This window comes from Aegilops tauschii, chromosome 2 (genome assembly GCF_002575655.3).
Source record: "Aegilops tauschii subsp. strangulata cultivar AL8/78 chromosome 2, Aet v6.0, whole genome shotgun sequence".
Taxonomy (NCBI): domain Eukaryota; kingdom Viridiplantae; phylum Streptophyta; class Magnoliopsida; order Poales; family Poaceae; genus Aegilops; species Aegilops tauschii.
Window position 1 is genome coordinate 399,561,383 of NC_053036.3, and position 72,089 is coordinate 399,633,471.

Here is a 72,089-nt window from a genome sequence, read left to right on the forward strand (position 1 = left end):
ACACCCCAAAAAATCACAAAAATTCACACAACACTCCTGTTGTTCTATGTTGACATGAGAAAAAAATTGAAAGCAATAAGAGGCAATGGATATCATTTCGTCCCCAAAGGTGGGACGTTCCCTACCGAAATCCATCATGCTTGTTGTGAGAAGCATATACCCAAACCTGCCCCAAATGGGACAAATTTTTACCACGGCATGTTGATGCCGCCCGATGATAGCATGCCAAGTTTCATGAATTTCAGACGAGTTTTGGATTTACTAGTATTTAAAAACCAGGCATCTCAATGTTTTGCCGGCAAGCAACGGTGCCCTGGTGTTTGAAATTCATTCCCATTTCTTGCATGGGACCTAAGCATGCACCCAAGGACACATATTTGATTTTTCAACCAATTTATATGCCTTGAGCATGTGCATGTAGTTCAAATTTGAATTTGCACATAAATGCATTGAAAACTCAGTTAATGCATAAAATGTCCAAATAAACCCCGAAAAATCTCAAAAATTCACAAAACACTCCTGTTATTCTATGTTGACACGAGAAAAAAAATTGAAAGCAATAAGAAGCAATGGATATCGTTTCGTCCCCAAAGGTGGGACGTTCCCTACCAAAAACCATCATGCTTGTTGTGAGAAGCTCCGGTTTGTGAGAAGCATATACCCAAACCTGCCCCAAATGGGAATTTTTTTTACCATGGCATGTTGATGCCGCTCAATGATAGCATGCCTAGTTTCGTGAATTTCAGACGAGTTTTGGATTTACTACAATTTAAGAACCAGACATCTCAAAGTTTTGCCGGCAATCAACGGTGCCCTGGTGTTTGAAATTCATTCCCATTTATTGCATGGGACCTAACCATGCACCCAAGGACCCAGATTTGATTTTTCAACTGATTTATATGCACTGGAGCATGTGCATGTAGTTCAAATTCGAATTATGCACATAAATGCATTGAAAACTCAGTTAATGCATAGAAATGTCCAAACGAACCCCGAAAAATCACAAAAATTCACACAACACTCCTGTTGTTCTATGTTGACGCGAGAAAAAAATTTGAAAGCAATAAGAGGCAATGGATATCGTTTCGTCCCCAAAGGTGGGACGTTCCCTACCGAAATCCATCATGCTTGTTGTGAGAAGCTCCGGTTTGTGAGAAGCATATACCCAAACCTGCCCCAAATGGGACAAAATTTTCACCACAGCATGTTGATGCCGCTCCATTATAGCATGCCAAGTTTCATGAATTTCAGACGAGTTTTGGATTTACTAGAATTTAAAAACCAGGCATCTCAATGTTTTGCCGGCAATCAACGGTGCCTTGGTGCTTGAAATTCATTCCCATTTCTTGCATGGGACCTAAGCATGCACCCAAGGACACAGATTTGATTTTCAACCAATTTATATGCACTGGAGCACGTGCATATAGTTCAAATTTGAATTATGCACATAAATGCATTGAAAACTCAGTTAATGCGTAAAAATGTCCAAATGAACCCCGAAAAATCACAAAAATTCACACAACACTCCTGTTGTTCTATGTTGACACGAGAAAAAATAATTGAATGCAATAAGAGGCAATGGATATCGTTTCGTCCCCAAAGGTGGGACGTTCCCTACCGAAAACCATCATGCTTGTTGTGAGAAGCTCCGGTTTGTGAGAATCATATACCCAAACCTGCCCCAAATGGGACAAAATTTTTACCATGGCATGTTGATGCCGCTCAATGATAGCATGCCAAGTTTCATGAATTTCAGACGAGTTTTGGATTTACTAGAATTTAAAAACCAGGCATCTCAATGTTTTGCCGGCAATCAACGGTGCCCTGGTGTTTGAAATTCATTCCCATTTCTTGCATGGACCTGAGCATGCACCCAAGAACCCAGATTTGGTTTTTCAATCGATTTATATGCACTTGAGCATATCCATGTATTTCATATTTGAATTATGCACATAAATGCATTGAAAACTCAGTTAATGCATAAAAATGTCCAAATGAACCCCAAAAAATCACAAAAATTCACACAACACTCCTGTTGTTCTATGTTGACATGAGAAAAAAATTGAAAGCAATAAGAGGCAATGGATATCATTTCGTTCCCAAAGGTGGGACGTTCCCTACCGAAATCCATCATGCTTGTTGTGAGAAGCATATACCCAAACCTGCCCCAAATGGGACAAATTTTTACCACGGCATGTTGATGCCGCCCCATGATAGCATGCCAAGTTTCATGAATTTCAGACGAGTTTTGGATTTACTAGAATTTAAAAACCAGGCATCTCAATGTTTTGCCGGCAATCAACGGTGCCCTGGTGTTTGAAATTCATTTCCATTTCTTGCATGGGACCTAAGCATGCACCCAAGGACACATATTTGATTTTTCAACCAATTTATATGCACTTGAGCATGTGCATGTAGTTCAAATTTGAATTTGCACATAAATGCATTGAAAACTCAGTTAATGCATAAAATGTCCGAATAAACCCCGAAATATCTCAAAAATTCACAAAACACTCCTGTTGTTCTATGTTGACACGAGAAATTTTTTTGAAAGCAATAAGAAGCAATGGATATCGTTTCGTCCCCAAAGGTGGGACGTTTCCTACCGAAAACCATCATGCTTGTTTTGAGAAGCTCCGGTTTGTGAGAAGCATATACCCAAACCTGCCCAAATGGGACAAAATTTTTACCACAGCATGTTGATGCCGCTCCATGATAGCATGCCAAGTTTCATGAATTTCAGACGAGTTTTGGATTCACTAGAATTTAAAAACCAGGCATCTCAATGTTTTGCCGGCAAACAACGGTGCCCTGGTGTTTGAAATTCATTCCCATTTCTTGCATGGGACCTAACCATGCACCCAAGGACCCAGATTTGGTTTTTCAACCGATTTATATGCACTGGAGCATGTGCATGTAGTTCAAATTCGAATTATGCACATAAATGCATTGAAACTCAGTTAATGCATAGAAATGTCCAAACGAACCCCGAAAAATCACAAAAATTCACACAACACTCCTATTGTGCTATGTTGACACGAGGAAAAAAATTGAAAGCAATAAGAGGCAATGGATATCGTTTCGTCCCCAAAGGTGGGACGTTCCCTACCAAAAACCATCATGCTTGTTGTGAGAAGCTCCGGTTTGTGAGAAGCATATACCCAAACCTGCCCCAAATGGGACAATTTTTTTAAAATGGCATGTTTATGCCGCTCAATGATAGCATGCCAAGTTTCATGAATTTCAGACGAGTTTTGGATTTACTAGAATTTAAAAACCAGGCATCTCAATGTTTTGCCGGCAATCAACGGTGCCCTGGTGTTTGAAATTCATTACCATTTCTTGCATGGACCTGAGCATGCACCCAAGGACCCAGATTTGGTTTTTCAACCGATTTATATGCACTTGAGCATGTGCATGTATTTCATATTTGAATTATGCACATAAATGCATTGAAAACTCAGTTAATGCATAAAAATGTCCAAATGAACCCCAAAAAATCACAAAAATTCACACAACACTCCTGTTGTTCTATGTTGACAAGAGAAAAAAAATTGAAAGCAATAAGAGGTAATGGATATCATTTCGTCCCCAAAGGTGGGACGTTCCCTACCGAAATCCATCATGCTTGTTGTTAGAAGCATATACCCAAACCTGCCCCAAATGGGACAAATTTTTACCACGGCATGTTGATGCCGCCCCATGATAGCATGCCAAGTTTCATGAATTTCAGACGAGTTTTGGATTTACTAGAATTTAAAAACCAGGCATCTCAATGTTTTGCCGGCAATCAACGGTGCCCTGGTGTTTGAAATTCATTCACATTTCTTGCATGGGACCTAAGCATGCACCCAAGGACACATATTTGATTTTTCAACCAATTTATATGCACTTGAGCACGTGCATGTAGTTCAAATTTGAATTTGCACATAAATGCATTGAAATCTCAGTTAATGCATAAAATGTCCAAATAAACCCTGAAAAATATCAAAAATTCACAAAACACTCCTGTTGTTCTATGTTCACACGAGAAATTTTTTTGAAAGCAATAAGAAGCAATGGATATCATTTCGTCCCCAAAGGTGGGACGTTTCCTACCGAAAACCATCATGTTTTTTTGAGAAGCTCCGGTTTGTGAGAAGCATATACCCAAACCTGCCCAAATGGGACAAAAATTTTACCACAGCATGTTGATGCCGCTCCATGATAGCATGCCAAGTTTCATGAATTTCAAATGAGTTTTGGATTTACTAGAATTTAAAAACCAGGCATCTCAATGTTTTGCCGGCAATCAACGGTGCCCTGGTGTTTGAAATTCATTCCCATTTCTTGCATGGGACCTAAGCATGCACCCAAGGACACAGATTTGATTTTTCAACCAATTTATATGCACTGGAGCATGTGCATGTAGTTCAAATTTGAATTATGCACATAAATGCATTGAAAATTCAGTTAATGCATGAAAATGTCCAAATGAACCCCGAAAAATCACAAAAATTCACACAACACTCCTGTTGTTCTATGTTGACATGAGAAAAATTTGAAAGCAATAAGAGGCAATGGATATCGTTTCGTCCCCAAAGGTGGGACGTTGCCTACCGAAAACCATCATGCTTGTTGTGAGAAGCTCCGGTTTGTGAGAAGCATATACCCAAACCTGCCCCAAATGGGACAAAAAATTTACCATGGCATCTTGATGCCGCTCCATGATAGCATGCAAAGTTTCATGAATTTCAGACGAGTTTTGGATTTACTAGAATTTAAAAACAAGGCATCTAAATGTTTTGCCGGCAATCAACGGTGCCCTGGTGTTAGAAATTCATTCCCATTTCTTGCATGGGACCTAACCATGCACCCAAGGACCCAGATTTGATTTTTCAACCGATTTATATGCACTTGAGCATGTGCATGTAGTTCAAATTCGAATTATGCACATAAATGCATTGAAAACTCATTTAATGTATAGAAATGTCCAAACGAACCCCGAAAAATCACAAAAATTCACACAACACTCCTGGTGTTCTATGTTGACACGAGAAAAAATTTGAAAGCAATAAGAGGCAATGGATATCGTTTCGTCCCCAAGGTGGGCCGTTCCCTACCAAAAACCATCATGCTGGTTGTGAGAAGCTCCGGTTTGTGAGAAGCATATACCCAAACCTGCCCCAAATGGGACAAATTTTTTACCATGGCATGTTGATGCCGCTCAATGATAGCATGCCACGTTTCATGAATTTCAGACGAGTTTTGGATTTACTAGAATTTAAAAACCAGGCATCTCAATGTTTTGCCGGCAATCAACGATGCCCTGGTGTTTGAAATTCATTCCCATTTCTTGCATGGACCTGAGCATGCACCCAAGGACCCAGATTTGGTTTTTCAATCGATTTATATGCACTTGAGCATGTGCATGTATTTCATATTTGAATTATGCACATAAATGCATTGAAACTCAGTTAATGCATAAAAATGTCCAAATGAACCCCAAAAAATCACAAAAATTCACACAACACTCCTGTTGTTCTATGTTGACATGAGAAAAAAATTGAAAGCAATAAGAGGCAATGGATATCATTTCGTCCCCAAAGGTGGGACGTTCCCTACCGAAATCCATCATGCTTGTTGTGAGAAGCATATACCCAAACCTGCCCCAAATGGGACAAATTTTTACCACGGCATGTTGATGCCGCCCCATGATAGCATGCCAAGTTTCATGAATTTCAGACGAGTTTTGGATTTACTAGAATTTAAAAACCAGGCATCTCAATGTTTTGCCGGCAATCAACGGTGCCCTGGTGTTTGAAATTCATTCCCATTTCTTGCATGGGACCTAAGCATGCACCCAAGGACACATATTTGATTTTTCAACCAATTTATATGCCTTGAGCATGTGCATGTAGTTCAAATTTGAATTTGCACATAAATGCATTGAAAACTCAGTTAATGCATAAAATGTCCAAATAAACCACGAAAAATCTCAAAAATTCACAAAACACTCCTGTTGTTCTATGTTGACACGAGAAAAAAAAATTGAAACCAATAAGAAGCAATGGATATCGTTTCGTCCCCAAAGGTGGGACGTTCCCTACCAAAAACCATCATGCTTGTTGTGAGAAGCTCCGGTTTGTGAGAAGCATATACCCAAACCTGCCCCAAATGGGATTTTTTTTACCATGGCATGTTGATGCCGCTCAATGATAGCATGCCTAGTTTCGTGAATTTCAGACGAGTTTTGGATTTACTACAATTTAAGAACCAGACATCTCAAAGTTTTGCCGGCAATCAACGGTGCCCTGGTGTTTGAAATTCATTCCCATTTATTGCATGGGACCTAACCATGCACCCAAGGACCCAGATTTGATTTTTCAACCGATTTATATGCACTGGAGCATGTGCATGTAGTTCAAATTCGAATTATGCACATAAATGCATAGAAAACTCAGTTAATGCATAAAAATGTCCAAACGAACCCCGAAAAATCACAAAAATTCACACAACACTCCTGTTGTTCTATGTTGACGCGAGAAAAAAATTTGAAAGCAATAAGAGGCAATGGATATCGTTTCGTCCCCAAAGGTGGGACGTTCCCTACCGAAATCCATCATGCTTGTTGTGAGAAGCTCCGGTTTGTGAGAAGCATATACCCAAACCTGCCCCAAATGGGACAAAATTTTCACCACAGCATGTTGATGCCGCTCCATTATAGCATGCCAAGTTTCATGAATTTCAGACGAGTTTTGGATTTACTAGAATTTAAAAACCAGGCATCTCAATGTTTTGCCGGCAATCAACGGTGCCTTGGTGCTTGAAATTCATTCCCATTTCTTGCATGGGACCTAAGCATGCACCCAAGGACACAGATTTGATTTTCAACCAATTTATATGCACTGGAGCACGTGCATATAGTTCAAATTTGAATTATGCACATAAATGCATTGAAAACTCAGTTAATGCGTAAAAATGTCCAAATGAACCCCGAAAAATCACAAAAATTCACACAACACTCCTGTTGTTCTATGTTGACACGAGAAAAAAAATTGAATGCAATAAGAGGCAATGGATATCATTTCGTCCCCAAAGGTGGGACGTTCCCTACTGAAAACCATCATGCTTGTTGTGAGAAGCTCCGGTTTGTGAGAATCATATACCCAAACCTGCCCCAAATGGGACAAAATTTTTACGATGGCATGTTGATGCCGCTCAATGATAGCATGCCAAGTTTCATGAATTTCAGACGAGTTTTGGATTTACTAGAATTTAAAAACCAGGCATCTCAATGTTTTGCCGGCAATCAACGGTGCCCTGGTGTTTGAAATTCATTCCCATTTCTTGCATGGACCTGAGCAGGCACCCAAGGACCCAGATTTGGTTTTTCAATTGATTTATATGCACTTGAGCATATGCATGTATTTCATATTTGAATTATGCACATAAATGCATTGAAAACTCAGTTAATGCATAAAAATGTCCAAATGAACCCCAAAAAATCACAAAAATTCACACAACACTCCTGTTGTTCTATATTGACATGAGAAAAAAATTGAAAGCAATAAGAGGCAATGGATATCATTTCGTCCCCAAAGGTGGGACGTTCCCTACCGAAATCCATCATGCTTGTTGTGAGAAGCATATACCCAAACCTGCCCCAAATGGGACAAAATTTTACCACGGCCTGTTGATGCCGCCCCATGATAGCATGCCAAGTTTCATGAATTTCAGACGAGTTTTGGATTTACTAGAATTTAAAAACCAGGCATCTCAATGTTTTGCCGGCAATCAATGGTGCCCTGGTGTTTGAAATTCATTTCCATTTCTTGCATGGGACCTAAGCATGCACCCAAGGACACATATTTGATTTTTCAACCAATTTATATGCACTTGAGCATGTGCATGTAGTTCAAATTTGAATTTGCACATAAATGCATTGAAAACTCAGTTAATGCATAAAATGTCCGAATAAACCCCGAAATATCTCAAAAATTCACAAAACACTCCTGTTGTGCTATGTTGACACGAGAAATTTTTTTGGAAGCACTAAGAAGCAATGGATATCGTTTCGTCCCCAAAGGTGGGACGTTTCCTACCGAAAACCATCATGCTTGTTTTGAGAAGCTCCGGTTTGTGAGAAGCATATACCCAAACCTGCCCAAATGGGACAAAAATTTTACCACAGCATGTTGATGCCGCTCCATGATAGCATGCCAAGTTTCATGAATTTCAGACGAGTTTTGGATTTACTAGAATTTAAAAACCAGGCATCTCAATGTTTTGCCGGCAATCAACGGTGCCCTAGTGTTTGAAATTCATTCCCATTTCTTGCATGGGACCTAACCATGCACCCAAGGACCCAGATTTGGTTTTTCAACCGATTTATATGCACTGGAGCATGTTCATGTAGTTCAAATTCGAATTATGCACATAAATGCATTGAAAACTCAGTTAATGCATAGAAATGTCCAAACGAACCCCGAAAAATCACAAAATTCACACAACACTCCTATTGTGCTATGTTGACATGAGAAAAAAAATTGAAAGCAATAAGAGGCAATGGATATCGTTTCGTCCCCAAAGGTGGGACGTTCCCTACCAAAAACCATCATGCTTGTTGTGAAAAGCTCCGGTTTGTGAGAAGCATATACCCAAACCTGCCCCAAATGGGACAAATTTTTTAAAATGGCATGTTTATGCCGCTCAATGATAGCATGCCAAGTTTCATGAATTTCAGACGAGTTTTGGATTTACTAGAATTTAAAAACCAGGCATCTCAATGTTTTGCCGGCAATCAACGGTGCCCTGGTGTTTGAAATTCATTCCCATTTCTTGCATGGACCTGAGCATGCACCCAAGGACCCAGATTTGGTTTTTCAACCGATTTATATGCACTTGAGCATGTGCATGTATTTCATATTTGAATTATGCACATAAATGCATTGAAAACTCAGTTAATGCATAAAAATGTCCAAATGAACCCCAAAAATTCACACAACACTCCTGTTGTTCTATGTTGACATGAGAAAAAAAATTGAAAGCAATAAGAGGCACTGGATATCGTTTCGTCCCCAAAGGTGGGACGTTCCCTACCGAAAACCATCATGCTTGTTGTGAGATGCTCCGGCTGTGAGAAGCATATACCCAAACCTGCCACAAATGGGACAAAAATTTACCATGGCATGTTGATGCCGCTCCATGATAGCATGCAAAGTTTCATGAATTTCAAACGAGTTTTGGATTTACTAAAATTTAAAAACCAGGCATCTCAATGTTTTGCCGGCAATCAACGTTGCCCTGGTGTTTGAAATTCATTCCCATTTCTTGCATGGGACCTAACCATGCACCCAAGGACCCAGATTTGATTTTTCAACCGATTTATATGCACTGGAGCAAGTGTATGTAGTTCAAATTCGAATTATGCACATAAATGCATTGAAAACTCAGTTAATGCATATAAATGTCCAAACAAACCCCGAAAAATCACAAAAATTCACAAAACACTCCCGTTGTTCTATGTTGACGCGAGAAAAAAATATGAAAGCAATAAGAGGCAATGGATATCGTTTCGTCCCCAAAGGTGGGACGTTCCCTACCAAAAACCATCATGCTTGTTGTGAGAAGCTCCGGTTTGTGAGAAGCATATACCCAAACCTGACCCAAATGGGACAAAAATTTTACCATGGCATGTTGATGCCGGTCAATGATAGCATGCCAACTTTCATGAATTTCAGACGAGTTTTGGATTTACTAGAATTTAAAAACCAGGCATCTCAATGTTTTGCCGGCAATCAACGGTGCCCTGGTTTTTGAAATTCATTCCCATTTCTTGCATGGACCTGAGCATGCACCCAAGGACCCAGATTTGATTTTTCAACTGATTTATATGCACTTGAGCATGTGCATGTATTTCATATTTGAATTATGCACATAAATGTATTGAAAACTCAGTTAATGCATAAAAAATGTCCAAATGAACCCCAAAAAATCACAAAAATTCACACACCACTCCTGTTGTTCTATGTTGACATGAGAAAAAAAATTGAAAGCAATAAGAGGCAATGGATATCGTTTCGTCCCCAAAGGTGGGACGTTCCCTACCGAAATCCATCATGCTTGTTGTGAGAAGCATATACCCAAACCTGCCCCAAATGGGACAAAAATTTTACGACGGCATGTTGATGCCGCCCCATGATAGCATGCCAAGTTTCATGAATTTCAGACGAGTTTTGGATTTACAAGAAATTAAACCCCAGACATCTCAATGTTTTGCCGGCAATCAACGGTGCCCTGGTGTTTGAAATTCATTCCCATTTCTAGCATGGGACCTAAGCATGCACCCAAGGACCCAGATTTGGTTTTTCAACCGATTTATATGCACTTGAGCATGTGCATGTATTTCATATTTGAATTATGCACATAAATGCATTGAAAACTCAGTTAATGCATAAAAATGTCCAAACGAACCCCGAAAAATCACAAAAAATCACACAACACTCATGTTGTTCTATGTTGACACGAGCAAAAATTTGAAAGCAATAAGAAGCAATGGATATCGTTTCGTCCCCAAAGGTGGGACGTTTCCTACCGAAAACCATCATGTTTTTTTGAGAAGCTCCGGTTTGTGAGAAGCATATACCCAAACCTGCCCAAATGGGACAAAATTTTTACCACAGCATGTTGATGCCGCTCCATGATAGCATGCCAAGTTTCATGAATTTCAGACGAGTTTTGGATTTACTAGAATTTAAAAACCAGGCATCTCAATGTTTTGCCAGCAATCAACGGTGCCCTGGTGTTTGAAATTCATTCCCATTTCTTGCATGGACCTGAGCATGCACCCAAGGACCCAGATTTGGTTTTTCAACCGATTTATATGCACTTGAGCATGTGCAGGTATTTCATATTTGAATTATGCACATAAATGCATTGAAAACTCAGTTAATGCATAAAAATGTCCAAATGAACCCCAAAAAATCAAAAAAATTCACACAACACTCCTGTTGTTCTATGTTGACATGAGAAAAAAATTGAAAGCAATAAGAGGCAATGGATATCATTTCGTCCCCAAAGGTGGGACGTTCCCTACCGAAATCCATCATGCTTGTTGTGAGAAGCATATACCCAAACCTGCCCCAAATGGGACAATTTTTTACCACGGCATGTTGATGCCGCCCCATGATAGCATGCCAAGTTTCATGAATTTCAGACGAGTTTTGGATTTACTAGAATTTAAAAACCAGGCATCTCAATGTTTTGCCGGCAATCAACGGTGCCCTGGTGTTTGAAATTCATTCCCATTTCTTGCATGGGACCTAAGCATGCACCCAAGGACACATATTTGATTTTTCAACCAATTTATATGCAGTTGAGCATGTGCATGTAGTTCAAATTTGAATTTGCACATAAATGCATTGAAAACTCAGTTAATGCATAAAATGTCCAAATAAACCCCGAAAAATCTCAAAACTTCACAAAACACTCCTGTTGTTCTATGTTGACACGAGAAAAAAAATTGAAAGCAATAAGAAGCAATGGATATCGGTTCGTCCCCAAAGGTGGGACGTTTCCTACCGAAAACCATCATGCTTGTTTTGAGAAGCTCCGGTTTGTGAGAAGCATATACCCAAACCTGCCCAAATGGGACAAAAAATTTACCACAGCATGTTGATGCCGCTCCATGATAGCATGCCAAGTTTCATGAATTTCAGACGAGTTTTGGATTTACTAGAATTTAAAACCAGGCATCTCAATGTTTTGCTGGCAATCAACGGTGCCCTGGTTTTTGAAATTCATTCCCATTTCTTGCATGGACCTGAGCATGCACCCAAGGACCCAGATTTGATTTTTCAACCGATTTATATGCACTTGAGCATGTGCATGTATTTCATATTTGAATTATGCACATAAATGTATTGAAAACTCAGTAAATGCATAAAAAATGTCCAAATGAACCCCAGAAAATCACAAAAATTCACACACCACTCCTGTTGTTCTATGTTGACATGAGAAAAAAATTGAAAGCAATAAGAGGCAATGGATATCGTTTCGTCCCCAAAGGTGGGACGTTCCCTACCGAAATCCATCATGCTTGTTGTGAGAAGCATATACCCAAACCTGCCCCAAATGGGACAAATTTTTTACGACGGCATGTTGATGCCGCCCCATGATAGCATGCCAAGTTTCATGAATTTCAGACGAGTTTTGGATTTACAAGAATTTAAACACCAGACATCTCAATGTTTTGCCGGCAATCAACGGTGCCCTGGTGTTTGAAATTCATTCCCATTTCTAGCATGGGACCTAAGCATGCACCCAAGGACACAGATTTGATTTTTCAACCAATTTATATGCACTGGAGCATGTGCATGTAGTTCAAATTTGAATTATGCATATAAATGCATTGAAAACTCAGTTAATGCATAAAATGTCCAAATGGGACAAAAATTTTACCATGGCATGTTGATGCCGCTCAGTGATAGCATGCCAAGTTTCATGAATTTGAGACGAGTTTTGGATTTACTAGAATTTAAAAACCAGGCATCTCAATGTTTTGCCGGCAGTCAACGGTGCCCTGGTGTTTCAAATTCATTCCCATTTATTGCATGGGACCTAACCATGCACCCAAGGACCCAGATTTGATTTTTCTACCGATTTATATGCACTGGAGCATGTGCACGTAGTTCAAACTTGAATTATGCACATAAATGCATTGAAAACTCAGTTAATGCATAAAAATGTCCAAACGAACCCCGAAAAATCACAAAAATTCACACAACACTCCTGTTGTTCTATGTTGACATGAGAAAATAATTTGAAAGCAATAAGATGCAATGGATATCATTTCGTCCCCAAAGGTGGGATCTTCCCTACCGAAAACCATCATGCTTGTTGTGAGAAGCTCCTCTTTGTGAGAAGCATATACCCAAACCTGCCCCAAATGGGACAGAAATTTTACCATGGCATGTTGATGCCGCTCAATGATAGCATGCCATGTTTCATGAATTCAGACGAGTTTTGGATTTACTAGAATTTAAAAACCAGGCATCTCAATGTTTTGCCATCAATCAACGCTGCCTTGGTGTTTGAAATTCATTCCCATTTATTGCATGGGACCTAACCATGCACCCAAGGACCCAGATTTGTTTTTTCTACCGATTTATTTGCACCGAAGCATGTGCATGTAGTTCAAATTTGAATTATGCACATAAATGCATTGAAAACTCAGTTAATGCATAAAAATGTCCAAACTAAACCCGAAAAATTACAAAAATTCAGACAACACTCCCGTTGTTCTATGTTGACACGAGAAAAAAATTTGAAAGCAATAAGAGGCAATGGATATCGTTTCGTCCCCAAAGGTGGGACGTTCCCTACCAAAATCCATCATGCTTGTTGTGAGAAGCTCCGGTTTGTGAGAAGCATATACCCAAACCTGCCCCAAATGGCACAAAATTTTCACCACAGCATGTTGATGCCGCTCCATGATAGCATGCCAAGTTTCATGAATTTCAGACAAGTTTTGGATTTACTAGAATTTAAAAACCAGGCATCTCAATGTTTTGCCGGCAATCAACGGTGCCCTGGTGTTTGAAATTCATTCCCATTTCATGCATGGGACCTAAGCATGCACCCAAGGACACAGATTTGATTTTTCAACCAATTTATATGCACTGGAGCATGTGCATGTAGTTCAAATTTGAATTATGCACATAAATGCATTGAAAACTCAGTTAATGCATAAAAATGTCCAAATGAACCCAAAAAATCACAAAAATTCACACAACACAACCGTTGTTCTATGTTGACATGAGAAAATTTTTTGAAACCAATAAGAGGCAATGGATATCGTTTCGTCCCCAAAGGTGGGAGGTTCCCTACCGAAAGCCATCATGCTTGTTGTGAGAAGCTCCCGTTTGTGAAAAGCATATACCCAAACCTGCCCCAAATGGGACAGAAATTTTACCATGGCATGTTGATGCCGCTCAATGATAGCATGCCAAGTTTCATGAATTTTAGACGAGTTTTGGATTTACTACAATTTAAAAACCAGGCATCTCAATGTTTTGCCGGCAATCAACGGTTTCCTGGTGTTTGAAATTCATTCCCATTTATTGCATGGGACCTAACCATGCACCCAAGGACCCAGATTTGATTTTTCAACCAATTTATATGCATTGGAGCACGTGCATGCAGTTCAAATTTGAATTATGCACATAAATGCATTGAAAACTCAGTTAATGCATAAAAATGTCCAAACGAACCCCGAAAAATCACAAAAATTCACACAACACTCCTGTTGTTCTATGTTGACACGAGAAAATAATTTGAATGCAATAAGAGGCATTGGATATCATTTCGTGCCCAAAGGTGGGACGTTCCCTACTGGCAACCATCATGCTTGTTGTGAGAAGCTCCTGTTTGTGAGAAGCATATACCCAAACCTGCCCCAAATGGGCCAAAAATTTTCACCACAGCATATTGATGCCGCTCAATTATAGCATGCCAAGTTTCATAAATTTTAGATGAGTTTTGGATTTACTAGAATTTAAAAACCAGGCATCTCAATGTTTTGCCGGCAATCAACGGTGTCCTGGTGTTTGAAATTCATTCCCATTTATTGCATGGGACCTAACCACGCACCCAAGGACCCAGGTTTGATTTTTCTACCGATTTATATGCACTGAAGCATCTGCATGTAGTTCAAATTTGAATTATGCGCATAAATGCATTGAAAACTCAGTTAATGCATAAAAATGTCCAAACGAACCCCAAAAAATAACAAAATTTCACACAACACTCCTGTTGTTCTATTTGACACGAGAAAAAAATTTGAAAGCAATAAGAGGCAATGGATATCATTTCGTGCCCAAAGGTGGGACGTTCCCTACCGAAATCCATCATGCTTGTTGTGAGAAGCTCCGGTTTGTGAGAAGCATATACCCAAACCTGCCCCAAATGGGAGAAAATTTTCACCACTGCATGTTGATGCCGCTCCAAGATAGCATGCCAAGTTTCATGAATTTCAGACGAGTTTTGGATTTACTAGAATTTAAAAACCAGGCATCTCAATGTTTTGCCGGCAATCAACGGTGCCCTGGCGTTTGAAATTCATTCCCATTTCTTGCATGGGACCTAAGAATGCACCCAAGGACACAGATTTGATTTTTCAACCAATTTATATGCACTGGAGCATGTGCATGTAGTTCAAATTTGAATTATGCACATAAATGCATTGAAAACTCAGTTAATGCATAAAAATGTCCAAATGAACCCAAAAAATCACAAAAATTCACACAACACTCCCGTTGTTCTATGTTGACACGAGTAAAAATTTCGAAACCAATAAGAGGCAATGGATATCGTTTCGTCCCCAAAGGTGGGACGTTCCCTACCGAAAGCCATCATGCTTGTTGTAAGAAGTTCCCGTTTGTGAAAAGCATATACCCAAACCTGCCCCAAATGGGCAAAAAATTTTACCATGGCATGTTGATGCCGCTCAATGATAGCATGCCAAGTTTCATGAATTTCAGACGAATTTTGGATTTACTAGAATTTAAAAACCAGGCATCTCAATGTTTTGCCGGCAATCAACGGTGCCCTGGTGTTTGAAATTCATTCCCATTTATTGCATGGGACCTAACCATGCACCCAAGGACCCAGATTTGATTTTTCAACCAATTTATATGCATTGGAGCACGTGCATGCAATTCAAATTTGAATTATGCACATAAATGCATTGAAAACTCTGTTAATGCATAAAAATGTCCAAACGAACCCCGAAAAATCACAAAAATTCACACAACACTCCTATTGTTCTATGTTGACACGAGAAAATAATTTGAAAGTAATAAGAGGCAATGGATATCGTTTCTTCCCCAAAGGTGGGATGTTCCCTACCGGCAACCATCATGCTTGTTGTGAGAAGCTCCTGTTTGTGAGAAACATATACCCAAACCTGCCCCAAATGGGACAAAATTTTTACCATGGCATGTTGATGCCGCTCAATGATAGCATGCCAAGTTTCATGAATTTTAGACGAGTTTTGGATTTACTAGAATTTAAAAACCAGGCATCTCAATGTTTTGCCGGCAATCAACGGTGCCCTGGTGTTTGAAATTCATTCCCATTTATTGCATGGGACCTAACCACGCACCCAAGGACCCAGATTTGATTTTTCTACCGATTTATATGCACTGAAGCATCTGCATGTAGTTCAAATTTGAATTATGCACATAAATGCATTGAAAACTCGGTTAATGCATAAAAATGTCCAAACGAACCCCAAAAAATAACAAAATTTCACACAACACTCCTGTTGTTCTATTTGACACGAGAAAAAAATTTGAATGCAATAAGAGGCAATGGATATCATTTCGTGCCCAAAGGTGGGACGTTCCCTACCGAAATCCATCAAGCTTGTTGTGAGAAACTCCGGTTTGTGAGAAGCATATACCCAAACCTGCCCCAAATGGGAGAAAATTTTCACCACAGCATGTTGATGCCGCTCCAAGATAGCATGCCAAGTTTCATGAATTTCAGACGAGTTTTGGATTTACTACAATTTAAAAACCAGGCATCTCAATGTTTTGCCGGCAATCAACGGTGCCCTGGCGTTTGAAATTCATTCCCATTTCTTGCATGGGACCTAAGCATGCACCCAAGGACACAGATTTGATTTTTCAACCAATTTATATGCACTGGAGCATGTGCATGTAGTTCAAATTTGAATTATGCACATAAATGCATTGAAAACTCAGTTAATGCATAAAAATGTCTAAATGAACCCCGAAAAATCACAAATATTCACACAACACTCCTGTTGTTCTATGTTGACACGAGAAAAAAAATTGAAAGCAATAAGAGGCAATGGATATCGTTTCGTCCCCCAAGGTGGGACGTTCCCTACCGAAAACCATCATGCTTGTTGTGAGAAGCTCCGGTTTGTTGGAAGCATATACCCAAACCTGCCCCAAATGGGACAAAATTTTTACCATGGCATGTTGATGCCGCTCAATGATAGCATGCCAGGTTTCATGAATTTCAGACGAGTTTTGGATTTACTAGAATTTAAAAACCAGGCATCTCAATGTTTTGCCGGGAATCAACGGTGCCCTCGTGTTTCAAATTCATTCCCATTTATTGCATGGGACCTAACGATGCACCCAAGGACCCAGATTTGATTTTTCTACCGATTTATATGCACTGGAGCATGTGCATGTAGTTCAAATTTGAATTATGCACATAAATGCATAGAAAACTCAGTTAATGCATAAAAAAGTCCAAACGAACCCCAAAAAATCACAAAATTTCACACAACACTCCTGTTGTTCTATGTTGACATGAGAAAAAAATTTGAAAGCAATAAGAGGCAATGGATATCGTTTCATCCCCAAAGGTGGGACGTTCCCTACCGAAATCCATCATGCTTGTTGTGAGAAGCTCCGGTTTATTGGAAACATATACCCAAACCTGCCCCAAATGGGACAAAAAATTTACCATGGCATGTTGATGCCGCTCAATGATAGCATGCCAAGTTTCATGAATTTCAGATGAGTTTTGGAATTACTACAATTTAAAAACCAGACATCTCAATGTTTTGCCAGCAATCAACGGTGCCCTGGTGTTTGAAATTCATTCCCATTTATTGCATGGGACCTAACCATGCACCCAAGGACCCAGATTTGATTTTTCTACCAATTTATATGCACTGGAGCATGTGCATGTAGTTCAAATTTGAATTATGCACATAAATGCATAGAAAACTCAGTTAATGCATAAAAATGTCCAAACGAACGCCGAAAAATCAAAAAATTCCACACAACACTCCCGTTGTTCTATGTTGACATGAGAAAAAATTTGAAAGCAATAAGAGGCAATGGATATCGTTTCGTCCCCAAAGGTGGGACGTTCACTACCGAAATCCATCATGCTTGTTGTGAGAAGCTCCGGTTTGTGAGAAGCATATACCCAAACCTACCCCAAATGGGACAAAATTTTCACCACAGCATGTTGATGCCGCTCCATGATAGCATGCCAAGTTTCATGAATTTCAGACGAGTTTTGGATTTACTAGAATTTAAAAACCAGGCATCTCAATGTTTTGCCGGCAATCAACGGTGCCCTGGTGTTTGAAATTCATTCCCATTTCTTGCATGGGACCTAAGCACGCACCCAAGGACACAGATTTGATTTTTCTACCGATTTATATGCACTGAAGCATCTGCATGTAGTTCAAATTTGAATTATGCACATAAATGCATTGAAAACTCGGTTAATGCATAAAAATGTCCAAATGAACCCCAAAAAATAACAAAATTTCACACAACACTCCTGTTGTTCTATTTGACACGAGAAAAAAATTTGAATGCAATAAGAGGCAATGGATATCATTTCGTGCCCAAAGGTGGGACGTTCCCTACCGAAATCCATCAAGCTTGTTGTGAGAACCTCCGGTTTGTGAGAAGCATATACCCAAACCTGCCCCAAATGGGAGAAAATTTTCACCACAGCATGTTGATGCCGCTCCAAGATAGCATGCCAAGTTTCATGAATTTCAGACGAGTTTTGGATTTACTACAATTTAAAAACCAGGCATCTCAATGTTTTGCCGGCAATCAACGGTGCCCTGGCGTTTGAAATTCATTCCCATTTCTTGCATGGGACCTAAGCATGCACCCAAGGACACAGATTTGATCTTTCAACCAATTTATATGCACTGGAGCATGTGCATGTAGTTCAAATTTGAATTATGCACATAAATGCATTGAAAACTCAGTTAATGCATAAAAATGTCTAAATGAACCCCGAAAAATCACAAATATTCACACAACACTCCTGTTGTTCTATGTTGACACGAGAAAAAAAATTGAAAGCAATAAGAGGCAATGGATATCGTTTCGTCCCCCAAGGTGGGACGTTCCCTACCGAAAACCATCATGCTTGTTGTGAGAAGCTCCGGTTTGTTGGAAGCATATACCCAAACCTGCTCCAAATGGGACAAAAATTTTACCATGGCATGTTGATGCCGCTCAATGATAGCATGCCAGGTTTCATGAATTTCAGACGAGTTTTGGATTTACTAGAATTTAAAAACCAGGCATCTCAATGTTTTGCCGGGAATCAACGGTGCCCTGGTGTTTCAAATTCATTCCCATTTATTGCATGGGACCTAACGATGCACCCAAGGACCCAGATTTGATTTTTCTACCGATTTATATGCACTGGAGCATGTGCATGTAGTTCAAATTTGAATTATGCACATAAATGCATAGAAAACTCAGTTAATGCATAAAAATGTCCAAACGAACCCCAAAAAATCACAAAATTTCACACAACACTCCTGTTGTTCTATGTTGACATGAGAAAAAAATTTGAAAGCAATAAGAGGCAATGGATATCGTTTCGTCCCCAAAGGTGGGACGTTCCCTACCGAAATCCATCATGCTTGTTGTGAGAAGCTCCGGTTTATTGGAAACATATACCCAAACCTGCCCCAAATGGGACAAAAATTTTACCATGGCATGTTGATGCCGCTCAATGATAGCATGCCAAGTTTCATGAATTTCAGACGAGTTTTGGAATTACTACAATTTAAAAACCTGACATCTCAATGTTTTGCCAGCAATCAACGGTGCCCTGGTGTTTGAAATTCATTCCCATTTATTGCATGGGACCTAACCATGCACCCAAGGACCCAGATTTGATTTTTCTACCAATTTATATGCACTGGAGCATGTGCATGTAGTTCAAATTTGAATTATGCACATAAATGCATAGAAAACTCAGTTAGTGCATAAAAATGTCCAAACGAACGCCGAAAAATCAAAAAATTCCACACAACACTCCCGTTGTTCTATGTTGACATGAGAAAAAAATTTGAAAGCAATAAGAGGCAATGGATATCGTTTCGTCCCCAAAGGTGGGACGTTCACTACCGAAATCCATCATGCTTGTTGTGAGAAGCTCCGGTTTGTGAGAAGCATATACCCAAACCTACCCCAAATGGGACAAAATTTTCACCACAGCATGTTGATGCCGCTCCATGATAGCATGCCAAGTTTCATGAATTTCAGACGAGTTTTGGATTTACTAGAATTTAAAAACCAGGCATCTCAATGTTTTGCCGGCAATCAACGGTGCCCTGGTGTTTGAAATTCATTCCCATTTCTTGCATGGGACCTAAGCATGCACCCAAGGACACAGATTTGATTTTTCAACCAATTTATATGCACTGTTGCATGTGCATGTAGTTCAAATTTGAATTATGCACATAAATGCATTGAAAACTCAGTTAATGCATAAAAATGTCCAAAGAACCCCGAAAAATCACAAATATTCACACAACACTCCTGTTGTTCTATGTTGACACGAGAAAAATTTTTGAAAGCAATAAGAGGCAATGGATATCGTTTCGTCCCCCAAGGTGGGACGTTCCCTACCGAAAACCTTCATGCTTGTTGTGAGAACCTCCGGTTTGTTGGAAGCATATACCCAAACCTGCCCCAAATGGGACAAAATTTTTACCATGGCATGTTGATGCCGCTCAATGAAAGCATGCTAAGTTTCATGAATTTCAGACGAGTTATGGATTTACTACAATTTAAAACCAGGCATCTCAATGTTTTGCCGGCAATCAACGGTGCCCTGGTGTTTTAAATTCATTCCCATTTATTTAATGGGACCTAACGATGCACCCAAGGACCCAGATTTGATTTTTCTACCGATTTATATGCACTAGAGCATGTGCATGTAGTTCAAATTTGAATTATGCACATAAATGCATAGAAAACTCAGTTAATGCATAAAAATGTCCAAACGAACCCCAAAAAATCACAAAATTTCACACAACACTCCTGTTGTTCTATGTTGACACGAGAAAAAAATTTGAAAGCAATAAGAGGCAATGGATATCGTTTCGTCCCCAAAGGTGGGACGTTCCCTACCGAAATCCATCATGCTTGTTGTGAGAAGCTCCGGTTTATTGGAAACATATACCCAAACCTGCCCCAAATGGGACAAAAAATTTACCATGGCATGTTGATGCCTCTCAATGATAGCATGCCAAGTTTCATGAATTTCAGACGAGTTTTGGATTTACTAGAATTTAAAAACCAGGCATCTCAATGTTTTGCCGGCAATTAACGGTGCCCTGGTGTTTCAAATTCATTCCCATTTATTGCATGGGACCTAACCATGCACCCAAGGACCCAGATTTGATTTTTCTACCGATTTATATGCACTGGAGCATGTGCATGTAGTTCAAATTTGAATTATGCACTAGTGCATAAAAATGTCCAAACGAACGCCAAAAAATCAAAAAATTCCACACAACACTCCTGTTGTTCTATGTTGACATGAGAAAAAAATTTGAAAGCAATAAGAGGCAATGGATATCGTTTAATCCCCAAAGGTGGGACGTTCCCTACCGAAATCCATCATGCTTGTTGTGAGAAGCTCCGGTTTTTGAGAAGCATATACCCAAACCTACCCCAAATGGGACAAAATTTTCACCACAGCATGTTGATGCCGCTCCATGATAGCATGCCAAGTTTCATGAATTTCAGACGAGTTTTAGATTTACTAGAATTTAAAAACCAGGCATCTCAATGTTTTGCCGGCAATCAACGGTGCCTTGGTGTTTGAAATTCATTCCCATTTCTTGCATGGGACCTAAGCATGCACCCAAGGACGCAGATTTGATTTTTCAACCAATTTATATGCACTGTTGCATGTGCATGCAGTTCAAATTTGAATTATGCACATAAATGCATTGAAAACTCAGTTAATACATAAAAATGTCCAAAGAACCCCGAAAAATCACAAATATTCACACAACACTCCTGTTGTTCTATGTTGACACGAGAAAAAAATTGGAAAGCAATAAGAGGCAATGGATATCGTTTTGTCCCCCAAGGTGGGACGTTCCCTACCGAAAACCATCATGCTTGTTGTGAGAAGCTTCGGTTTGTTGGAAGCATATACCCAAACCTGCCCCAAAAGGGACAAAAATTTTACCATGGCATGTTGATGCCGCTCAATGAAAGCATGCTAAGTTTCATGAATTTCAAACGAGTTTTGGATTTACTACAATTTAAAACCAGGCATCTCAATGTTTTGCCGGCAATCAACGGTGCCCTGGTGTTTGAAATTCATTCCCATTTATTGCATGGGACCTAACGATGCACCCAAGGACCCAGATTTGATTTTTCTACCGATTTATATGCACTGGACCATGTGCATGTAGTTCAAATGTGAATTATGCACATAAATGCATAGAAAACTCAATTAATGCATAAAAATGTCCAAACGAACCCCAAAAAATCACAAAATTTCACACAACACTCCTGTTGTTCTATGTTGACACGAGAAAAAAATTTGAAAGCAATAAGAGGCAATGGATATCGTTTCGTCCCCAAAGGTGGGACGTTCCCTACCGAAATCCATCATGCTTGTTGTGAGAAGCTCCGGTTTGTTGGAAGCATATATCCAAACCTGCCCCAAATGGGACAAAATTTTTACCATGGCATGTTGATGCCGCTCAGTGATAGCATGCCAAGTTTCATGAATTTGAGACGAGTTTTGGATTTACTAGAATTTACAAACCAGGCATCTCAATGTTTTGCCGGCAATCAACGGTGCCCTGGTGTTTCAAATTCATTCCCATTTATTGCATGGGACCTAACCATGCACCCAAGGACCCAGATTTGATTTTTCTAACGATTTATATGCATTGGAGCATGTGCATGTAGTTCAAATTTGAATTATGCACATAAATGCATAGAAAACTCAGTTAGTGCATAAAAATGTCCAAACGAACGCCAAAAAATCAAAAATTTCCACACAACACTCCTGTTGTTCTATGTTGACACGAGAAAAAAGTTTGAAAGCAATAAGAGGCAATGAATATTGTTTCGTCCCCAAAGGTGGGACGTTCCCTACCGAAATCCATCATGCTTGTTGTGAGAAGCTCCGGTTTGTGAGAAGCATATACCCAAACCTACCCCAAATGGGACAAAATTTTCACCACAGCATGTTGATGCCGCTCCATGATAGCATGCCATGTTTGATGAATTTCAGATGAGTTTTGGATTTACTAGAATTTAAAAACCAGGCATCTCAATGTTTTGCCGGCAATCAACGGTGCCCTGGTGTTTGAAATTCATTCCCATTTCTTGCATGGGACCTAAGCATGCACCCAAGGACGCAAATTTGATTTTTCAACCAATTTATATGCACTGTTGCATGTGCATGCAGTTCAAATTTGAATTATGCACATAAATGCATTGAAAACTCAGTTAATACATAAAAATGTCCAAAGAACCCCGAAAAATCACAAATATTCACACACCACTCCTGTTGTTCTATGTTGACACGAGAAAAAAAATTGAAAGCAATAAGAGGCAATGGATATCGTTTCGTCCCCCAAGGTGGGACGTTCCCTACCGAAAACCATCATGCTTGTTGTGAGAAGCTCCGGTTTGTTGGAAGCATATACCCAAACCTGCCCCAAATGGGACAAATTTTTTACCATGGCATGTTGATGCCGCTCAATGAAAGCATGGTAAGATTCATGAATTTCAGACGGGTTTTGGATTTACTACAATTTAAAACCAGGCATCTCAATGTTTTGCCGGCAATCAACGGTGCCCTGGTGTTTGAAATTCATTCCCATTTATTGCATGGGACCTAACGATGCACCCAAGGACCCAGATTTGATTTTTCTACCGATTTATATGCACTGGAGCATGTGCATGTAGTTCAAATTTGAATTATGCACATAAATGCATAGAAAACTCAGTTAATGCATAAAAATGTCCAAACGAACCCCAAAAAATCACAAAATTTCACACAACACTCCTGTTGTTCTATGTTGACACGAGAAAAAAATTTGAAAGCAATAAGAGGCAATGGATATCGTTTCGTCCCCAAAGGTGGGACGTTCCCTACCGAAATCCATCATTCTTGTTGTGAGAAGCTCTGGTTTATGAGAAGCATATACCCAAACCTGCCCCAAATGGGAAAAACAATTCACCACAGCATGTTGATACCGCTCCATGATAGCATGCCAAGTTTCATGAATTTGCGACGAGTTTTGGATTTACTAGAATTTAAAAACCAGGCATCTCATTGTTTTGCTGGCAATCAACGGTACCCTGGGGTTTGAAATTCATTCCCATTTATTGCATGGGACCTAACCATGCACCCAAGGACCCAGATTTGGTTTTTCTACCGATTTACATGCACTGGAGCATGTGCATGTAGTTCAAATTTGAATGATGCACATAAATGCATAGAAAACTCAGTTAATGCATAAAAATGTCCAAACGAACCCCAAAAAATCACAAAATTTCACACAACACTCCTGTTGTTCTATGTTGACACGAGAAAAGAATTTGAAAGGAATAAGAGGCAATGGATATCGTTTCGTCCCCAAACATGGGGCGTTCCCTACCGAAATCCATCATGCTTGTTGTGAGAAGCTCCGGTTTGTGAGAAGCATAAACCCAAACCTGCCCCAAATGGGACAACATTTTTACCATGGCATGTTGATGCCGCTCAATGATAGCATGCCAAGTTTCATCAATTTCAGACGAGTTTTGGATTTACTACAATTTAAAAACCAGGCGTCTCAATATTTTGCCGGCAATCAACGGTGCCCTTGTGTTTGAAATTCATTCCCATTTCTTGCATGGGACCTAAGCATGCACCCAAGGACGCAGATTTGATTTTTCAACCAATTTATATGCACAGGAGCATGTGCATGTAGTTGAAATTTGAATTATGCACATAAATGCATTGAAAACTCAGTTAATGCATGAAAATGTCAAAATGAACCCCGAAAAATCACAAAAATTAACACAACACTCCTGTTGTTATATGTTGACACGAGAAAAAAATTTGAAAGCAATAAGAGGCAATGGATATCGTTTCGTCCCCAAAGGTGGGACGTTCCCTACCGAAAACCATCATGCTTGTTGTGAGAAGCACCGGTTTGTGAGAAGCATATACCCAAACCTGCCCCAAATGGGACAAAAAATTTACCATGGCATATTGATGCCGCTCAATGATAGCATGCCAAGTTTCATGAATTTCAGAAGAGTTTTGGAATTACTACAATTTAAAAACCAGACATCTCAATGTTTTGCCGGCAATCAACGGTGCCCTGGTGTTTGAAATTCATTCCCATTTATTGCATGGGACCTAACCATGCACCCAAGGACCCAGATTTGATTTTTCTACCGATTTATATGCACTGGAGCATGTGCATGTAGTTCAAATTTGAATTATGCACATAAATGCATTGAAAACTCAGCTAATGCATAAAAATGTCAAAATGAACCCCGAAAAATCACAAAAAATAACACAACACTCCTGTTGTTCTATGTTGACACGAGAAAAAAAATTGAAAGCAATAAGAGGCAATGGATATCGTTTCGTCCCCAAAGGTGGGACGTTCCCTACCAAAAACCATCATGCTTGTTGTGAGAAGCTCCGGTTTGTGAGAAGCATATACCCAAAACCTGCCCCAAATGGGAATTTTTTTTTACCATGGCATGTTGATGCCGCTCAATGATAGCATGCCAAGTTTCGTGAATTTCAGACGAGTTTTGGATTTACTACAATTTAAATACCAGACATCTCAAAGTTTTGCCGGCAATCAACGGTGCCCTGGTGTTTGAAATTTATTCCCATTTATTGCATGGGACCTAACCATGCACCCAAGGACCCATATTTGATTTTTCTACCGATTTATATGCACTTGACCATGTGCATGTAGTTCAAATTTGAATTATGCACATAAATGCAAAGAAAACTCAGTTAATCCATAAAAATGTCCAAATGAACCCCAAAAATCACAAAATTTCACACAACACTCCTGTTGTTCTATGTTGACACGAGAAAAAAATTTGAAAGCAATAAGAGGCAATGGATATCGTTTCGTCCCCAAATGTGGGACGTTCCCTACTGAAATCCATCATGCTTGTTGTGAGAAGCTCCGGTTTGTGAGAAGCATATACCCAAACCTGCCCTAAATGGGACAAAAATTTTACCATGGCATGTTGATGCCGCTCAATGATAGCATGCCAAGTTTCATGAATTTCAGATGAGTTTTGGATTTACTAGAATTTAAAAACCAGGCATCTCAATGTTTTACCGGCAATGAACGATGCCCTGGTGTTTGAAATTCATTCCCATTTATTGCATGGGACCTAACCATGCACCCAAGCACCCAGATTTGATTTTTCTACTGATTTATATGCACTGGACCATGTGCATGTAGTTCGAATTTGAATTATGCACATAAATGCAAAGAAAACTTAGTTAATCCATAAAGATGTCCAAACGAACCCCAAAAATCACAAAATTTCACACAACACTCCTGTTGTTCTATGTTGACACGAGAAAAAAATTTGAAAGCAATAAGAGGCAATGGATATCGTTTCGTCCCCAAACGCGGGACGTTCCCTACCGAAATCCATCATGCTTGTTGTGAGAAGCTCCGGTTTGTGAGAAGCATATACCCAAACCTGCCCTAAATGGGACAAATTTTTTACCATGGCATGTTGATGCCGCTCGATGATAGCATGCCAAGTTTCATGAATTTCAGACGAGTTTTGGATTTACTAGAATTTAAAAACCAGGCATCTCAATGTTTTGCCGGCAATGAACGGTGCCCTGGTGTTTGAAATTCATTCCCATTTATTGCATGGGACCTAACCATGCACCCAAGCACCTAGATTTGATTTTTCTACCGATTTTATGAACTGGAGCATGTGCTTGTAGTTCAAATTTGAATTATGCACAGAAATGCATAGAAAACTCAGTTAATGCATAAGAATGTCCAAACGAACGCCAAAAAATCAAAAAATTCCACACAACACTCCTGTTGTTCTATGTTGACACGAGAAAAAAGTTTGAAAGCAATAAGAGGCAATGAATATGGTTTCGTCCCCAAAGGTGGGACGTTCCCTACCGAAATCCATCATGCTTGTTGTGAGAAGCTCCGGTTTGTGAGAAGCATATACCCAAACCTACCCCAAATGGGACAAAATTTTCACCACAGCATGTTGATGCCGCTCCATGATAGCATGCCAAGTTTCATGAATTTCAGACGAGTTTTGGATTTACTAGAATTTAAAAACCAGGCATCTCAATGTTTTGCCGGCAATCAACGGTGCCCTGGTGTTTGAAATTCATTCCCATTTCTTGCATGGGACCTAACCATGCACCCAAGGACGCAGATTTGATTTTTCTACCGATTTATATGCACTGGACCATGTGCATGTAGTTCAAATTTGAATTATGCACATAAATGCAAAGAAAACTCAGTTAATCCATAAAAATGTCCAAACGAACCCCAAAAATCACAAAATTTCACACAACACTCCTGTTGTTCTATGTTGACACGAGAAAAAAATTTGAACGCAATAAGAGGCAATGGATATCGTTTCGTCCCCAAACGTGGGACGTTCCCTACCGAAATCCATCATACTTGTTGTGAGAAGCATATACCCAAACCTGCCCTAAATGGGACAAAAATTTTACCATGGCATGTTGATGCCGCTCAATGATAGCATGCCAAGTTTCATGAATTTCAGACGAGTTTTGGATTTACTAGAATTTAAAAACCAGGCATCTCAATGTTTTGCCAGCAATGAACGGTGCCCTGGTGTTTGAAATTCATTCCCATTTATTGCATGGGACCTAACCACGCACCCAAGCACCCAGATTTGATTTTTCTACCGATGTTATGCACTGGAGCATGTGCTTGTAGTTCAAATTTGAATTATGCACATAAATGCATAGAAAACTCAGTTAATGCATAAAAATGTCCAAACGAACCCCAAAAAATCACAAAATTTCACACAACACTCCTGTTGTTCTATGTTGACACGAGAAAAAATTTTGAAAGCAATAAGAGGCAATGGATATTGTTTTGTCCCCAAACGTGGGACGTTCCCTACCGAAATCCATCATGCTTGTTGTGAGAAGCTCCGGTTTGTGAGAAGCATATACCCAAACCTGCCCCAAATGGGACAAAATTTTCACCACAGCATGTTTATGCCGCTCCATGATAGCATGCCAAGTTTCATGAATTTCAGACAAGTTTTGGATTTACTAGAATTTAAAATCCAGGCATCTCAATGTTTTGCCGGCAATCAACGGTGCCCTGGTGTTTGAAATTCATTCCCATTTCTTGCATGGGACCTAAGCATGCACCCAAGGACGCAGATTTGATTTTTCAACCAATTTATATGCACTGGAGCATGTGCATGTAGTTCAAATTTGAATTATGCACATAAATGCATTGAAAACTCAGCTAATGCATAAAAATGTCAAAATGAACCCCGAAAAATCACAAAAATTAACACAACACTCTTGTTGTTCTATGTTGACACGAGAAAAAAATTTGAAAGCAATAAGAGGCAATGGATATCGTTTCGTCCCCAAAGGTGGGTCGTTCCCTACCGAAAACCATCATGCTTGTTGTGAGAAGCTCCGGTTTGTGAGAAGCATATACCCAAACCTGCCCCCAAATTGGACAAAAATTTTACCATGGCATGTTGATGCCGCTCAATGATAGCATGCCAAGTTTCATGAATTTCAGACGAGTTTTGGATTTACTACAATTTAAAAACCAGACATCTCAATGTTTTGCCGGCAATCAACGGTGCCCTGGTGTTCGAAATTCATTCCCATTTATTACATGGGACCTAACCATGCACCCAAGGACCCAGATTTGATTTTTCTACCGATTTATATGCACTGGACCATGTGCATGTAGTTCAAATTTGAATTATGCACATAAATGCATAGAAAACTCAGTTAATGCATAAAAATGTCCAAACGAACCCCAAAAAATCACAAAATTTCACACAACACTTCTGTTGTTCCATGTTGACACGAGAAAAAAATTTGAAAGCAATAAGAGGCAATGGATATCGTTTCGTCCGCAAACGTGGGACGTTCCCTACCAAAATCCATCATGCTTGTTGTGAGAAGCTCCCGTTTGTGAGAAGCATATACCCAAACCTACCCCAAATGGGACAAAATTTTCACCACAGCATGTTGATGCCGCTCCATGATAGCATGCCAAGTTTCATGAATTTCAGACGAGTTTTGGATTTACTAGAATTTAAAAACCAGGCATCTCAATGTTTTGCCGGCACTCAACGGTGCCCTGGTGTTTGAAATTCATTCCCATTTCTTGCATGGGACCTAAGCATGCACCCAAGGACGCAGATTTGATTTTTCAACCAATTTATATGCACTGTTGCATGTGCATGCAGTTCAAATTTGAATTATGCACATAAATGCATTGAAAACTCAGTTAATGCATAAAAATGTCCAAAGAATCCCGAAAAATCACAAATATTCACACAACACTCCTGTTATTCTATGTTGACACGAGAAAAAAATTTGAAAGCAATAAGAGGCAATGGATATCGTTTCGTCCCCAAAGGTGGGTCGTTCCCTACCGAAAACCATCATGCTTGTTGTGAGAAGCTCCGGTTTGTGAGAAGCATATACCCAAACCTGCCCCAAATTGGACAAAAATTTTACCATGGCATGTTGATGCCGCTCAATGATAGCATGCCAAGTTTCATGAATTTCAGACGAGTTTTGGATTTACTACAATTTAAAAACCAGACATCTCAATGTTTTGCCGGCAATCAACGGTGCCCTGGTGTTCGAAATTCATTCCCATTTATTGCATGGGACCTAACCATGCACCCAAGGACCCAGATTTGATTTTTCTACCGATTTATATGCACTGGACCATGTGCATGTAGTTCAAATTTGAATTATGCACATAAATGCATAGAAAACTCAGTTAATGCATAAAAATGTCCAAACGAACCCCAAAAAATCACAAAATTTCACACAACACTTCTGTTGTTCCATGTTGACACGAGAAAAAAATTTGAAAGCAATAAGAGGCAATGGATATCGTTTCGTCCGCAAACGTGGGACGTTCCCTACCAAAATCCATCATGCTTGTTGTGAGAAGCTCCAGTTTGTGAGAAGCATATACCCAAACCTACCCCAAATGGGACAAAAATTTCACCACAGCATGTTGATGCCGCTCCATGATAGCATGCCAAGTTTCATGAATTTCAGACGAGTTTTGGATTTACTAGAATTTAAAAACCAGGCATCTCAATGTTTTGCCGGCACTCAACGGTGCCCCTGGTGTTTGAAATTCATTCCCATTTCTTGCATGCGACCTAAGCATGCACCCAAGGACGCAGATTTGATTTTTCAACCAATTTATATGCACTGTTGCATGTGCATGCAGTTCAAATTTTAATTATGCACATAAATGCATTGAAAACTCAGTTAATGCATAAAAATGTCCAAAGAATCCCGAAAAATCACAAATATTCACACAACACTCCTGTTATTCTATGTTGACACGAGAAAAAAATTTGAAAGCAATAAGAGGCAATGGATATCGTTTCGTCCCCCAAGGTGGGACGTTCCCTACCGAAAACCATCATGCTTGTTGTGAGAAGCTCCGGTTTGTTGGAAGCATATACCCAAACTTGCCCCAAATGTCACAAAATTTTTACCATGGCATGTTGATGCCGCTCAATGAAAGCATGGTAAGATTCATGAATTTCAGACGAGTTTTGGATTACTACAATTTAAAACCAGGCATCTCAATGTTTTGCCGGCAATCAACGGTGCCCTGGTGTTTGAAATTCATTCCCATTTCTTGCATGGGACCTAACGATGCACCCAAGGACCCAGATTTGATTTTTCTACCGATTTATATGCACTGGAGCATGTGCATGTAGTTCAAATTTGAATTATGCACATAAATGCATAGAAAACTTAGTTAATGCATAAAAACGTCAAAATGAACCCCGAAAAATCACAAAAATAAACACAACACTCCTGTTGTTCTATGTTGACACGAGAAAAAAAAATTAAAAGCAATAAGAGGCAATGGATATCGTTTCGTCCCCAAAGGTGGGACGTTCCCTACCGAAATCCATCATTCTTGTTGTGAGAAGCTCTGGTTTGTGAGAAGCATATACCAAAACCTGCCCCAAATGGGAAAAACAATTCACCACAGCATGTTGATGCCGCTCCATGATAGCATGCCAAGTTTCATGAATTTGAGACGAGTTTTGGATTTACTAGAATTTAAAAACCAGGCATCTCATTGTTTTGCCGGCAATCAACGGTGCCCTGGTGTTTGAAATTCATTCCCATTTATTGCATGGGACCTAACCATGCACCCAAGGACACAGATTTGATTTTTCGACCGATTTATATGCACTGGACCATGTGCATGTAGTTCAAATTTGAATTATGCACATAAATGCAAAGAAAACTCAGTTAATCCATAAAAATGTCCAAACGAACCCCAAAAATCACAAAATTTCACACAACACTCCTGTTGTTCTATGTTGACACGAGAAAAAAATTTGAAAGCAATAAGAGGCAATGGATATCATTTCGTCCCCAAATGTGGGACGTTCCCTACCGAAATCCATCATGCTTGTTGTGAGAAGCTCCGGTTTGTGAGAAGCATATACCCAAACCTGCCCTAAATGGGACAAAATTTTTACCATGGCATGTTGATGCCGCTCCATGATAGCATGCCAAGTTTCATCAATTTCAGACGAGTTTTGGATTTACTAGAATTTAAAAACCAGGCATCTCAATGTTTTGCCGGCAATGAACGGTACCCTGGTGTTTGAAATTCATTCCCATTTATTGCATGGGACCTAACCATGCACCCAAGAACCCAGATTTGATTTTTCTACCGATTTTATGCACTGGAGCATGTGCATGTAGTTCAAATTTGAATTATGCACATAAATGCATAGAAAACTCAGTTAATGCATGAAAATGTCCAAACGAACCCCAAAAAATCACAAAATTTCACACAACACTCCTGTTGTTCTATGTTGACATGAGAAAAAAAATTGAAAGCAATAAGAGGCAATGGATATTGTTTCGTCCCCAAACGTGGGACGTTCCCTACCGAAATCCATCATGCTTGTTGTGAGAAGCTCCGGTTTGTGAGAAGCATATACCCAAACCTGCCCCAAATGGGACAAAATTTTCACCACAGCATGTTGATGCCGCTCCATGATAGCATGCCAAGTTTCATGAATTTCAGACGAGTTTTGGATTTACTAGAATTTAAAAACCAGGCATCTCAATGTTTTGCCGGCAATCAACGGTGCCCTGGTGTTTGAAATTCATTCCCATTTCTTGCATGGGACCTAAGCATGCACCCAAGGACGCAGCTTTGATTTTTCAACCAATTTATATGCACTGGAGCATGTGCATGTAGTTCAAATTTGAATTATGCACATAAATGCATTGAAAACTCAGCTAATGCATAAAAATATCAAAATGAACCCCGAAAAATCACAAAAATTAACACAACACTCTTGTTGTTCTATGTTGACACGAGAAAAAAAATTGAACGCAATAAGAGGCAATGGATATCGTTTCGTCCCCAAAGGTGGGACGTTCCCTACCGAAAACCATCATGCTTGTTGTGAGAAGCTTCGGTTTGTGACAAGCATATACCCAAACCTGCCCCAAATGGGACAAAACTTTTACCTTGGCATGTTGATGCCGCTCAATGATAGCATGCCAAGTTTCATGAATTTCAGACGAGTTTTGGATTTACTACAATTTAAAAACCAGACATCTCAATGTTTTGCCGGCAATCAACGGTGCCCTGGTGTTTGAAATTCATTCCCATTTATTGCATGGGACCTAACCATGCACCCAAGGACCCAGATTTGATTTTTCTACCGATTTATATGCACTGGACCATGTGCATGTAGTTCAAATTTGAATTATGCACATAAAAGCATATAAAACACAGTTAATGCATAAAAATGTCCAAACGAACCCCAAAAAATCACAAAATTTCACACAACACTCCTGTTGTTCTATGTTGACACGAGAAAAAATTTGAAAGCAATAAGAGGCAATGGATATCGTTTCGTCCACAAACGTGGGACGTTCCCTACCGAAAACCATCATGCTTGTTGTGAGAAGCTCTGGTTTGTGAGAAGCATATACCCAAACCTGCCCCAAGTGGGACAAAAATTTTACCATGGCATGTTGATGCCGCTCAATGATAGCATGCTAAGTTTCATGAATTTCAGACGAGTTTTGGATTTACTAGAATTTAAAAACCAGGTATCTCAATGTTTTGCCGGCAATCAACGATGCCCTGGTGTTTGAAATTCATTCCCATTTATTGCATGGGACCTAACCATGCACCCAAGAACCCAGATTTGATTTTTCTACCTATTTTATGCACTGGAGCATGTGCATCTAGTTCAAATTTGAATTATGCACATAAATGCATAGAAAACTCAGTTAATGCATAAAAAATTCCAAACGAACCCCAAAAAATCACAAAATTTCGCACAACACTCCTGTTGTTCTATGTTGACACGAGAAAACAATTTGAAAGCAATAAGAGGCAATGGATATCATTTCGTCCCCAAAGGTGGGACGTTCCCTACCGAAATCCATCATGCTTGTTGTGAGAAGCTCCGGTTTGTGAGAAGCATATACCCAAACCTGCCCCAAATGAGACAAAATTTTCACCACAGCATGTTTATGCCGCTCCATGATAGCATGCCAAGTTTCATGAATTTCAGACGAGTTTTGGATTTACTAGAATTTAAAAACCAGGCATCTCAATGTTTTGCCGGCAATCAACGGTGCCTTGGTGTTTGAAATTCATTCCCATTTCTTGCATGGGACCTAAGCATGCTCCCAAGGACGCAGCTTTGATTTTTCAACCAATTTATATGCACTAGAGCATGTGCATGTAGTTCAAATTTGAATTATGCACATAAATGCATTGAAAACTCAGTTAATGCATAAAAATGTCAAAATGAACCCCGAAAAATCACAAAAATTAACACAACACTCCTGTTGTTCTATGTTGACACGAGAAAAAAAAATTGAAAGCAATAAGAGGCAATGGATATCGTTTCGTCCCCAAAGGTGGGACGTTCCCTACCGAAAACCATCATGCTTGTTGTGAGAAGCTCCGTTGTGAGAAGCATATACCCAAACCTGCCCCCAATGGGACAAATTTTTTACCATGGCATGTTGATGCCGCTCAATGATAGCATGCCAAGTTTCATGAATTTCAGACTAGTTTTGGATTTACTAGAATTTAAAAACCAGACATCTCAATGTTTTGCCGGCAATCAACGGTGCCCTGGTGTTTGAAATTCATTCCCATTTATTGCATGGGACCTAACCATGCACCCAAGAACCCAGATTTGATTTTTCTACCGATTTTATGCACTGGAGCATGTGCATGTAGTTCAAATTTGAATTATGCACATAAATGCATAGAAAACTCAGTTAATGCATAAAAATGTCCAAACGAACCCCAAAAAATCACAAAATTTCACACAACACTCCTGTTGTTCTATGTTGACATGAGAAAAAAATTTGAAAGCAATAAGAGGCAATGGATATCATTTCGTCCCCAAAGATGGGACGTTCCCAACCGAAAACCATCATGCTTGTTGTGAGAAGCTCCGGTTTGTGACAAGCATATACCCAAACCTGCCCCAAATGGGACAAAACTTTTACCATGGCATGTTGATGCCGCTCAATGATAGCATGCCAAGTTTCATGAATTTCAGACGAGTTTTGGATTTACTACAATTTAAAAACCAGACATCTCAATGTTTTGCCGGCAATCAACGGTGCCCTGGTGTTTGAAATTCATTCCCATTTATTGCATGGGACCTAACCATGCACCCAAGGACCCAGATTTGATTTTTCTACCGATTTATATGCACTGGACCATGTGCATGTAGTTCAAATTTGAATTATGCACATAAATGCATAGAAAACTTAGTTAATGCATAAAAATGTGCAAACGAACCCCAAAAAATCACAAATTTTCACACAACACTCCTGTTGTTCTATGTTGACATGAGAAAAAATTTGAAAGCAATAAGAGGCAATGGATATCGTTTCGTCCACAAACGTGGGACGTTCCCTACCGAAATCCATCATGCTTGTTGTGAGAAACTCTGGTTTGTGAGAAGCATATACCCAAACCTGCCCCAAATGGGACAAAAATTTTACCATGGCATGTTGATGCCGCTCAATGATAGCATGCCAAGTTTCATGAATTTCAGACGAGTTTTGGATTTACTAGAATTTAAAAACCAGGTATCTCAATGTTTTGCCGGCAATCAACGGTGCCCTGGTGTTTGAAATTCATTCCCATTTATTGCATGGGACCTAACCATGCACCCAAGAACCCAGATTTGATTTTTCTACCTATTTTATGCACTGGAGCATGTGCATGTAGTTCAAATTTGAATTATGCACATAAATGCATAGAAAACTCAGTTAATGCATAAAAATGTCCAAACGAACCCCAAAAAATCACAAAATTTCACACAACACTCCTATTGTTCTATGTTGACCTGAGAAAAAAATTTGAAATCAATAAGAGGCAATGGATATCATTTCGTCCCCAAAGGTGGGACATTCCCTACCGAAATCCATCATGCTTGTTGTGAGAAGCTCTCGTTTGTGAGAAGCATATACCCAAACCTGCCCCAAATGGGACAAAATTTTCACCACAGCATGTTGATGCCGCTCCATGATAGCATGCCAAGTTTCATGAATTCCAGATGAGTTTTGAATTACTAGAATTTAAAAACCAGGCATCTCAATGTTTTGCCGGCAATCAACGGTCCCTGGTGTTTGAAATTCATTCCCATTTCTTGCATGGGACCTAAGCATGCACCCAAGGATGCAGGTTTGATTTTTCAACCAATTTATATGCACTAGAGCATGTGCATGTAGTTCAAATTTGAATTATGCACATAAATGCATTGAAAACTCAGTTAATGCATAAAAATGTCAAAATTAACCCCGAAAATCACAAAAATTCACACAACACTCCTGTTGTTCTATATTGACACGAGAAAAAAAATTGAAAGCAATAAGAGGGAATGGATATCATTTTGTCCCCAAAGGTAGGACGTTCCCTACCTAAAACCATCATGCTTGTTGTGAGAATCTCTGGTTTGTGAGAAGCATATACCCAAACCTCCCCCAAATGGGACAACATTTTTACCATGGCATGTTGATGCCGCTCAATGATAGCATGCCAAGTTTCATGAATTTCAGACGAGTTTTGGATTTACTACAATTTAAAAACCAGGCGTCTCAATGTTTTGCTGGCAATCAACGGTGCCCTGGTGTTTGAAATTCATTCCCATTTCTTGCATGGGACCTAAGCATGCACCCAAGGACGCAGATTTGATTTTTCAACCAATTTATATGCACTGGAGCATGTGGATGCAGTTGAAATTTTAATTATGCACATAAATGCATTGAAAACTCAGTTAATGCATAAAAATGTCAAAATGAACCCCGAAAAATCACAAAAATTAACACAACACTCCTGTTGTTCTATGTTGACACGAGAAAAAAAAATTGAAAGCAATAAGAGGCAATGGATATCGTTTCGTCCCCAAAGGTGGGACGTTCCCTACCGAAAACCATCATACTTGTTGTGAGAAGCTCCGGTTTGTGAGAAGCATATACCCAAACCTGCCCCAAATGGGACAAAAATTTTACCATGGCATGTTGATGCCGCTCAATGATAGCATGCCATGTTTCATGAATTTCAGATGAGTTTTGGATTTACTACAATTTAAAAACCAGACATCTCAATGTTTTGCTGGCAATCAACGGTGCCCTGGTGTTTCAAATTCATTCCCATTTATTGCATGGGACCTAACCATGCACCCAAGAACCCAGATTTGATTTTCTACCGATTTTATGCACTGGAGCATGTGCATGTGGTTCAAATTTGAATTATGCACATAAATGCATAGAAAACTCAGTTAATGCATAAAAATGTCCAAACGAACCCCAAAAAATCACAAAATTTAACACAACACTCCTGTTGTTCTACGTTGACACGAGAAAAAAATTTGAAAGCAATAAGAGGCAATGGATATCATTTCGTCCCCAAAGGTGGGACGTTCCCTACCGAAATCCATCATGCTTGTTGTGAGAAGCTCCGGTTTGTGAGAAGCATATACCCAAACCTGCCCCAAATGGGACAAAATTTTCACCACAGCATGTTGATGCCGCTCCATGATAGCATGCCAAGTTTCATGAATTTCAGACGAGTTTTGGATTTACAAGAATTTAAAAACCAGGCATCTCAATGTTTTGCCGGCAATCAACGGTGCCCTGGTGTTTGAAATTCATTCCCATTTCTTGCATGGGACCTAAGCATGCACCCAAGGACGCAGGTTTGATTTTTCAACCAATTTATATGCACTGGAGCATGTGCATGTAGTTGAAATTTGAATTATGCACATAAATGCATTGAAAACTCAGTTAATGCAGAAAAATGTCAAAATGAACCCCGAAAAATCACAAAAATTAACACAACACTCCTGTTGTTCTATGTTGACACGAGAAAAAAAATTGAAAGCAATAAGAGGCAATGGATATCGTTTCGTCCCCAAATGTGGGACGTTCCCTACCGAAATCCATCATGCTTGTTGTGAGAAGCATATACCCAAACCTGCCCCAAATGGGACAAATTTTTTACCGTGGCATGTTGATGCCGCTCAATGATAGCATGCCAAGTTTCATGAATTTCAGACGAGTTTTGGATTTAGTAGAATTTAAAAACCAGGCATCTCAATGTTTTGCCGGCAATCAACGGTGCCCTGGTGTTTGAAATTCATTCCCATTTATTGCATGGGACCTAACCATGCACCCAAGAACCCAGATTTGATTTTTCTACCGATTTTATGCACTGGAGCATGTGCATGTAGTTCAAATTTGAATTATGCACATAAATGCATAGAAAACTCAGTTAATGCATAAAAATGTCCAAACGAACCCCAAAAAATCACAAAATTTCACACAACACTCCTGTTGATCTATGTTGACACGAGAAAAAACTTTGAAAGCAATAAGAGGCAATGGATATCATTTCGTCCCCATAGGTGGGACGTTCCCTACCGAAATCCATCATGCTTGTTGTGAGAAGCTCCGGTTTGTGAGAAGCATATACCCAAACCTGCCCCAAATGGGACAAAATTTTCACCACAACATGTTGATGCCGCTCCATGATAGCATGCCAAGTTTCATGAATTCCAGACGAGTTTTGGATTTACTAGAATTTAAAAACCAGGCATCTCAATGTTTTGCCGGCAATCAACGGTGCCCTGGTGTTTGAAATTCATTCCCATTTCTTGCATGGGACCTAAGCATGCACCCAAGGACGCAGGTTTGTTTTTTCAACCAATCTATATGCACTGGAGCATGTGCATGTAGTTCAAATTTGAATTATGCACATAAATGCATTGAAAACTCAGTTAATGCATAAAAATTTCAAAATGAACCCCGAAAAATCACAAAAATTCACACAACACTCCTGTTGTTCAATATTGACACGAGAAAAAAAATTGAAAGCAATAAGAGGGAATGGATATCATTTTGTCCCCAAAGGTGGGACGTTCCCTACCGAAAACCATCATGCTTGTTGTGAGAATCTCTGGTTTGTGAGAAGCATATACCCAAACCTGCCCCAAATGGGACAAGATTTTTACCATGGCATGTTGATGCCGCTCAATGATAGCATGCCAAGTTTCATGAATTTAAGACGAGTTTTGGGTTTACTAGAATTTTAAAACTAGGCGTCTCAATGTTTTGCCGGCAATCAACGGTGCCCTGGTGTTTGAAATTCATTCCCATTTCTTGCATGGGACATAAGCATGCACCCAAGGACACATATTTGATTTTTCAACCAATTTATATGCACTGGAGCATGTGCATGTAGTTCAAATTTGAATTATGCACATAAATGCATTGAAAACGCAGCTAATGCATAAAAATGTCAAAATGAACCCTGAAAAATCACAAAAATTAACAGAAAACTCCTGTTGTTCTATGTTGACACGAGAAAAAAAATTGAAAGCAATAAGAGGCAATGGATATCGTTTCGTACCCAAAGGTGGGACGTTCCCTACCGAAAACAATCATGCTTGTTGTGAGAAGCTCCGGTTTGTGAGAAGCATATACCCAAACCTGCCCCAAATGGGACAAAAATTTTACCATGGCATGTTGATGCCGCTCAATGATAGCATGCCAAGTTTCTTGAATTTCAGACGAGTTTTGGATTTACTACAATTTAAAAACCAGGTATCTCAATGTTTTGCCGGCAATCAAACGGTGCCCTGGTGTTTGAAATTCATTCCCATTTATTGCATGGGACCTAACCATGCACCCAAGGACCCAGATTTTTTTTTTCAACCGATTTATATGCACTGGAGCATGTGCATGTAGTTCAAATTTGAATTATGCACATAAATGCATTGAAAACTCAGCTAATGCATAAAAATGTCAAAATGAACCCCGAAAAATCACAAAAATTAACACAACACTCCTGTTGTTCTATGTTGACACGAGAAAAAAAATTGAAAGCAATAAGAGGCAATGGATATCGTTTCGTCCCCAAAGGTGGGACATTCCCTACCGAAAACCATCATGCTTGTTGTGAGAAGCTCCGGTTTGTGAGACGCATATACCCAAACCTGCCCCAAATGGGACAAAAAATTTACCATGGCATGTTGATGCCGCTCAATGATAGCATGCCAAGTTTCACGAATTTCAGACGAGTTTTGGATTTACTACAATTTAAAAACCAGACATCTCAATGTTTTGCCGGCAATCAACCGTGCCCTGCTGTTTGAAATTCATTCCCATTTATTGCATGGGACCTAACCACCCAAGGACCCAGATTTGATTTTTCTACCGATTTATGTGCACTGGACTATGTGCATGTAGTTCAAATTTGTATTATGCACATAAATGCATATAAAACTCAGTTAATGCATAAAAATGTCCCAACGAATCCCAAAAAATCACAAAATTTCAAACAACACTCCTGTTGTTCTATGTTGACATGAGAAAAAAATTTGAAAGCAATAAGAGGCAATGGATATCGTTTCGTCCCCAAACGTGGGACGTTCCCTACCGAAATCCATCATGCTTGTTGTGAGAAGCTCCGGTTTGTGAGAAGCATATACCCAAACCTGCCCCAAATGGGACAAATATTTTACCATGGCATGATGATGCCGATCAATGATAGCATGCCAAGTTTCATGAATTTCAGACGACTTTTGGATTTACTAGAATTTAAAAACCAGGCATCTCAATGTTTTGCCGGCAATCAACGGTGCCCTGGTGTTTGAAATTCATTCCCATTTATTGCATGGGACCTAACCATGCACCCAAAAATCCAGATTTGATTTTTCTACCGATTTTATGCACTGGAGCATGTGCATGTAGTTCAAATTTGAGATATGCACATAAATGCATAGAAAACTCAGTTAATGCATAAAAATGTCCAAACGAACCCCAAAAAATCACAAAATTTCACACAACACTCCTGTTGTTCTATGTTGACACGAGAAAAAAATTTGAAAGCAATAAGAGGCAATGGATATCATTTCGTCCCCAAAGGTGGGACGTTCCCTACCGAAATCCATCATGCTTGTTGTGAGAAGCTCCGGTTTGTGAGAAGCATATACCCAAACCTGCCCCAAATGGGACAAAATTTTCACCACAGCATGTTGATGCCGCTCCATGATAGCATGCCAAGTTTCATGAATTTCAGACGAGTTTTGGATTTACTAGAATTTAAAAACCAGGCATCTCAATGTTTTGCCGGCAATCAACGGTGCCCTGGTGTTTGAAATTTATTCCCATTTCTCGCATGGGACCTAATCATGCACCCAAGGACGCAGATATGATTTTTCAACCAATTTATATGCACAGGAGCATGTGCATGTAGTTCAAATTTGAATTATACACATAAATGCATTGAAAACTCAGCTAATGCATAAAAATGTCAAAATGAACCCCGAAAAATAACAAAAATTAACACAACACTCCTGTTGTTCTATGTTGACACGAGAAAAAAAATTGAAAGCAATAAGAGGCAATGGATATCGTTTCGTCCCCAAAGGTGGGACGTTCCCAACCGAAAACCATCATGCTTGTTGTGAGAAGCTCCGGTTTGTGAGAAGCATATACCCAAACCTGCCCCAAATGGGACAAAATTTTTACCATGGCATGTTGATGCCGCTCAATGATAGCATGCCAAGTTTCATGAATTTCAGACGAGTTTTGGATTTACTACAATTTAAAAACAAGACATCTCAATGTTTTGCCGGCAATCTACGGTGCCCTGGTGTTTGAAATTCATTCCCATTTATCGCATGGGACCTAACCATGCACCCAAGGACCCAGATTTGATTTTTCTACCGATTTATATGCACTGGACCATGTGCATGTAGTTCAAATTTGAATTATGCACATAAATGCATAGAAAACTCAGTTAATGCATAAAATTGTCCAAACAAACCCCAAAAAATCACAAAATTTCACACAACACTCCTGTTGTTCTATGTTGACACGAGAAAAAATTTGAAAGCAATAAGAGGCAATGGATATCGTTTCGTCCCCAAATGTGGGACGTTCCCTACCGAAATCCATCATGCTTGTTGTGAGAAGCTCTGGTTTGTGAGAAGCATATACCCAAACCTGCCCCAAATGGGACAAAAATTTTACCATGGCATGTGGATGCCGCTCAATGATAGCATGCCAAGTTTCATGAATTTCAGACAAGTTTTGGATTTACTAGAATTTAAAAACAAGGCATCTCAATGTTTTGCCGGCAATCAACGGTGCCCTGGTGTTTGAAATTCATTCCCATTTATCGCATGGGACCTAACCATGCACCCAAGGACCCAGATTTGATTTTTCTACCGATTTATATGCACTGGACCATGTGCATGTAGTTCAAATTTGAATTATGCACATAAATGCATAGAAAACTCAGTTAATGCATAAAATTGTCCAAACAAACCCCAAAAAATCACAAAATTTCACACAACACTCCTGTTGTTCTATGTTGACACGAGAAAAAATTTGAAAGCAATAAGAGGCAATGGATATCGTTTCGTCCCCAAATGTGGGACGTTCCCTACCGAAATCCATCATGCTTGTTGTGAGAAGCTCTGGTTTGTGAGAAGCATATACCCAAACCTGCCCCAAATGGGACAAAAATTTTACCATGGCATGTGGATGCCGCTCAATGATAGCATGCCAAGTTTGATGAATTTCAGACAAGTTTTGGATTTACTAGAATTTAAAAACAAGGCATCTCAATGATTTGCCGGCAATCAACGGTGCCCTGGTGTTTGAAATTCATTCCCATTTATTGCAAGGGACCTAACCATGCACCCAAGAACCCAGATTTGATTTTTCTACCGATTTTATGCACTGGAGCATGTGCATGTAGTTCAAATTTGAATTATGCACATAAATGCATAGAAAACTCAGTTCATGCATAAAAATGTCCAAACGAACCCCAAAAAATCACAAAATTTCACACAACACTCCTGTTGTTCTATGTTGACATGAGAAAAAAATTTGAAAGCAATAAGAGGCAATGGATATCGTTTCGTCCCCAAACGTGGGACGTTCCCTACCGAAATCCATCATGCTTGTTGTGAGAAGTTCCGGTTTGTGAGAAGCATATACCCAAACCTGCCCCAAATGGGACAAAATTTTCACCACAACATGTTGATGCCGCTCCATGATAGCATGCCAAGTTTCATGAATTTCAGACGAGTTTTGGATTTACTAGAATTTAAAAACCAGGCATCTCAATGTTTTGCCGGCAATCAACGGTGCCCTGGTGTTTGATATTCATTCCCATTTATCGCATGGGACCTAACCATGCACCCAAGGACCCAGATTTGATTTTTCTACCGATTTATATGCACTGGACCATGTGCATGTAGTTCAAATTTGAATTATGCACATAAATGCATAGAAAACTCAGTTAATGCATAAAATTGTCCAAACAAACCCCAAAAAATCACAAAATTTCACACAACACTCCTGTTGTTCTATGTTGACACGAGAAAAAATTTGAAAGCAATAAGAGGCAATGGATATCGTTTCGTCCCCAAATGTGGGACGTTCCCTACCGAAATCCATCATGCTTGTTGTGAGAAGCTCTGGTTTGTGAGAAGCATATACCCAAACCTGCCCCAAATGGGACAAAAATTTTACCATGGCATGTGGATGCCGCTCAATGATAGCATGCCAAGTTTCATGAATTTCAGACAAGTTTTGGATTTACTAGAATTTAAAAACAAGGCATCTCAATGATTTGCCGGCAATCAACGGTGCCCTGGTGTTTGAAATTCATTCCCATTTATTGCAAGGGACCTAACCATGCACCCAAGAACCCAGATTTGATTTTTCTACCGATTTTATGCACTGGAGCATGTGCATGTAGTTCAAATTTGAATTATGCACATAAATGCATAGAAAACTCAGTTCATGCATAAAAATGTCCAAACGAACCCCAAAAAATCACAAAATTTCACACAACACTCCTGTTGTTCTATGTTGACATGAGAAAAAAATTTGAAAGCAATAAGAGGCAATGGATATCGTTTCGTCCCCAAACGTGGGACGTTCCCTACCGAAATCCATCATGCTTGTTGTGAGAAGTTCCGGTTTGTGAGAAGCATATACCCAAACCTGCCCCAAATGGGACAAAATTTTCACCACAACATGTTGATGCCGCTCCATGATAGCATGCCAAGTTTCATGAATTTCAGACGAGTTTTGGATTTACTAGAATTTAAAAACCAGGCATCTCAATGTTTTGCCGGCAATCAACGGTGCCCTGGTGTTTGATATTCATTCCCATTTATCGCATGGGACCTAACCATGCACCCAAGGACCCAGATTTGATTTTTCTACCGATTTATATGCACTGGACCATGTGCATGTAGTTCAAATTTGAATTATGCACATAAATGCATAGAAAACTCAGTTAATGCATAAAATTGTCCAAACAAACCCCAAAAAATCACAAAATTTCACACAACACTCCTGTTGTTCTATGTTGACACGAGAAAAAATTTGAAAGCAATAAGAGGCAATGGATATCGTTTCGTCCCCAAATGTGGGACGTTCCCTACCGAAATCCATCATGCTTGTTGTGAGAAGCTCTGGTTTGTGAGAAGCATATACCCAAACCTGCCCCAAATGGGACAAAAATTTTACCATGGCATGTGGATGCCGCTCAATGATAGCATGCCAAGTTTCATGAATTTCAGACAAGTTTTGGATTTACTAGAATTTAAAAACAAGGCATCTCAATGATTTGCCGGCAATCAACGGTGCCCTGGTGTTTGAAATTCATTCCCATTTATTGCAAGGGACCTAACCATGCACCCAAGAACCCAGATTTGATTTTTCTACCGATTTTATGCACTGGAGCATGTGCATGTAGTTCAAATTTGAATTATGCACATAAATGCATAGAAAACTCAGTTCATGCATAAAAATGTCCAAACGAACCCCAAAAAATCACAAAATTTCACACAACACTCCTGTTGTTCTATGTTGACATGAGAAAAAAATTTGAAAGCAATAAGAGGCAATGGATATCGTTTCGTCCCCAAACGTGGGACGTTCCCTACCGAAATCCATCATGCTTGTTGTGAGAAGTTCCGGTTTGTGAGAAGCATATACCCAAACCTGCCCCAAATGGGACAAAATTTTCACCACAACATGTTGATGCCGCTCCATGATAGCATGCCAAGTTTCATGAATTTCAGACGAGTTTTGGATTTACTAGAATTTAAAAACCAGGCATCTCAATGTTTTGCCGGCAATCAACGGTGCCCTGGTGTTTGATATTCATTCCCATTTCTTGCATGGGACCTAAGCATGCACCCAAGGACGCAGATTTGATTTTTCAACCAATTAATATGCACTGGAGCATCTGCATGTAGTTCAAATTTGAATTATGCACATAAATGCATTGAAAACTCAGCTAATGCATAAAAATGTCAAAATGAACCCCGAAAAATCACAAAAATTAACACAACACTCCTGTTGTTCTATGTTGACACGAGAAAAAAAATTGAAAGCAATAAGAGGCAATGGATATCGTTTCGTCCCCAAAGGTGGGACGTTCCCTACCGAAAACCATCATGCTTGTTGTGAGAAGCTCCGGTTTGTGAGACGCATATACCCAAACCTGCCCCAAATGGGACAAAAAATTTACCATGGCATGTTGATGCCGCTCAATGATAGCATGCCAAGTTTCATGAATTTCAGATGAGTTTTGGATTTACTACAATTTAAAAACCAGACATCTCAATGTTTTGCCGGCAATCAACGGTGCCCTGGTGTTTGAAATTCATTCCCATTTATTGCATGGGACCTAACCATGCACCCAAAAACCCAGATTTGATTTTTCTACCGATTTTATGCACTCGAGCATGTGCATGTAGTTCAAATTTGAATTATGCACATAAATGCATAGAAAACTCAGTTAATGCATAAAAATGTCTAAACGAACCCCAAAAAATCACAAAATTTCACACAACACTCCTGTTGTTCTATGTTGACACTTGAAAAAAATTTGAAAGCAATAAGAGGCAATGGATATCATTTCGTCCCCAAAGGTGGGACGTTCCCTACCGAAATCCATCATGCTTGTTGTGAGAAGCTCCGGTTTGTGAGAAGCATATACCCAAACCTGCCCCAAATGGGACAAAATTTTCACCAAGCATGTTGATGCCGCTCCATGATAGCATGCCAAGTTTCATGAATTTCAGACGAGTTTTGGATTTACTAGAATTTAAAAACCGGGCATCTCAATGTTTTGCCGGCAATCAACGGTGCCCTGGTGTTTGAAATTCATTCCCATTTCTCGCATGGGACCTAAGCATGCACCCAAGGACGCAGATTTGATTTTTCAACCAATTTATATGCACAGGAGCATGTGCATGTAGTTCAAATTCGAATTATGCACATAAATGCATTGAAAACTCAGCTAATGCATAAAAATGTCAAAATGAACCCCGAAAAATCACAAAAATTAACACAACACTCCTGTTGTTCTATGTTGACACGAGAAAAAATTTGAAAGCAATAAGAGGCAATGGATATCGTTTCGTCCCCAAAGGTGGGACGTTCCCAACCGAAAACCATCATGTTTGTTGTGAGAAGCTCCAGTTTGTGAGAAGCATATACCCAAACCTGCCCCAAATGGGACAAATTTTTTACCATGGCATGTTGATGCCGCTCAATGATAGCATGCGAAGTTTCATGAATTTCAGACGAGTTTTGTATTTACTACAATTTAAAAACCAGACATCTCAATGTTTTGCCGGCAATCAACGGTGCCCTGGTGTTTGAAATTCATTCCCATTTATCGCATGGGACCTAACCATGCACCCAAGGACCCAGATTTGATTTTTCTACCGATTTATATGCACTGGACCATGTGCATGTAGTTCAAATTTGAATTATGCACATAAATGCATAGAAAACTCAGTTAATGCATAAAATTGTCCAAACAAACCCCAAAAAATCACAAAATTTCACACAACACTCCTGTTGTTCTATGTTGACACGAGAAAAAATTTGAAAGCAATAAGAGGCAATGGATATCGTTTCGTCCCCAAATGTGGGACGTTCCCTACCGAAATCCATCATGCTTGTTGTGAGAAGCTCTGGTTTGTGAGAAGCATATACCCAAACCTGCCCCAAATGGGACAAAAATTTTACCATGGCATGTTGATGCCGCTCAATGATAGCATGCCAAGTTTCATGAATTTCAGACAAGTTTTGGATTTACTAGAATTTAAAAACCAGACATCTCAATGTTTTGCCGGCAATCAACGGTGCCCTGGTGTTTGAAATTCATTCCCATTTATTGCATGGGACCTAACCATGCACCCAAGAACCCAGATTTGATTTTTCTACCGATTTTATGCACTGGAGCATGTGCATGTAGTTCAAATTTGAATTATGCACATAAATGCATAGAAAACTCAGTTAATGCATAAAAATGTCCAAACGAACCCCAAAAAATCACAAAATTTCACACAACACTCCTGTTGTTCTATGTTGACACGAGAAAAAAATTTGAAAGCAATAAGAGGCAATGGGTATCGTTTCGTCCCCAAACGTGGGACGTTCCCTACCGAAATCCATCATGCTTGTTGTGAGAAGCTCCGGTTTGTGAGAAGCATATACCCAAACCTGCCCCAAATGGGACACAATTTTCACCACAACATGTTGATGCCGCTCCATGATAGCATGCCAAGTTCATGAATTTCAGACGAGTTTTGGATTTACTAGAATTTAAAAACCAGGCATCTCAATGTTTTGCCGGCAATCAACGGTGCCCTGGTGTTTGAAATTCATTCCCATTTCTTGCATGGGACCTAAGCATGCACCCAAGGATGCAGATTTGATTTTTCAACCAATTAATATGCACTGGAGCATGTGCATGTAGTTCAAATTTGAATTATGCACATAAATGCATTGAAAACTCAGCTAATGCATAAAAATGTCAAAAAATCACAAAAATTAACACAACACTCCTGTTGTTCTATGTTGACACGAGAAAAAAAATTGAAAGCAATAAGAGGCAATGGATATCGTTTCGTCCCCAAAGGTGGGACGTTCCCTACCGAAAACCATCATGCTTGTTGTGAGAAGCTCCGGTTTGTGAGAAGCATATACCCAAACCTGCCCCAAATGGGACAAATTTTTTAACATGGCATGTTGATGCCGCTCAATGATAGCATACCAAGTTTCATGAATTTCAGATGAGTTTTGGATTTACTAGAATTTAAAAACCAAACATCTCAATGTTTTGCCGGCAATCAACGGTGCCCTGGTGTTTGAAATTCATTCCCATTTATTGCATGGGACCTAACCATTCACGCAAGGACCCAAATTTGATTTTTCTACCAATTTATATGCACTGGACCATGTCCATGTAGTTCAAATTTGAAATATACACATAAATGCATAGAAAACTCAGTTAATGCATAAAAATGTCCAAACGAACCCCAAAAAATCACAAAATTTCACACAACACTCCTGTTAATCTATGTTGACATGAGAAAAAAAATTGAAAGCAATAAGAGGCAATGGATATCGTTTCGTCCCCAAACGTGGGACGTTCCCTACATAAATTCATCATGCATGTTGTGAGAAGCTCTGGTTTGTGAGAAGCATATACCCAAACCTGCCCCAAATGGGACAAAATTTTCACCACAACATGTTGATGCCGCTCCATGATAGCATGCCAAGTTTCATGAATTTCAGACGAGTTTTGGATTTACTAGAATTTAAAAACCAGGCATCTCAATGGTTTGCCAGCAATGAACGGTGCCCTGGTGTTTGAAATTCATTCCCATTTAATCCATGGGACCTAAGCATGCACCCAAGGACGCAGATTTGATTTTTCAACCAATTTATATGCACTGGAGCATGTGCATGTAGTTCAAATTTGAATTATGCACATAAATGCATTGAAAACTCAGCTAATGCATAAAAATGTCAAAATGAACCCCGAAAAATCACAAAAATTAACACAACACTCCTGTTGTTCTATGTTGACACGAGAAAAAAAATTGAAAGCAATAAGAGGCAATGGATATCGTTTCGTCCCCAAAGGTGGGACGTTCCCAACCGAAAACCATCATGCTTGTTGTGAGAAGCTCCGGTTTGTGAGAAGCATATACCCAAACCTGCCCCAAATGGGACAAAAATTTTACCATGGCATGTTGATGCCGCTCAATGATAGCATGCCAAGTTTCATGAATTTCAGACAAGTTTTGGATTTACTACAATTTAAAAACCAGGCATCTCAATGTTTTGCCGGCAATCAAACGGTGCCCTGGTGTTTGAAATTCATTCCCATTTATCGCATGGGACCTAACCATGCACCCAAGGACCCAGATTTGATTTTTCAACCGATTTATATGCACTGGAGCATGTGCATGTAGTTCAAATTTGAATTATGCACATAAATGCATTGAAAACTCAGCTAATGCATAAAAATGTCAAAATGAACCTCGAAAAATCGCAAAAATTAACACAACACTCCTGTTGTTCTATGTTGACACGAGAAAAAAAATTGAAAGCAATAAGAGGCAATGGATATCGTTTCGTCCCCAAATGTGGGACGTTCCCTTGCTTGTTTTGAGAAGCTCCGGTTTGTGAGAAGCATATACCCAAACCTGCCCCAGATGGGACAAAATTTTCACCCCAACATGTTGATGCCGCTCCATGATAGCATGCCAACTTTCATGAATTTCAGACGAGTTTTGGATTTACTAGAATTTAAAAACCAGGCGTCTCAATGGTTTGCCGGCAATGAACGGTGCCCTGGTGTTTGAAATTCATTCCCATTTAATCCATGGGACCTAAGCATGCACCCAAGGACGCAGATTTGATTTTTCAACCAATTTATATGCACTTGAGCATGTGCATGTAGTTCAAATTTGAATTATGCACATAAATGCATTGAAAACTCAGCTAATGCATAAAAATGTCAAAATGAACCCCGAAAAATCACAAAAATTAATAGAAAACTCCTGTTGTTCTATGTTGACACGAGAAAAAAATTTGAAAGCAATAAGAGGCAATCGATATCGTTTCGTCCCCAGAGGTGGGACGTTCCCTACCGAAAACCATCATGCTTGTTGTGAGAAGCTCCGGTTTGTGAGAAGCATATACCCAAACCTGCCCCAAATGGGACAAAAATTTTACCATGGCATGTTGATGCCGCTCAATGATAGCATGCCAAGTTTCTTGAATTTCAGACGAGTTTTGGATTTACTACAATTTAAAAACCAGGCATCTCAATGTTTTGCCGGCAATCAAACGGTGCCCTGGTGTTTGAAATTCATTCCCATTTATTGCATGGGACCTAACCATGCACCCAAGGACCCAGATTTGATTTTTCAACCTATTTATATGCACTGGAGCATGTGCATGTAGTTCAAATTTGAATTATGCACATAAATGCATTGAAAACTCAGCTAATGCATAAAAATGTCAAAATGAACCCCGAAAAATCACAAAAATTAACACAACTCTCCTGTTGTTCTATGTTGACACGAGAAAAAAAATTGAAAGCAATAAGAGGCAATGGATATCGTTTCGTCCCCAAAGGTGGGACGTTCCCTACCGAAAACCATCATGCTTGTTGTGAGAAGCTCCGGTTTGTGAGACGCATATACCCAAACCTGCCCCAAATGGGACAAAAAATTTACCATGGCATGTTGATGCCGCTCAATGATAGCATGCCAAGTTTCATGAATTTCAGACGAGTTTTGGATTTACTACAATTTAAAAACCAGACATCTCAATGTTTTGCCGGCAATCAACGGTGCCCTGGTGTTTGAAATTCATTCCCATTTATTGCATGGGACCTAACCATGCACCCAAGGACCCAGATTTGATTTTTCTACCGATTTATATGCACTGGACTATGTGCATGTAGTTCAAATTTGAATTATGCACATAAATGCATTGAAAACTCAGTTAATGCATAAAAATGTCCAAACGAATCCCAAAAAATCACAAAAATTAACACAACACTCCTGTTGTTCTATGTTGACACGAGAAAAAATTTTGAAAGCAATAAGAGGCAATGGATATCATTTCGTCCCCAAAGGTGGGACGTTCCCTACCGAAATCCATCATGCTTGTTGTGAGAAGCTCCGGTTTGTGAGAAGCATATACCCAAACCTGCCCCAAATGGGACAAAATTTTCACCACAGCATGTTGATGCCGCTCCATGATAGCATGCCAAGTTTCATGAATTTCAGACGAGTTTTGGATTTACTAGAATTTAAAAACCAGGCATCTCAATGTTTTGCCGGCAATCAACGGTGCCCTGGTGTTTGAAATTCATTCCCATTTCTCGCATGGGACCTAATCATGCACCCAAGGACGCAGATTTGATTTTTCAACCAATTTATATGCACAGGAGCATGTGCATGTAGTTCAAATTTGAATTATGCACATAAATGCATTGAAAACTCAGCTAATGCATAAAAATGTCAAAATGAACCCCGAAAAATCACAAAAATTAACACAACACTCCTGTTGTTCTATGTTGACACAAGAAAAAAATTGAAAGCAATAAGAGGCAATGGATATCGTTTCGTCCCCAAAGGTGGGACGTTCCCAACCGAAAACCATCATGCTTGTTGTGAGAAGCTCCGGTTTGTGAGAAGCATATACCCAAACCTGCCCCAAATGGGACAAAATTTTTACAATGGCATGTTGATGCCGCTCAATGATAGCATGCCAAGTTTCATGAATTTCAGACGAGTTTTGGATTTACTACAATTTAAAAACCAGACATCTCAATGTTTTGCCGGCAATCAATGGTGCCCTGGTGTTTGAAATTCATTCCCATTTATCGCATGGGACCTAACCATGCACCCAAGGACCCAGATTTGATTTTTCTACCGATTTATATGCACTGGACCATGTGCATGTAGTTCAAATTTGAATTATGCACATAAATGCATAGAAAACTCAGTTGATGCATAAAATTGTCCAAACAAACCCCAAAAAATCACAAAATTTCACACAACACTCCTGTTGTTCTATGTTGACACGAGAAAAAATTTGAAAGCAATAAGAGGCAATGGATATCGTTTCGTCCCCAAATGTGGGATGTCCCCTACCGAAATCCATCATGCTTGTTGTGAGAAGCTCTGGTTTGTGAGAAGCATATACCCAAACCTGCCCCAAATGGGACAAAATTTTTACCATGGCATGTTGATGCCGCTCAATGATAGCATGCCAAGTTTCATGAATTTCAGACGAGTTTTGGATTTACTAGAATTTAAAAACAAGGCATCTCAATGTTTTGCTGGCAATCAACGGTGCCCTGGTGTTTGAAATTCATTCCCATTTAATCCATGGGACCTAAGCATGCACCCAAGGACGCAGATTTGATTTTTCAACCAATTTATATGCACTGGAGCATGTGCATGTAGTTCAAATTTGAATTATGCACATAAATGCATTGAAAACTCAGCTAATGCATAAAAATGTCAAAATGAACCCCGAAAAATCACAAAAATTAATAGAAAACTCCTGTTGTTCTATGTTGACACGAGAAAAAAATTTGAAAGCAATAAGAGGCAAGGGATATCGTTTCGTCCCCAAACGTGGGACGTTCCCTACCGAAAACCATCATGCTTGTTGTGAGAAGCTCCGGTTTGTGAGAAGCATATACCCAAACCTGCCCCAAATGGGAAATTTTTTTACCATGGCATGTTGATGCCGCTCAATGATAGCATGCCAAGTTTCTTGAATTTCACACGAGTTTTGGATTTACTACAATTTAGAAACCAGGCATCTCAATGTTTTGCCGGCAATCAAACGGTGCCCTGGTGTTTGAAATTCATTCCCATTTATTGCATGGGACCTAACCATGCACCCAAGGACCCAGATTTGATTTTTCTACCGATTTTATGCACTGGACTATGTGCATGTAGTTCAAATTTGAATTATGCACATAAATGCATAGAAAACTCAGTTAATGCATAAAAATGTCCAAACGAACCCCAAAAAATCACAAAAATTAACACAACACTCCTGTTGTTCTATGTTGACACGAGAAAAAAATTTGAAAGCAATAAGAGGCAATGGATATCATTTCGTCCCCAAAGGTGGGACGTTCCCTACCGAAATCCATCATGCTTGTTGTGAGAAGCTCCGGTTTGTGAGAAGCATATACCCAAACCTGCCCCAAATGGGACAAAATTTTCACCACAGCATGTTGATGCCGATCCATGATAGCATGCCAAGTTTCATGAATTTCAGACGAGTTTTGGATTTACTAGAATTTAAAAACCAGGCATCTCAATGTTTTGCCGGCAATCAACGGTGCCCTGGTGTTTGAAATTCATTCCCATTTCTCGCATGGGACCTAATCATGCACCCAAGGACGCAGATTTGATTTTTCAACCAATTTATATGCACAGGAGCATGTGCATGTAGTTCAAATTTGAATTATGCACATTAATGCATTGAAAACTCAGCTAATGCATTAAAATGTCAAAATGAACCCCGAAAAATCACAAAAATTAACACAACACTCCTGTTGTTCTATGTTGACACGAGAAAAAAATTGAAAGTAATAAGAGGCAATGGATATCGTTTCGTCCCCAAAGATGGGACGTTCCCAACCGAAAACCATCATGCTTGTTGTGAGAAGCTCCGGTTTGTGAGAAGCATATACCCAAACCTGCCCCAAATGGGACAAAACTTTTACCATGGCATGTTGATGCCGCTCAATGATAGCATGCCAAGTTTCATGAATTTCAGACGAGTTTTGGATTTACTACAATTTAAAAACCAGACATCTCAATGTTTTGCCGGCAATCAATGGTGCCCTGGTGTTTGAAATTCATTCCCATTTATCGCATGGGACCTAACCATGCACCCAAGGACCCAGATTTGATTTTTCTACCGATTCATATGCACTGGACCATGTGCATGTAGTTCAAATTTGAATTATGCACATAAATGCATAGAAAACTCAGTTAATGCATAAAATTGTCCAAACAAACCCCAAAAAATCACAAAAATTCACACAACACTCCTGTTGTTCTATGTTGACACGAGAAAAAATTTGAAAGCAATAAGAGGCAATGGATATCGTTTCGTCCCCAAATGTGGGACGTTCCCTAGCGAAATCCATCATGCTTGTTTTGAGAAGCTCTGGTTTGTGAGAAGCATATACCCAAACCTGCACCAAATGGGACAAAAATTTTACCATGGCATGTTGATGCCGCTCAATGATAGCATGCCAAGTTTCATGAATTTCTGACGAGTTTTGGATTTACTAGAATTTAAAAACAAGGCATCTCAATGTTTTGCGGGCAATCAACGGTGCCCTGGTGTTTGAAATTCATTCCCATTTATTGCATGGGACCTAACCATGCACCCAAGAACCCAGATTTGATTTTTCTACCGATTTTATGCACTGGAGCATGTGCATGTAGTTCAAATTTGAATTATGCACATAAATGCATAGAAAACTCAGTTGATGCATAAAATTGTCCAAACAAACCCCAAAAAATCACAAAATTTCACACAACACTCCTGTTGTTCTATGTTGACACGAGAAAAAATTTGAAAGCAATAAGAGGCAATGGATATCGTTTCGTCCCCAAATGTGGGATGTCCCCTACCGAAATCCATCATGCTTGTTGTGAGAAGCTCTGGTTTGTGAGAAGCATATACCCAAACCTGCCCCAAATGGGACAAAATTTTTACCATGGCATGTTGATGCCGCTCAATGATAGCATGCCAAGTTTCATGAATTTCAGACGAGTTTTGGATTTACTAGAATTTAAAAACAAGGCATCTCAATGTTTTGCTGGCAATCAACGGTGCCCTGGTGTTTGAAATTCATTCCCATTTAATCCATGGGACCTAAGCATGCACCCAAGGACGCAGATTTGATTTTTCAACCAATTTATATGCACTGGAGCATGTGCATGTAGTTCAAATTTGAATTGCACATAAATGCATTGAAAACTCAGCTAATGCATAAAAATGTCAAAATGAACCCCGAAAAATCACAAAAATTAATAGAAAACTCCTGTTGTTCTATGTTGACACGAGAAAAAAATTTGAAAGCAATAAGAGGCAAGGGATATCGTTTCGTCCCCAAACGTGGGACGTTCCCTACCGAAAACCATCATGCTTGTTGTGAGAAGCTCCGGTTTGTGAGAAGCATATACCCAAACCTGCCCCAAATGGGAAATTTTTTTACCATGGCATGTTGATGCCGCTCAATGATAGCATGCCAAGTTTCTTGAATTTCACACGAGTTTTGGATTTACTACAATTTAGAAACCAGGCATCTCAATGTTTTGCCGGCAATCAAACGGTGCCCTGGTGTTTGAAATTCATTCCCATTTATTGCATGGGACCTAACCATGCACCCAAGGACCCAGATTTGATTTTTCTACCGATTTTATGCACTGGACTATGTGCATGTAGTTCAAATTTGAATTATGCACATAAATGCATAGAAAACTCAGTTAATGCATAAAAATGTCCAAACGAACCCCAAAAAATCACAAAAATTAACACAACACTCCTGTTGTTCTATGTTGACACGAGAAAAAAATTTGAAAGCAATAAGAGGCAATGGATATCATTTCGTCCCCAAAGGTGGGACGTTCCCTACCGAAATCCATCATGCTTGTTGTGAGAAGCTCCGGTTTGTGAGAAGCATATACCCAAACCTGCCCCAAATGGGACAAAATTTTCACCACAGCATGTTGATGCCGATCCATGATAGCATGCCAAGTTTCATGAATTTCAGACGAGTTTTGGATTTACTAGAATTTAAAAACCAGGCATCTCAATGTTTTGCCGGCAATCAACGGTGCCCTGGTGTTTGAAATTCATTCCCATTTCTCGCATGGGACCTAATCATGCACCCAAGGACGCAGATTTGATTTTCAACCAATTTATATGCACAGGAGCATGTGCATGTAGTTCAAATTTGAATTATGCATATTAATGCATTGAAAACTCAGCTAATGCATTAAAATGTCAAAATGAACCCCGAAAAATCACAAAAATTAACACAACACTCCTGTTGTTCTATGTTGACACGAGAAAAAAATTGAAAGTAATAAGAGGCAATGGATATCGTTTCGTCCCAAAGATGGGACGTTCCCACCGAAAACCATCATGCTTGTTGTGAGAAGTTCCGGTTTGTGAGAAGCATATACCCAAACCTGCCCCAAATGGGACAAAACTTTTACCATGGCATGTTGATGCCGCTCAATGATAGCATGCCAAGTTTCATGAATTTCAGACGAGTTTTGGATTTACTACAATTTAAAAACCAGACATCTCAATGTTTTGCCGGCAATCAACGGTGCCCTGGTGTTTGAAATTCATTCCCATTTATCGCATGGGACCTAACCATGCACCCAAGGACCCAGATTTGATTTTTCTACCGATTCATATGCACTGGACCATGTCCATGTAGTTCAAATTTGAATTATGCACATAAATGCATAGAAAACTCAGTTAATGCATAAAATTGTCCAAACAAACCCCAAAAAATCACAAAAATTCACACAACACTCCTGTTGTTCTATGTTGACACGAGAAAAAATTTGAAAGCAATAAGAGGCAATGGATATCGTTTCGTCCCCAAATGTGGGACGTTCCCTACCGAAATCCATCATGCTTGTTTTGAGAAGCTCTGGTTTGTGAGAAGCATATACCCAAACCTGCACCAAATGGGACAAAAATTTTACCATGGCATGTTGATGCCGCTCAATGATAGCATGCCAAGTTTCATGAATTTCTGACGAGTTTTGGATTTACTAGAATTTAAAAACAAGGCATCTCAATGTATTGCGGGCAATCAACGGTGCCCTGGTGTTTGAAATTCATTCCCATTTATTGCATGGGACCTAACCATGCACCCAAGAACCCAGATTTGATTTTTCTACCGATTTTATGCACTGGAGCATGTGCATGTAGTTCAAATTTGAATTATGCACATAAATGCATAGAAAACTCAGTTAATACATAAAAATGTCCAAACGAACCCCAAAAAATCACAAAATTTCACACAACACTCCTGTTGTTCTATGTTGACACGAGAAAAAAATTTGAAAGCAATAAGAGGCAATGGATATCGTTTCGTCCCCAAAGGTGGGGAGTTCCCTACCGAAATCCATCATGCTTGTTGTGAGAAGCTCCGGTTTGTGAGAAGCACATACCCAAACCTGCCCCAAATGGGCCAAAATTTTCACCACAGCATGTTGATGCCGCTCCATGATAGCATGCCAAGTTTCATGAATTTCAGACGAGTTTTGGATTTACTAGAATTTAAAAACCAGGCATCTCAATGTTTTGCCGGCAATCAACGGTGCCCTGGTGTTTGAAATTCATTCCCATTTCTTGCATGGGACCTAAGCATGCACCCAAGGACGCAGGTTTGATTTTCCAACCAATTTATATGCACTGGAGCATGTGCATGTAGTTCAAATTTGAATTATGCACATAAATGCATTGAAAACTCAGTTAATGCATAAAAACGTCAAAATGAACCCCGAAAAATAACAAAAATTCACACAACACTCCTGTTGTTCTACGTTGACACGAGAAAAAAAATTGAAAGCAATAAGAGGCGATGGATATCATTTTGTCCCCAAAGGTGGGACGTTCCCTACCGAAAACCATCATGCTTGTTGTGAGAATCTCCGGTTTGTGAGAAGCATATACCCAAAGCTGCCCCAAATGGGAGAACATTTTTACCATGGCATGTTGATGCCGCTCAATGATAGCATGCCAAGTTTCATGAATTCCAGACGAGTTTTGGATTTACTACAATTTAAAAAACCAGGCGTCTCAATGTTTTGCCGGCAATCAACGGTGCCTTGGTGTTTGAAATTCATGCCCATTTCTTGCATGGGACCTAAGCATGCACCCAAGGACGCATATTTGATTTTTCAAATAATTTATATGCACTCGAGCATGTGCATGTGGTTGAAATTTGAATTATGCACATAAATGCATAGAAAACTCAGTTAATACATAAAAATGTCCAAACGAACCCCAAAAAATCACAAAATTTCACACAACACTCCTGTTGTTCTATGTTGACACGAGAAAAAAATTTGAAAGCAATAAGAGGCAATGGATATCGTTTCGTCCCCAAAGGTGGGGAGTTCCCTACCGAAATCCATCATGCTTGTTGTGAGAAGCTCCGGTTTGTGAGAAGCACATACCCAAACCTGCCCCAAATGGGCCAAAATTTTCACCACAGCATGTTGATGCCGCTCCATGATAGCATGCCAAGTTTCATGAATTTCAGACGAGTTTTGGATTTACTAGAATTTAAAAACCAGGCATCTCAATGTTTTGCCGGCAATCAATGGTGCCCTGGTGTTTGAAATTCATTCCCATTTCTTGCATGGGACCTAAGCATGCACCCAAGGACGCAGGTTTGATTTTCCAACCAATTTATATGCACTGGAGCATGTGCATGTAGTTCAAATTTGAATTATGCACATAAATGCATTGAAAACTCAGTTAATGCATAAAAACGTCAAAATGAACCCCGAAAAATAACAAAAATTCACACAACACTCCTGTTGTTCTACGTTGACACGAGAAAAAAAATTGAAAGCAATAAGAGGCAATGGATATCATTTTGTCCCCAAAGGTGGGACGTTCCCTACCGAAAACCATCATGCTTGTTGTGAGAATCTCCGGTTTGTGAGAAGCATATACCCAAAGCTGCCCCAAATGGGAGAACATTTTTACCATGGCATGTTGATGCCGCTCAATGATAGCATGCCAAGTTTCATGAATTCCAGACGAGTTTTGGATTTACTACAATTTAAAAAACCAGGCGTCTCAATGTTTTGCCGGGCAATCAACGGTGCCTTGGTGTTTGAAATTCATGCCCATTTCTTGCATGGGACCTAAGCATGCACCCAAGGACGCATATTTGATTTTTCAAATAATTTATATGCACTCGAGCATGTGCATGTGGTTGAAATTTGAATTATGCACATAAATGCATTGAAAACTCAGTTAATGCATAAAAATGTCCAAACGAACCCCAAAAAATCACAAAAATTAACACAACACTCCTGTTGTTCTACGTTGACACGAGAAAAAAAATTGAAAGCAATAAGAGGCAATGGATATCATTTCGTCCCCAAAGGTGGGACGTTCCCTACCGAAAACCATCATGCTTATTGTGAGAAGCTCCGGTTTGTGAGAAGCATATACCCAAACCTGCCCCAAATGGGACAAATTTTTTAACATGGCATGTTGATGCCGCTCAATGATAGCATGCCAAGTTTCATGAATTTCAGACGAGTTTTGGATTTACTACAATTTAAGAACCAGGCATCTCAATGTTTTGCCGGCAATCAACGGTGCCCTAATGTTTTAAATTCATTCTCATTTCTTGCATGGGACCTAAGCATGCACCCAAGGACGCAGGTTTTATTTTCCAACCAATTTATATGCACTGGAGCATGTGCATGTAGTTCAAATTTGAATTATGCACATAAATGCATTGAAAACTCAGTTAATGCATAAAAATGTCAAAATGAACCCCGAAAAATCACAAAAATTCACACAACACTCCTGTTGTTCTATGTTGACAGGAGAAAAAAAATTGAAAGCAATAAGAGGCAATGGATATCATTTTGTCCCCAAAGGTGGGACGTTCCCTACCGAAAACCATCATGCTTGTTGTGAGAATCTCCGGTTTGTGAGAAGCATATACCCAAACCTGCCCCAAATGGGACAACATTTTTACCATGGCATGTTGATGCCGCTCAATGATAGCATGCCAAGTTTCATGAATTCCAGACGAGTTTTGGATTTACTACAATTTAAAAAACCAGGCGTCTCAATGTTTTGCCGGCAATCAACGGTGCCTTGGTGTTTGAAATTCATTCCCATTTCTTGCATGGGACCTAAGCATGCACCCAAGGACGCAGATTTGATTTTTCAAATAATTTATATGCACTCGAGCATGTGCATGTAGTTGAAATTTGAATTATGCACATAAATGCATTGAAAACTCAGTTAATGCATAAAAATGTCAAAATGAACCCCGAAAAATCACAAAAATTCACACAACACTCCTGTTGTTCTATGTTGACAGGAGAAAAAAAATTGAAAGCAATAAGAGGCAATGGATATCATTTTGTCCCCAAAGGAGGGACGTTCCCTACCGAAAACCATCACGCTTGTTGTGAGAATCTCCGGTTTGTGTGAAGCATATACCCAAACCTGCCCCAAATGGGACATCATTTTTACCATGGCATGTTGATGCCGCTCAATGATAGCATGCCAAGTTTCATGAATTTCAGACGAGTTTTGGATTTACTACAATTTAAAAAACCAGGCGTCTCAATGTTTTGCCGGCAATCAACGGTGCCCTGGTGTTTGAAATTCATTCCCATTTCATGCATGGGACCTAAGCATGCACACAAGGACGCATATTTGATTTTTCAACAAATTTATATGCACTGGAGCATGTGCATGTAGTTGAAATTTGAATTATGCACATAAATGCATTGAAAACTCAGTTAATGCATAAAAATGACAAAATGAACCCCGAAAAATCACAAAAATTAACACAACACTCCTGTTGTTCTATGTTGACACGAGAAAAAAATGAAAGCAATAAGAGGCAATGGATATCATTTCGTCCCCAAAGGTGGGACGTTCCCTACCGAAAACCATCATGCTCGTTGTGAGAAGCTCCGGTTTGTGAGAAGCATATACCCAAACCTGCCCCAAATGGGACAAAAATTTGACCATCGCATGTTGATGCCGCTCAATGATAGCATGCCAAGTTTCATGAATTTCAGACGAGTTTTGGATTTACTACAATTTAAAAACCAGACAACTCAATGTTTTGCCGGCAATCAACGCTGCCCTGGTGTTTGAAATTCATTGCCATTTATTGCATGGGACCTAACCATGCACCCAAGGACCCAGATTTGATTTTTCTACCGATTTATATGCACTGGACCATGTGCATGTAGTTCAAATTTTAATTCTGCACATAAATGCATAGAAAACTCAGTTAATTCATAAAAATGTCCAAACGAACCCCAAAAAATCACAAAATTTCACACAACACTCCTGTTGTTCTATGTTCACACGAGAAAAAAATGAAAGCAATAAGAGGCAATGGATATCGTTTCGTCCCCAAATGTGGGACGTTCCCTACCGAAAACCATCATGCTTGTTGTGAGAAGCTCTGGTTTGTGAGAAGCATATACCCAAACCTGCCCCAAATGGGACAAAATTTTCACCACAGCATGTTGATGCCGCTCCATGATAGCATGCCAAGTTTCATGAATTCCAGACGAGTTTTGGATTTACTAGAATTTAAAAACCAGGCATCTCAATGTTTTGCCGGCAATCAACGGTGCCCTGGTGTTTGAATTTCATACCCATTTCTTGCATGGGACCTAAGCATGCACCCAAGGACGCAGATTTGATTTTTCAACCAATTTATATGCACAGGAGCATGTGCATGTAGTTGAAATTCGAATTATGCACATAAATGCATTGAAAACTCAGTTAATGCATAAAAATCTCAGAATGAACCCCGAAAAATCACAAAAATCACACAACACACCTGTTGTTCTATGTTGACACGAGAAAAAAAATTGAAAGCAATAAGAGGCAATGGATATCGTTTCGTCCCCAAAGGCGGGACGTTCCCTACCGAAAACCATCATGCTTGTTGTGAGGATCTCCGGTTTGTGAGAAGCATATACCCAAACCTGCCCCAAATGGGACAACATTTTTACCATGGCATGTTGATGCCGCTCAATGATAGCATGCCAAGTTTCATGAATTTCAGACGAGTTTTGGATTTACTACAATTTAAAAACCAGGCATCTCAATGTTTTGCCGGCAATCAACGGTGCCCTGGTGTTTGAAATTCATTCCCATTTCTTGCATGGGACCTAAGCGTGCACCCAAGGACGCAGATTTGATTTTTCAACCAATTTATATGTACTGGAGCATGTGCATGTAGTTGAAATTTGAATTATGCACATAAATGCATTGAGAACTCAGTTAATGCATAAAAATGTCAAAATGAACCCCGAAAAATCACAAAAATTAACACAACACTCCTGTTGTTCTATGTTGACACGAGAAAAAAAAATTGAAAGCAAGAAGAGGCAATGTATATCGTTTCGTCCGCAAAGGTGGGACGTTCCCTACCGAAAACCATTATGCTTGTTGTGAGAAGCTCCGGTTTGTGAGAAGCATAGACCCAAACCTGCCCCAAATGGGACAAAATTTTTACCATGGCATGTTGATGCCGCTCAATGATAGCATGCCAAGTTCCATGAATTTCAGATGAGTTTTGGATTTACTACAATTTAAAAACCAGGCATCTCAATGTTTTGCAGGCAATCAACGGAGCCCTGGTGTTTGAAATTCATTCCCATATATTGCATGGGACCTAACCATGCACCCAAGGACCCAGATTTGATTTCTCTACGGATTTATATGCACTAGACAATGTGCGTGTAGTTCAAATTTGAATTATGCACATAAATGCATAGAAAACTCAGCTAATGCAAAAAATGTCAAAATGAACCCCGAAAAATCAGAAAATTTCACACAACACTCCTGCTGTTCTATGTTGACACGAGAAAAAAATTTGAAAGCAGTAAGAGGCAATGGATATCGTTTCGTCCCCAAAGGTGGGACGTTCCCTATCGAAAACCATCATGCTTGTTGTGAGAAGCTCCGGTTTGTGAGAAGCATATACCCAAACCTGCCCCAAATCGTGCAAAAAAAATTCCATGGCATGTTGATGCCGCTCCATGATAGCATGCCAAGTTTCATGAATTTCAGACGAGTTTTGGATTTACTAGAATTTAAAAACCAGGCATCTCAATGTTTTGCCGGCAATCAACGGTGCCCTGGTGTTTGAAATTCATTCCCATTTCTTGCATGGGACCTAAGCATGCACCCAAGGACGCAGATTTGATTTTTCAACCAATTTATATGCACTGGAGCATGTGCATGTAGTTCAAATTTGAATTATGCACATAAATGCATTGAAAACTCAGTTAATGCATAAAAATGTCAAAATGAACCCCGAAAAATCACAAAAATTCACACAACACTCCTGTTGTTCTATGTTGACACGAGAAAAAAATTGAAAGCAATAAGAGGCAATGTATATCGTTTCGTCCCCAAAGGTGGTATGTTCCCTACCGAAAACCATCATGCTTGTTGTGAGAAGCTCCGGTTTGTGAGAAGCATATACCCAAACCTGCCCCAAATGGGACAAATTTTTTAACATGGCATGTTGATGCCGCTCAATGATAGCATACCAAGTTTCATGAATTTCAGACGAGTTTTGGAGTTACTACAATTTCAAAACCAGGCATCTCACTGTTTTGCCGGCAATCAACGGTGCCCTGGTGTTTGAAATTCATTCCCATTTCTTGCATGGGACCTAACCATGCACCCAAGGACCCAGATTTGATTTTTCAACCGATGTATATGCATTGGAGCATGTGCATGGAGTTCAAATTTGAATTATGCACATAAATGCATTGAAAACTCAGCTAATGCATAAAAATGTCCAAACGAACCCCAAAAAATCACAAAAATTGACACAACACTCCTGTTATTCTATGATGAGACGAGAAAAAAAAATTAAAGCAATAAGACGCAATGGATATTGTTTCGTCCCCAAAGGTGGGGCGTTCCCTATTGAAATCCATCATGCTTGTTGTGAGAAGCTCCGGTTTGTGAGAAGCATATACACAAACCTGCCCCAAATGGGACAAAAATTTACCACGGCATGTTGATGCCGCTCCGTGATAGCATGCCAGGTTTCATGAATTTCAGACGAGTTTTGGATTTACTAGAAGTTAAAAACCAGACATCTCAATGTTTGGCCAACAATCAACGGTGCCCTGGTGTTTGAAATTCATTCCCATTTCTTGCATGGGACTTAACCATGCACCCAAGGACCCAGATTTGATTTTTCAACCAATTTATATGCACTGGAGCATGTGCATGCAGTTCAAATTTGAATTATGCACATAAATGCATTGAAAACTCAGTTAATGCATAAAAATGTCAAAATGAACCCCGAAAAATCACAAAAATTCACACAACACTCCTGTTGTTCTATGTTGACACAAGAAAAAAATTTGAAAGCAATAAGAGGCAATGGATATCGTTTCGTCCCCAAAGGTGGGACGTTCCCTACCGAAAACCATCATGCTTGTTGTGAGAAACTCCGGTTTGTGAGGCGCATATACCCAAACCAGCCCCTAATGGGACAAATATTTTACCATGGCATGTTGATGGCGCTCAATGATAGCATGCCAAGTTCCGTGAATTTCAGACGAATTTTGGATTTACTAGAATTTAAAAACCAGGCATCTCAATGTTTTGCCGGCAATCAACGGTGCCCTGGTGTTTGAAATTCATTCCCATTTCTCGGATGGGACCTAAGCTTGCATGCAAGGACGCAAATTTGATTTTTCAAACAATTTATATGCATTGGAGCTTGTGCATGTAGTTCAAATTTGAATTATGCACATAAAGCATTGAAAACTCAGTTAATGCATAAAAATGTCAAAATGAACCCCGAAAAATCACAAAAATTCACACAACACTCCTGTTGTTCTATGTTGACACGAGAAAAAATTTGAAAGCAATAAGAGGCAATGGATATCGTTTCGTCCCCAAAGGTGGGACGTTCCCTACCGAAATCCATCATGCTTGTTGTGAGAAGCTCCGGTTTGTGAGAAGCATATACCCAAACCTGCCCCAAATCGTGCAAAATTTTTTCCATGGCATGTTGATGCAGCTCCATGATAGCATGCCAAGTTTCATGAATTTCAGACGAGTTTTGGATTTACTAGAATTTAAAAACCAGGCATCTCAATGTTTTGCCGGCAATCAACGGTGCCCTGGTGTTTGAAATTCATTCCCATTTCTTGCATGGGACCTAAGCATGCACCCAAGGACGCAGATTTGATTTTTCAACCAATTTATATGCACTGGAGCATGTGCATGTAGTTCAAATTTGAATTATGCACATAAATGCATTGAAAACTCAGTTAATGCATAAAAATGTCAAAATGAACCCCGAAAAATCACAAAAATTCACACAACACTCCTGTTGTTCTATGTTGACACGAGAAAAAAATTGAAAGCAATAAGAGGCAATGTATATCGTTTCGTCCCCAAAGGTGGTATGTTCCCTACCGAAAACCATCATGCTTGTTGTGAGAAGCTCCGGTTTGTGAGAAGCATATACCCAAACCTGCCCCAAATGGGACAAATTTTTTAACATGGCATGTTGATGCCGCTCAATGATAGCATACCAAGTTTCATGAATTTCAGACGAGTTTTGGAGTTACTACAATTTCAAAACCAGGCATCTCACTGTTTTGCCGGCAATCAACGGTGCCCTGGTGTTTGAAATTCATTCCCATTTCTTGCATGGGACCTAACCATGCACCCAAAGACCCAGATTTGATTTTTCAACCGATGTATATGCATTGGAGCATGTGCATGGAGTTCAAATTTGAATTATGCACATAAATGCATTGAAAACTCAGCTAATGCATAAAAATGTCCAAACGATCCCCAAAAAATCACAAAAATTGACACAACACTCCTGTTATTCTATGATGACACGAGAAAAAAAAATTAAAGCAATAAGACGCAATGGATATCGTTTCGTCCCCAAAGGTGGGGCGTTCCCTATTGAAATCCATCATGCTTGTTGTGAGAAGCTCCGGTTTGTGAGAAGCATATACACAAACCTGCCCCAAATGGGACAAAAATTTACCACGGCATGTTGATGCCGCTCCGTGATAGCATGCCAGGTTTCATGAATTTCAGACGAGTTTTGGATTTACTAGAAGTTAAAAACCAGACATCTCAATGTTTCGCCAACAATCAACGGTGCCCTGGTGTTTGAAATTCATTCCCATTTCTTGCATGGGACCTAACCATGCATCCAAGGACCCAGATTTGATTTTTCAACCAATTTATATGCACTGGAGCATGTGCATGCAGTTCAAATTTGAATTATGCACATAAATGCATTGAAAACTCAGTTAATGCATAAAAATGTCAAAATGAACCCCGAAAAATCACAAAAATTCACACAACACTCCTGTTGTTCTATGTTGACACAAGAAAAAAATTTGAAAGCAATAAGAGGCAATGGATATCGTTTCGTCCCCAAAGGTGGGACGTTCCCTACCGAAAACCATCATGCTTGTTGTGAGAAGCTCCGGTTTGTGAGAAGCATATACCCAAACCTGCCCCAAATGGGACAAATATTTTACCATGGCATGTTGATGCCGCTCAATGATAGCATGCCAAGTTCCGTGAATTTCAGACGCGTTTTGGATTTACTAGAATTTAAAAACCAGGCATCTCAATGTTTTGCCGGCAATCAACGGTGCCCTTGTGTTTGAAATTCATTCCCATTTATTGCATGGGACCTAACCATGCACCCAAGGACACAGATTTGATTTTTCAACCAATTTATATGCACTGGAGCATGTGCATGTAGTTCAAATTTGAATTATGCACATAAATGCATTGAAAACTCAGTTAATGCATAAAAATGTCAAAATGAACCCCGAAAAATCACAAAAAATAACACAACACTCCTGTTGTTCTATGTTGACACGAGAAAAAAATGAAAGCAATAAGAGGAAATGGATATCGTTTCGTCCCCAAAGGTGGGACGTGCCCTACCCAAAACCATCATGCTTGTTGTGAGAAGCTCCGGTTTGTGAGAAGCATATACCCAAACCTGCCCCGAATGGGACAAATTTTTTACCATGGCATGTTAATGCCGCTCAATGATAGCATGACAAGTTTCATGAATTTCAGACAAGTTTTGGATTTACTAGAATTTTAAAACCAGGCATGTCAATGTTTTATCGGCAATAACCGGTGCCCTACTGTTTGAAATTCATTCCTATTTCTCGGATGGGACCTAAGCTTGCTCGCAAGGACGCAAATTTGATTTTTCAACCAATTTATATGCATTGGAGCATGTGCATGCAGTTCAAATTTGAATTATGCACATAAATGCATTGAAAACTCAGTTAATGCATAAAAATGTCAAAATGAACCCCGAAAAATCACAAAAATTCACACAACACTCCTGTTGTTCTATGTTGACACGAGAAAATTTTTGAAAGCAATAAGAGGCAATGGATATCGTTTCGTCCCCAAAGGTGGGACGTTCCCTACCGAAACCCATCATGCTTGTTGTGAGAAGCTCCGGTTTGTGATAAGCATATACCCAAACCTTCCCCAAATGGGACAAAAAATTTCACACAACACTCCTGTTGTTCTATGTTGACACGAGATAAAATTTGAAAGCAATAAGAGGCAATGGATATCGTTTCGTCCCCAAAGGTGGGACGTTCCCTACCGAAACCCATCATGCTTGTTGTGAGAAGCTCCAGTTTGTGAGACGCATATACCCAAACCTGCCCCTATGGGACAAATTTTTTACCATGGCATGTTGATGCCGCTCAATGATAGCATGCCAAGTTTCATGAATTTCAGACGAGTTTTGGATTTACTAGAATTTGAAAACCAGGCATCTCAATGTTTTGCCGGCAATCAACTGTGCCCTGGTGTTTGAAATTCATTCCCATTTCTTGCATGGGACCTAAGCTTGCACGCAAGGACGCATATTTGATTTTTCAACTAATTTATATGCATTGGAGCACGTGCATGCAGTTCGAATTTGAATTATGCACATAAATGCATTGAAAACTCAGTTAATGCATAAAAATGTCCAAACGAACCACAAAAATTCACACAACAGTCCTGTTGTTGTTTGTTGACACAAGAAAAAAATTGAAAGCAATAAGAGGCAATGGATATCGTTTCGTCCCCAAAGGTGGGACGTTCCCTACCGAAAACCATCATGCTTGTTGTGAGAAGCTCCGGTTTGTGAGAAGCATATACCCAAACCTGCCCCAAATGGGACAAATATTTTACCATGGCAAGTTGATGCCGCTCAATGATAGCATGCCAAGTTCCGTGAATTTCAGACGAGTTTTGGATTTACTAGAATTTAAAAACCAGGCATCTCAATGTTTTGCCCGCAATCAACGGTGCCCTGGTGTTTGAAATTCATTCCCATTTATTGCATGCGACCTAACCATGCACCCAAGGACCCAGATTTGATTTTTGAACCGATTTATATGCACTGGAGCATGTGCATGTAGTTCAAATTTGAATTATGCACATAAATGCATTGAAAACTCAGTTAATGCATAAAAATGTCAAAATGAACCCCGAAAAATCACAAAAAATAACACAACACTCCTGTTGTTCTATGTTGACACGAGAAAAAAATGAAAGCAATAAGAGGCAATGGATATCGTCTCGTCCTCAAAGGTGGGACGTGCCCTACCGAAAACCATCATGCTTGTTGTGAGAAGCTCCGGTTTGTGAGAAGCATATACCCAAACCTGCCCCAAATGGGACAAAAAATTTACCATGGCATCTTAATGCCGCTCAATGATAGCATGACAAGTTTCATGAATTTCAGACGAGTTTTGGATTTACTAGAATTTAAAAACCAGGCATGTCAATGTTTTATCGGCAATCAACGGTGCCCTGGTGTTTGAAATTCATTCCCATTTCTCGGATGGGACCTAAGCTTGCACGCAAGGACGCAAATTTGATTTTTCAACCAATTTATATGCATTGGAGGATGTGCATGCAGTTCAAATTTGAATTATGCACATAAATGCATTGAAAACTCGGTTAATGCATAAAAATCTCAAAATGAACCCCGAAAAATCACAAAAATTCACACAACACTCCTGTTGTTCTATGTTGACACGAGAAAAAATTTGAAAGCAATAAGAGGCAATGGATATCGTTTCGTCCCCAAAGGTGGGACGTTCCCTACCGAAACCCATCATGCTTGTTGTGAGAAGCTCCAGTTTGTGAGACGCATATACCCATACCTGCCCCTAATGGGACAAAAAATTTACCATGGCATGTTGATGCCGCTCAATGATTGCATGCCAAGTTTCATGAATTTCAGACGAGTTTTGGATTTACTAGAATTTAAAAACCAGGCATCTCAATGTTTTGCCGGCAATCAACGGTGCCCTGGTGTTTGAAATTCATTCCCATTTCTTGCATGGGACCTAAGCTTGCACGCAAGGACGCAGATTTGATTTTTCAACCAATTTTTATGCATTGGAGCACGTGCATGCAGTTCAAACTTGAATTATGCACATAAATGCATTGAAAACTCAGTTAATGCATAAAAATGTCCAAACGAACCACAAAAATTCACAAAAATTCACATAACAGTCCTATTGTTGTTTGTTGACACAAGAAAAAAATTGAAAGCAATAAGAGGCAATGGATATCGTTTCGTCCCCAAAGGTGGGACGTTCCCTACCGAAAACCATCATGCTTGTTGTGAGAAGCTCCGGTTTGTGAGAAGCATATACCCAAACCTGCCCCAAATGGGACAAATATTTTACAATGGCATGTTGATGCCGCTCAATGATAGCATGCCAAGTTTCATGAATTTCAGACGAGTTTTGGATTTACTACAATTTAAAAACCAGACATCTCAATGTTTTGCCGGCAATCAACGGTGCCCTGGTGTTTGAAATTCATTCCCATTTATTGCATGGGACCTAACCATGCACCCAAGGACCCAGGTTTGATTTTTCAACCGATTTATATGCACTGGAGCATGTGCATGTAGTTCAAATTTGAATTATGCACATAAATGCATTGAAATCTCAGTTAATGCATAAAAATGTCAAAATGAACCCCGAAAAATCACAAAAAATAACACAACACTCCTGTTGTTCTATGTTGACACGAGAAAAAAATTGAAAGCAATAAGAGGCAATGGATATCGTTTCGTCCCCAAAGGTGGGACGTGCCCTACCGAAAACCATCATGCTTGTTGTGAGAAGCTCCGGTTTGTGAGAAGCATACACCCAAACCTGCCCCAAATGGGACAAAAATTTTACCATGGCATGTTGATGCCGCTCAATGATAGCATGCCAAGTTTCATGAATTTCAGACGAGTTTTGGATTTACTAGAATTTAAAAACCAGGCATGTCAATGTTTTATCGGCAATCAACGGTGCCCTGGTGTTTGAAATTCATTCCCATTTCTTGGATGGGACCTAAGCTTGCACGCAAGGACGCAAATTTGATTTTTCAACCAATTTATATGCATTGGGGCATGTGCATGCAGTTCAAGTTTGAATTATGCACATAAATGCACTGAAAACTCAGTTTATGCACAAAAATGTCAAAATGAACCCCAAAAAATCACAAAAATTCACACAACACTCCTGTTGTTCTATGTTGACACGAGAAAAAATTTGAAAGCAATAAGAGGCAATGGATATCGTTTCGTTCCCAAAGGTGGGACGTTCCCTACCGAAAACCATCATGCTTGTTGTGAGAAGCTCCGGTTTGTGAGACGCATATACCCAAACCTGCCCCTAATGGGACAAATTTTTTACCATGGCATGTTGATGCCGCTCAATGATAGCATGCCAAGTTTCATGAATTTCAGACGAGTTTTGGATTACTAGAATTTAAAAACCAGACATCTCAATGTTTTGCCGGCAATCAACGGTGCCCTAGTGTTTGAAATTCATTCCCATTTCTTGCATGGGACCTAAGCTTGCACGCAAGGACGCAGATTTGATTTTTCAACCAATTTATATGCATTGGAGCACGTGCATGCAGTTCAAATTTGAATTATGCACATAAATGCATTGAAAACTCAGTTAATGCATAAAAATGTCCAAACGAACCACAAAAATTCACAAAAATTCACACAACACTCCTGTTGTTGTTTGTTGACACAAGAAAAAAAATTGAAAGCAATAAGAGGCAATGGATATCGTTTTGTCCCCAAAGGTGGGACGTTCCCTACCGAAAACCATCATGCTTGTTGTGAGAAGCTCCGGTTTGTGAGAAGCATATACCCAAACCTGCCCCAAATGGGACAAATATTTTACCATGGCATGTTGATGCCGCTCAATGATAGCATGCCAAGTTTCGTGAATTTTAGACGAGTTTTGGATTTACTAGAATTTAAAAACCAGGCATCTCAATGTTTTGCCGGCAATCAACGGTGCCCCGGTGTTTGAAATTCATTCCCATTTCTTGCATGCGACCTAACCATGCACCCAAGGAACCAGATTTGATTTTTCAATCGATTTATATGCACTGGAGCATGTGCATGTAGGTCAAATTTGAATTATGCACATAAATGCATTGAAAACTCAGTTAATGCATAAAAATATCCAAACGAACCCCTCAAATCACAAAAATTCACACAACACTCCTGTTGTTCTAGGTTGACACGAGAAAAAAAAATTGAAAGCAATAAGAGGCAATGGATATCGTTTCGTCCCCAAAGGTGGGACGTTCCTTACCGAAATCCATCATGCTTGTTGTTAGAAGCTCCGGTTTGTGAGAAGCATAGACCCAAACCTGCCCCAAATGGGACAAAAACTTTACCATGACATGTTGATGCCGCTCCATGATATCATGCCAAGTTTCATGAATTTCAGACGAGTTTTGGATTTACTTGAATTTAAAAACCAGGCATCTCAATGTTTTGCCGGCAATCAACGGTGCCCTAGTGTTTGAAATTCATTCCCATTTCTTGCATGGGACCTAAGCATGCACCAAAGGACACAGATTTGATTTTTCAACCAATTTATATGCACTGGAGCATGTGCATGTAGTTGAAATTTGAATTATGCACATAAATGCATTGAAAACTCAGTTAGTGCATAAAAATGTCCAAATGAACCCCGAAAAATCACAAAAATTCACACAACACTCCTGTTGTTCTATGTTGACACGAGAAAAAAAATTGAAAGCAATAAGAGGCTATGGATATAGTTTCGTCCCCAAAGGTGGGACGTTCCCTACCGAAAACCATTATGCTTGTTGTGAGAAGCTCCGGTTTGTGAGAAGCATATACCCAGACCTGCCCCAAATGGGACAAATATTTTACCTTGGCATGTTGATGCCGCTCAATGATAGCATGCCAAGTTCCGTGAATTGCAGACGAGTTTTGGATTTACTAGAATTTAAAAACCATGCATCTCAATGTTTTGCCGGCAATCAACGGTGCCCTGGTGTTTGAAATTCATTCCCATTTATTGCATGGGACCTAACCATCCACCCAAGGACCCAGATTTGATTTTTCAACCGATTTATATGCACTGGAGCATGTGCATGTAGTTCAAATTTGAATTATGCACATAAATGCATTGAAAACTCAGTTAATGCATAAAAATGTCAAAACGAACCACAAAAATTCACACAACACTCCTGTTGTTGTTTGTTGACACAAGAAAAATAAATTGAAAGCAATAAGAGGCAATGGATATCGTTTCGTCCCCAAAGGTGGGACGTTCCCTACCGAAAACCATCACGCTTGTTGTGAGAAGCTCCGGTTTGTGAGAAGCATATACCCAAACCTGCCCCAAATGGGACAAATATTTTACCATGGCATGTTGATGCCACTCAATGATAGCATGCCAAGTTCCGTGAATTTCAGA